Source organism: Ceratosolen solmsi, unplaced genomic scaffold (genome assembly GCF_000503995.2).
Source record: "Ceratosolen solmsi marchali unplaced genomic scaffold, CerSol_1.0 scaffold41, whole genome shotgun sequence".
Taxonomy (NCBI): domain Eukaryota; kingdom Metazoa; phylum Arthropoda; class Insecta; order Hymenoptera; family Agaonidae; genus Ceratosolen; species Ceratosolen solmsi.
Window position 1 is genome coordinate 3,474,909 of NW_011948424.1, and position 72,089 is coordinate 3,546,997.

At 32.4% G+C, this 72,089-nt stretch overlaps 4 protein-coding genes across 5 annotated transcripts in view; 1 reads left to right on the top strand and 3 right to left on the bottom strand.

The window, feature by feature from the left end:
• Window positions 1–178, bottom strand: part of l(2)k09913 (transmembrane protein 53-like lethal (2) k09913) — an 11,577-nt gene extending 11,399 nt beyond the window's left edge. The window contains exon 1 of the mRNA XM_011499991.1: window positions 1–178. This exon is cut by the window's left edge and continues 314 nt beyond it. The gene's annotated coding sequence lies outside the window, so the exon portion shown is untranslated.
• Window positions 179–12,506: 12,328 nt separating this feature from the next.
• POSH (SH3 domain containing ring finger posh) lies at window positions 12,507–25,735 on the bottom strand. 2 transcript variants are annotated; one of them, XM_011499994.1, is made up of 14 exons: window positions 25,385–25,735; window positions 24,113–24,585; window positions 23,724–23,838; window positions 23,544–23,642; window positions 23,040–23,176; window positions 22,832–22,958; window positions 22,185–22,505; window positions 20,944–21,287; window positions 20,178–20,506; window positions 18,941–19,098; window positions 18,638–18,795; window positions 17,364–17,528; window positions 15,480–15,596; window positions 12,507–13,414 (listed from the first exon to the last, which is right to left on the bottom strand). In XM_011499994.1, exons 2-14 carry the CDS (start codon window positions 24,565–24,567, stop codon window positions 13,231–13,233), a joined length of 2,709 nt encoding a protein of 902 aa, XP_011498296.1. In that variant the 5' UTR covers window positions 24,568–24,585; window positions 25,385–25,735; the 3' UTR covers window positions 12,507–13,230. The 2 variants fall into 2 exon arrangements, with proteins under 2 accessions (XP_011498296.1, XP_011498297.1); XM_011499995.1 differs by lacking the exon at window positions 17,364–17,528.
• Window positions 25,736–32,778: 7,043 nt separating this feature from the next.
• On the top strand, window positions 32,779–51,359 carry LOC105362709 (zinc finger protein 271). The gene is made up of 11 exons (XM_011500195.1): window positions 32,779–33,513; window positions 35,702–35,807; window positions 36,912–37,112; window positions 37,634–38,133; window positions 38,395–38,536; window positions 38,969–39,316; window positions 40,339–40,583; window positions 40,885–41,150; window positions 45,575–45,796; window positions 48,959–49,344; window positions 50,775–51,359. Exons 2-11 carry the CDS (start codon window positions 35,757–35,759, stop codon window positions 51,357–51,359), a joined length of 2,946 nt encoding a protein of 981 aa, XP_011498497.1. The 5' UTR covers window positions 32,779–33,513; window positions 35,702–35,756.
• Window positions 51,360–70,641: 19,282 nt separating this feature from the next.
• The window catches only part of DNAlig1 (DNA ligase 1), a 3,609-nt gene continuing 2,161 nt past the window's right edge, over window positions 70,642–72,089 (bottom strand). Inside the window, exon 2 of the mRNA XM_011500196.1 lies at window positions 70,642–72,089. This exon is cut by the window's right edge and continues 263 nt beyond it. Within this exon, the coding sequence (XP_011498498.1) occupies window positions 70,731–72,089 (1,359 nt within the window). The 3' untranslated portion in view covers window positions 70,642–70,730.

A 72,089-nucleotide genomic window follows, 5' to 3' on the forward strand; every position in this document is an offset into this window, starting at 1 on the left:
TACGGGCTCATAAGGCGCTGTCTGGGCCCGAGAATATCATTCGAGACGGGCGTGAGCCGGAGCAGCTGGTAGCCCCGTAGGTTCCCCCGAGAGGCTCCGAGAACTCTAGGGCGGCGAAGAGCCCACGGCCGCTCTCGGGTCGACGCTCGACTGGCGCGCTTCTCCGGGTCCAATGGGAGCCCCTCGTCCGATAACCTCACACTCGACTCTGACCAATGACGGGCCGCTCCTCCTCGACACCTACTCCCGTCACTATTAATTTATATGCCTCACCACCCCGGCCGCCCCGTCCTACTCCTCTGCGCCAGAACGTTGGCCGTCCGATGCTATGTTGATATCGCCGATCCGACGGCACTGCTTCGCCTCCGCGCCTGCGCATACGCACCCTCTCTGCTTAACACGCACACCCCTCCCCCGCCAAATCCGCCGAACAATCCCCCCCCCCCCCCCCCCCCCCGCCCAACCCCCCCCCCCCCCGGCAGTCTCACACTCGCAACACCGCCGTCATCCATCCCCACCTCCATCGCTCCCTACCTCCTCGTCATACGCACAACCACCAACAGCAGTCCAAAATTCCATTGGACTCGCGAAATTCTTTATTCGCCCTTAGCAGCTCGTAGCTCGAAGAAGTCCTTCTCGCTCTCACTCTCTCTCTCTCTCTCTCTTTTGACAAGCGATGTTCTTACATTAGGTGGATCTCGCTCCCTCTAACGCGATAAGCCGCAGTCATATTCGCGAGATATCCGCTGCCGACAGTGCGTCCGTTTGATAAGAATTCCGATAAGGAACGGAGGACGGACCCACTGCTCGTCCCATTAACTGACTGTTGACAATTTGAAACGGCAAGCATTTATCCATAGAGCGATCGAGATTGCCGCCTGTATAATACGTGCCGCCGTCTTTCTATTTTTTTTTTTTTTTTTTTTTTTTTTTTTTTTTTTATAAAGTATCAATAATAATTTATATTTTTATTTTTATTAATTAATATATATTAATTAATTAAATAAAAAAAAACATATAGTCGGGAAGTCGCTAATTACATCGGTGCCTTCTGTACCCCTTTAAGATTTCGCTAATTAAAGCAAGATTTAATGTTTTTTTTTTTTTTTAATACGTTCATTGGGTTAATACTTGAATAGTCCACCCGAGTGATAAAGACAATGTAAGTGACATGAGCTTAATAACCGCAATGCTCCTCACGACATTGTGATTCATTGTAAAGAAAATTATATTTATCGGCTACTATTGCAAATTATTCAATCAATAAGTAATTAAAAAGAAAAAAAAACAAGAAAAGATACCTCTACTTTCCAACTCTGACGCAATAACTATTTTCAATTGGACAACCACAATGACATATTGGCTACGTCATAAGTCACACTGGTTATTTGAATGAAAATGATGGGTTGCATTAAAATATAGATAGATTAACCGAAAGGACGTAGACATTAAATAAATTCAAATTTACAATTATTTCCAACTGGTCTAAATTAACAACACACAAAAGTAAAATAGAATGAGCCATTAGACTAGAGATAATTTATACTCGAACGATAGTTTGCATAGAAATTCCTAAGCTAATTTAATTGCAGCCGATTTCGAAACGACATATACTGTACTCGCATACGCATACGGGTTTCCCAATGAATGAAAACGTATTTTTAGAAAGCTTTAATAATATTTTACTCCTTTCGAACATACGTATCATTTTTATATGTTTCATTGATTGAAGAAATTTTAAATATTATAAGCGTTAATCGTACCACTTTTGTTAACATAAACTTACATTCACATGGAACATTATAATTGATTATAAATTTCATGCTATATTTTATGAAATAAATACAACGAAATTTCTAAATATCACCTAATTAATTGATTAATTAATTAATAAGTTAATTAAAACTTTTCGACAATCAATATAAAGAAAAAAGTATTCGTTTCGATTCGTATTTTGATAATTGTTAAAAAATGGGAAATAGTACAAGACGGCGGGAGTATTAAATTTTTCGTCATTAATTCAGTAGGGAAATATTAAAAAGTTTATAATAAGCAATATTTAACATCGAATGAAACAATTGGCACTTGGTAATGACACAGCACAATTTTCCATCATAGATTGGGTTAAATTAAAAAATATATTTTCTCATGTCCTGTTACGTTACTACATTCGTAGATTTTTATCGTAAAAGTTGGAAAATAGAAAATAATTTTATAATGGTTACATCAAGAATACTAAAATATCGATATGGTATTTATCTATATTTTATAAATATTTTTTTTAATAAAGAGCGATTAAAAAGTTATGGTAATATGAAGTTAATATTAAATTATCATAATTTATACGATAAAAATAATTTATTATTAAAAATTACACATAATAAAATATAATTAATTATATCAATAAATATAGAAAAAAATGTTATTAAGGAGATTTAATGAAACGTGCAATAGTTATAGTTGAATGGAATAATAATTTAATAATATAATCTACTAAATATAGCATACATTGTAATTAGTATTTGTAATATAATTATATATAAAAAATATTAAATTAATTGAATGCTTATCGATTCATTTTATAATTATATTATCCTCGACTTATTAAATGTATTAAATTTATTATAAAAAAAAAAAAACTATAAAATATGAATTTTCTGCATTATTAATTTGCATTACTAATACACATACATTTTTATAATATTTTATAATAAATCATATTATATATATATATATAAATTATGTCTTTTTTTTTTTTTTTTAATTAATTTAATAGTTAATACAAATAAAATTTTATTATTTGTATGTTTCTAATTAAAATATAATTCATAATTTAATAAAAAAAAAAGTATAAAAAAACAGAAATTTTATAATCATTTACTTTCCAAGTGTTATATATTTCAATCAAGTTGTTTTATTATTAAAGTATTTAAAATTGAACAAATACGTTTTTAATTAAAAGATATCTTTGTAAAAGTAAAAAAAAAATAAAATAAAAATTAAGGAGAATAGAAAAGGTAGCCAAATCTATTAAAGTTAAAGTATTTAAGAAGCTGATACATCTTTGTCTCTTCTAACAAGTTCATAGAAATATTAAAAAAAAAAAAAAAAAAAAAAAAAAAAAAAAAAAAAAAAAGAAGCTTTTACCCGAGCAGTCTCTTTCAAACTATTATATTACATTAATATGAAGATATTTATTTTATTGTATTCAGAAAAGAAAAGTAATGACAAATTTACTAATATTATTTTATATAATTATTTTTTAAACTATTTATTTATTTTATAGACTGATACATTCATTTCTAAAAACTTTTAAAGACAACAATTAAGATTTTCTATTTTTTCCAAGTAATTTTTAAATCAAGACAATAAAATAAGGTGAAATAATAAATTAAAATTATCTTGATTTTGCTAAAAATATAATATTAGTTTTAAATTAGTAATAATAGATATATTTTATACAATATATACAAATGAAAAACGTTTCATAATCAATTATTACCTTATTTCGAATAGACAAACAGAGTATATATTTTTCATTAAAAAACAATTATTTGCAAATGGGATTCAAATTTTTAAAAGCATAGCTATTGAAATTGGTTAAAATAAATATACATTGGCATTGTTATTTGTATTTCTTTTTAAAAGCTGTAAATGAATAAGTGGGTTATCGGAACCAATTAACTTCTAAATTACTCTGGAATTTTAAAGGTCGACAATTATTAACAGACAGACCTAACATCTTTACTATTCGCAAATAAGTCTCTTAATAAGATGATTTAACATGCCGTAAAAAATGAATGAATATTCAATTTTAATTTAACTAGTGTTAAAAAAGAAAGCCATGTATATATATATATATATATATATATATATAAATAAATTATTTTTTATACGTATTCTAGTACCAAAAAATTTTATTCTTATGTATAAAATATTGTCTACGTATAATACAAAATATATAAAAAAAAATTTCTAAGTTTCAGCTGTTAGTAGAAATGAATTCTCAAACATTAAAGTAAATCACAATCTCTTTTGAAAAAGCTATGAACTTCGATAAGAACGAATAAATGTAAAAATTAAATAAAAATAAAAAAAAAAACTATTAGAATGACTAGCTTATTTGCATGTAATATGCGAGAATTGCAAATTTCGTACTATTTGCAATATTGATAGCTAAATAACTAGAAGAACCACATTAAAACAATGCGAATTGCAGAAGTATTAATGAAGTCCCATGTTACATTACAAAAATTAAAGACTCATGGAATATTGATAACAAGGTGATTTATAAAGATTAATTTCTTTCCAATATTCACAGTTACTTTTATATTTTTATAAATTGTATAAATATAATCGAAAATTAACATGTGTGTGCGTGCGCGCGCGCGCGTGTAAATTAACGCACAGTGAATATATAAATGTTTTCTTCATAAACATGAAAATTTTTATCCAAAAGCAATCACATGTTCTATAAAAATTCAATAATTAATATTCTTATACTACATATCTTTAAACTTGTATTTCAAAAGTAAATTATAAACTGTATTAATTTACCTCCAAAATTACAATTACAAAAGAATGAGCTTATATACTTAATTTTTATCAATTATATTATATTATACACGATAGTATTGATATTAATTTTGTTTGCGTTAATGTACTCTTAAGAATTCCATTCAATACATAAACAAAACATTTTATTTTAAAATCAAGCGTCAATGCGAACTTGATCTACTTCTAACGCGTAATTAAGAATATATTAATGTTACTTTAATTTCAAGTAGACATACATAATAAATATAAAGGATGTCGATTGCTTAATTTGCATGTTTATTCATGATTTAAGGTTTTTTTTATCTTTATGTTTTTACAGAACCAAAAACAGCAATAAAAAAAAAAATATATATATATATATCATAACTTAAATTCTATTACAAGGAATAATTCATAATTTACATCCTAACGAAGTAAAAGAATAAGAGAAAGGCGGCGGGGGTGGGAGGGAGGGGCACAGGTAAAAGTGATGTACGATTAAGTGAAAGTAAATAAAGCGTAAAAAACTTATATTATCTGCATTTCACTTGTGGTACACAAATCATTCCATTTGCATTTGATTTAAAAAAATTTCTCAGACAAGTTGAGAAATATTTCTTACATTCTGTCATAAATTGCAAGATTTTTCTATCCTTTATGTCAACGTGTTGTTTATTTGTTATTGTTCATGATATCCCCGCTGTATCGCCTTACACAAGAACATCGACCAATGTTATTTTGCCAAGCCGTACCACTTGTACAGAAATCATTGATTTGAAAAAAATTAATTCATACAAGAGCCACTTTCTTTTACTTACACACAATATAAAAAATATACATTTTTTAATTGACATTATATTTTTTATATCATGTTATTTATCAAAATAGAAAAATTAGTATATATGTTTACGTCTCAATTTGAATAAGAAATATTTCTATTATGATGGGATTTTCACAATTATTGTTAAAGTTTATTTATTAATTAAAGAGCTCTAACGAAATTGAGTTACAGACTCATATTGAATGGACGAACATGAAAAGTATTGTTGAAATCGTCACAATAACTTCCAGTCATATTGCTATCTGCCTTCCTATCTACATATAAAAAAAAGAAAAGAAATAAAAAGAAAAGATAACAAGCAACGATGTCTCAAACTCTTAATATAGCTTCAAAGAAATGAGATTTTCCTCATTATATGATTATTGAAAAGTTATAATACGCTAGTCAAGTGTACTTTTGCTTTTGTTCTGGAGCACGGAAATTCAACCCATTTCTCATGGTTGTGTTGACTTTCTCGAAACTGTCAGATTAACAAGATCTCCTCGTATCTTTTCGGCAAGTTCAGTATTACGTAATAAAACCATTATATAACTTAAAATTTTACAAAAGAATATTAGAAATATTTGACTTCATATACTAATGTTATATTATTATTCTACCAGCGACTTTGCTTCGTAATATTTACACGCGCTGTTGTAACAACAATCATCATCGCTTCAACATTATATCTGTATGTATCAATTAATGAATATTTCCATATATTCGTGTTATCGAAAAATTTGTTTAAAAATATTACCCCTTTATTAAGTCTTCCAAGCATGGTTTTGGTTTGATTTTCAATGGATTTTGTTGGATTAAAGCTATCATGCTCTAAATAAGGTAGACGCTATTAAATTGCTTTTATGTATTAAAATAGAATTAAAAAAAAAAAAAAAAAAAAAAAAAAAAAAAGACTAATTATATGGATAATAATTATATAAGATAGTTATTAAAAATGTAAAAAAAAATTTTTTTCATGCTGTACGTTATTAACAATAAAGGGAATAATGAAAACATGAAAATTTTTGTGTTTGCAATTTTTTATTACAGCTATTAATTATTTAGATATTAGACGAGTCTATAATTGTATTGTGAAAATTATATTTGACGCAAGACACTTACAACGTGTTTACGATTTAATATGTTTTAATAATAGAATATGTCTAATGACGTTATTATTGGTGGTCTGTGGATTTTTATACGATTTCAAAATCATTGCCATCTAGTATGAATAAATTATAAATCCTGCCAATAAATAAATAAATCATGCACGTGCCAATATGAATTTATGTCGTTGGATAATTAGAACTCTTACTCGGCATTATGATTTCAATACCACATTGAATTCCACCTGTCTACTCTAGAAATTTTTCTTTTTCGCTCATCTTGACGAAACATAAAATTTATACGTGTATAGATGCCTACATATGTATATACGTACATATGGACTGAGGTACATATTTGTGTATTTGTAAATCATACAGCATGCTCGCTGTGTTGTATTGACCTACTACTGGTTTGCAACCATTTGTAATGTTATACTTTTCTTCAACAGCTTATGTAAAGTTAGAAATACTGACAATAAACAAGACGGTATGGTACTCTGTTTTGTTACTCTTCTTCTTTGTTATTTCTCAATGAATTCGTATATCGTAAACTAATCGTGCCCGTTCTGTTATATTCCTATTAATTACTTACGACAGGTTATAATTTATTATCGCTTCATCAAAAATTAAATTAAATCATCAACTTTCGCAACTTTAATTTATGTACATGCAGTCGAAGATTAGGTACTTGTTTTATTGCTACATGATGGACTTCAACAGCGAGTCCAATTGCAAAATTTAAACGGAAATTTTTTTTTTTTCGTTTTTTTTTTTTTCGTTTGTTCTTTGACTATTTGGTCGTTCGTTATGCCATTTAATTTGGACCTATAAATACGCTTTGTTATACTTATAAGCTACGAGGCATCGCAGTTCGTCTTTCTTGTTGCTTTCTTATTTCAATTTCATTCACCCCGGAACAGACAATCAATCATATTCCACATACTATCGAATTAATAAGTTACTTAAAAATTATTGGTATTCTAGTTTCCTCTATGTTACTTTGTTCCATATAAAACACTTATATTATTGTATGTTACGTTAAGGGTGTATGTAGTATTTGCTTATGGACGTATTAAGGCAGTAAACATCAGCGAATGAGTAATAATTTGATATGAATTACAAAATGTGTACTGTCTTGGAAGGAAAATTTTTACAAAGTGTATGTAAGTTACATGGTACAATTGCATACAATTTAGATTACACGATCCATACACAACAATAAACATTTGCTTAATTTTTACGAAAAATGAAAATTGATAAGAATTATTGTTTAAAAAATTGTTTAAAATGTATAAAGACAACGCATACTAAAATTTTACCTTCAATTACATTCATTATTAATTTGTTAGACACGATAAAATGAAAACAATGTAAAATTTAATTTAGATGTAACTTTAAACCTTTTTGATTAATAAATGTATATTGATTGTTGTATGGCAACATTAAAAAAAACAGTTAAATAATTACAATGAAATTTTCAAATAAAACGTTCGTTAATTTTATATTCATTTACAAAAATAGTTATTTTGAATAATTAAAAATTTTATGTAAATTTTAGTAAAACCATTTAATTTTGTAATAACATCCATCCGTAGTATCTCTAAAAATATGTATTATTGCAAGTTATTTACAGTATTTAAAACAAGACAGTTTTCCATATTTGTTTCGAATAAAGCTTCAATTTAATTTAAGTAAATATTTTTATAATATCACTGATATTAATGTTAATCCTTTTTCGAATATAATAATTTTATGCAAAAATTATCATTCGTATTAATCAATATAATACTAATTATAAAAATTTTAATACGTTGTATGCTATTTATATAATTTAAATAAAATATATGACAACACAATTTAATTAATTATTACTTAGAATTGTATTATTATTATTATTATTATTATTATTATTTTTTTTTTATTTTCTTTTTTTTATTTCAAACGATTATTACGTTTTACAAAGATCGTTTCATTACAATGTTAATATTCGTGAAATAATTTTGTCATATTCATCATTTCTCCATTATACCATTTATTGGTATCATATAAAAATTACATGCTTAATAGACCACAGTTATAAATGCTAATATGTGCGTATTTTTATGCCAAAATTGTAATACAAAGTATTAAAATAACGATAAGAGTCTGTGTAGATATATTAGTAAATAAATTATTTAATACAATTTCAGACTGTAAAATCTCTTATATTGCGATGTTTTTCATTAGTGTGAATCATTCGCAATCGTATTATACGTAAAAAAAGTATTAAAAATATCTAATACCCAATACGAATTAACTTATGGCTGTGTTAAAATTAGAAGAAAGAAATATTTATATTTGAACAAATAATATTTACCAGTAAGAGCCCGGCAATTTTATAATTTTGAAAAAAAAAAAAAAATTCTGATAATATTGGATTTGGCAATAGCTATATTAATGTACATTCGTGAATAATGTCCTTTTAATTAATGTAAACCATTATTTGACTTTTGCATTGAACAATTTCGATTCGATATAAGAAGCATAGAATACACGAATGCTTTATTATATATATATATATATATATATATATATATATACATACGTTCACATACGTCCTACTCTTATAATTCCTAGTCACTCTAAACGCCGTGAAAAAAACATTTTAGTATGTAATTTTGAAAAATATGGCGTTACAGTTAAAGTGATCACAGAATCATTTCAATGAGCAGAGTACATAATATATATATATATATATATGTGTGTGTGTGTGTGTGTGTGTGTGTGTGCGCGCGCGCGTGCGCGTGTAATCGTAAAGATAGATAGCAATTTCGTGACATTCGTTAATAGAATTTACAAAAATACTAATTAAATGAACTTTTGTTAAATAAATGGCCAATCTAAATTAAAATGAATCCAATACATAATTTCGATAAAGTTACTTATTATTCTTGTACAAGTACATTTCACAACCTGGTCATAAACAGCAACGTAGTCTTCATAAGACTTTTTATCTCCATTTAATAAAATTGAAACAAAGAGCCAAAAGCATAACAAATTATAAGTTCGGTACAAACATTGCACGAATTTCAACACTTAAAATTTAATTTCTTAATATTATTATTACTATTATCATATTTTCATTAAAAATTATTATCGTTATTATTATTAATATACCAGTCATTTCTACTTTTATATACGTATTCATGGCAGTTCGATTTCAATTTTATTTAACGTCTTACGACAAAGCTCGAGGCAAGTACAATTCACTATTCTGTGCGCGTATCACATTACACAGTCTCTCGATCATGGAGCGAGCTAATGTTTGGTCAATAATTATACCGACCAGAGTATTAATGCTTATGAGGCATCAAGATTAATACGTGTATGGAGATTTAGAAAAAACGATGATGACACTCAGCGAATGTCAAAAACATTAGAAAATTAGTATGTACTCGTGACGAAAATAAGCAAGAGAGAGAGAGAGAGAGAGAGAGAGAGAGAGAGAGAGAGAGAGAGAGAGAGAGAGAGAGAGAGAGAGAGAGAGAGAGAGAGAGAGAGAGGCGGGAGAGACAGGCAGACAGACAGACAGACAAACAGACAGACAGACAGAGAAAGGGAGAGAGAGAAAATGAGCGATTAGGCATTATTAAATTGCATCGTAGCTTTACCATTCTTTTTCAAAATTATAAACTATATTTGCTTCGTCCTATTTACATCTTTTACAATACACGTTATTACCTTTTCATGTTTAAAGAAAACGCACTGAGTCATTAGCACTTAAGGCATTAAACTCATTATACGCAGCTATTTTCTATTGCTAAATATGAATCCAAATGCGCGTGAGACTGTGGACACCGAAGCACCAAATTTTCCAGTAGCCAAAGTAGCGACGAGCGATACTTTAGCAATTGCATGGATAGCGAGACAAAAAAAAAAGGAAGAAAAAAGTAGTGAATCTCGACGTAATTGAGAGCTTGAAAATCGTGCTGATTCAGCAGAATTCTCTGAAATTTTAATTACCCCGATTAGAGTTTCGTTTATATGAATTATCTCGTTTGGCGCAATGTACAATTGTAACAACGCACGATATATTATCCCATTCTTTCCTGAAAGCGTATCTTGATTCACAGCTGCCGAACTGTATGAGAAGATGCTAGATGATTTCGAATGAAAGTGATAGATATAGAAACATATGAAGAATCGTTGAGAGCCGGGATATTCGATGATACCCATTGTGAACATCTATGAAATCTTTGCTCGCCATTTCAATGAGAGACAGATGATATTGTTTATATATTTCCACGCGATGTCTTGACTACCCTCCAAGAGCAAAAATGTAAGATATACCGTTGAAGTGTAATGATGTAATGGTACATCGTGCCGAGATAAAAAATTCGTTACGGCTCTTTGTTGTATACACTACTTTGTCCTTTGATATATATATATATATATACATATTCTCATTAGAGTTACTCTACTACGATACAAAATTCCTAGGTCAATGTCAACATATTCCTCGATGATCCTGCAACCCCATTGGATCGGATGACTTTTCCATGACGATTTGGAGTAATACTTTTTCTAATTACGTTACTATCGCACATATCTATTACAAGTTTCTAATCCCATATGGCGAGCATAAGATTAGCTCTATACCTTCAAGTTCATCTCAAAGATCAAAATGATCGATATTATTGAATTAATAACGATGAATAATATAACTTGACGTTCAATGATAAATTTTTGTCAAGCGATATCGGAGTTGGGATTTGATAAAGGCGTTTTACCCAGAATACCGAATACAGGCTCTAAGAACGCTTTCTTCCTCTGAATAATTTACAATATGACGCACAAAACATGGAAAGACTATCTCTTCCATTTATTATGATCGTCTGCCAGTAATTCTCCAATATCCAATTTTTCTTTATTTAAAATTGCTGATGAAAAACATGGCAATACTAATGCATAATAAGCAATTGAAGCCGTATTTACGTAAATTATTTTTTGATAAACTACGATGTCAATAATTCGTATATTGCTTATTTAAACGAAATTACCATTTATCATTGACAATGAAAGACTACTTAGATAAGTGGATAATAGAAAACATTATACTACGATTACCATTTCAATTTTCCATATTAAGCTACATGCTGACATTAATTAATTTATTTATCTGCTCGATATTAAGCTTCCTCTTTGTTTTTAAATATCTCTATATTTTCACTGATTGTAGGCATTACTACTTCATATGCCATAGCAGCGGCTAACTGTTCATCTAGTGACTTCTAGTGACTATAAACAATCTATTGATAATTGTTTTGCATTATTTTATCGATTATTAATTATTATAACAATCTTGTCGTTGCTTGTAATTAGTGTTCTTAGCTAGTCTGATCCTAGGCGAATCGAAATCGAAAGGATTTTGATCACTCGGTCGTTATATCTTTATTGCAGCAATATTTCAGTGACAATAAATACTAAACTCTACATTATTTACGTATTTAAATATATCTATACCACACATTTACTTATACGAAAATTTATCGAGCCCTTTATTAATTAATGAAACTTTGCAAAGATAAACTCATTGATAGGTTGCCTCGTAAATATTTATTTCTCAATGCTTATATCTGTCTTGGGTAATTATAAATCATTTTCAAATATTTCGAAAATTGCGTCTGCTAGTAAATTCGTTAAAGGAAAAAAAGTATTTTAACTTTGAACATTTAATCGAAGAGTAAGATCATTTTTATACTTTATTTTAGAATTTCCTCATGGTCGAATCTTATTCAAAATTTCTATGTTCGTTTCAAATAATAATGTATAAAATAAAAAAAAAAGCCAAAGCTCAGCCAACTACTGCATTACATTCAAACTGTTATTTTTATTTATTTATTATTATTATTATTATTATTATTATTATTTTTTAAATGTAATAATTTGATTAAATGAAGACGTTAATTACAGATTTTATTCGACAATGAATTACCAAATTTGTTTAAATAGTATGAAATATAATGTTGATAAATAATGGTACCATTATTACAAATACATCTCTCCCTTTAATCGCTCTCATTTTTCCTTTATATCTTACCAATATGCATTCTACATGATTGAAGTATAAACTATCTTATTAGCAGCGACTTTGCTCGTCTCGCTCGCTCTCTCATTTTCGTTCAACATTTTATAGAACACTAAGACTAGGAACCTTAATCGACAAATTGCTGGGAATCGATTTTCAAGTAAGAAAAATCGCTCTACAATCTTGAATTGTGATTTAAACATGATTCGCAATTAAGGTGACATAATGCAAAATTACCTCCAATTCGTATGTACATATTATCGATTGTTGAAAATCAATCTAATTAGTTCGGTCGTTAGTTGGCAATTTTTCAACCGAAAATTAAGGCAAGTATATGTCCTTAGAAAGTCCGCACTAGTAATTCTACAAAACTAATTTAGTAAATTAGTCGAAAGCTAATCAAACACTTACACGCATACTTTGAAAAGTAATTGTTAATACTGCAATATACATATGAACACGGTGGAAAAATAAATTTATTTTAAATAAAATCCTCGATGAGGATTTGTTTCGACGTTTCGATTCTCGAAGATACCAATTAAACGAAAAACAAAAACGTCCTCGCAAATGTCTCACATGGTACAGTGTCGGCAACACTTAACGGCAACGCTCTCTTCTTTTCTCGGTGTTCCTAAGGCTTTTCTCATCCTCTTGTCCTCTTAAATGCACGTCTCGAGCACGAGAGCGGGCGTCGCCGGATCTCAGAAGGCTTCGACAAAGCTCGCGGGGAAGAGTCCCGTGCGCCCGGTGCGTTGCTGCGTTCCCTTGTACCAGCCATCGTCGCGCTTCTTGTGCACGTAGATGATGTCCCCGACACGCAGCTCCAACTCGAATTCGCTGTTTGGTGGGTATGGCACGATGCAGCGAAATCTGTAGACGCGCTCCCTGCAAATCGTTACATGGATGGCTTCATTACTCTCGCCCTGATCCTCCCGCATTTCAATCAAGACGGCTTAATCATTTCATTTCTTTTTTTTTTTGTCTTTTTTATATATAGATGTATATATATATAATTATTTTTATCACAAAAATATGGCAGAGCAACGAGTTTTGTGGTATTGGCAAGCTTAACATTATCATTTAAAGTAAACGTTTTTACAAATTGAATATGATATACAGACTTTAAAAAAAAAAGCACGATAATACGTATCTTACAACTATATAACTTGTTAGTATTATCATTCTCATTGTCGTCGTTATTATTATTATTATTATTATTATATTCTTGTTGTTGTTGTTCTTGTTGTTGTTGTTGTTGTTGTTGTTGTTATTGTTGTTGATAGTGTTAGACATTTATCATTGAAAAGTGTATGATGGTCCGATCATATTTGGCCAAACTAAATTATCTTTTAATTATAAATAATAAATCCATAATGTGTCAATAATTTTTTCAGAAAGTTTCAGCAAATAATTATTAATTTTATTATATTTTAAATTATATAGAGTATCTCCGAGCCAAATAAACATATCTACCAAAATAATTTTTAACTGCATTACGAATTACTTCATTTGAGATTGGCATAATTATACTGTATTAGCAGTTTATTAACATTATATTAAAAATAAATTATGAAAGCAAAAAATTATATATATATATATATATATATATATGGAAATTATGTAATTTAGAGGCTTTTATTAATTTTTTGAAAAAATTAATTTTTTAAATTATATTTCAAATAAACATCAGTACGTTACTCATTCAATATAAAATGAGATTTTCAATAAATCTACATTCTTAAAAAACTAAAATTTCTCATCTGCATCAACATATCTTGCAATTTACATACTATTAAAGGTCTATTTTAATTTTAGTTAAACTACTTTCAAAATCGGATATTAATAAATTGTAAAAACACGTTTTTATATATAATAAAAATTTATTTAGTACGTTAATGTTACAATCATTTAACACAGTCAGTGTTTAATTTAATTAAAAACTTAAAGAACTACGGCAACTCTAACGATAGATTTGAATAATAAGAATTAAACTTTAATTAAAAATTAATTTTTTAAACGATCTTTTTATTGGTAAAAATATGTTTAATAATCTTTATTACATAGTCCAATCCAATTTTATAAGATCTCTTTTGATTATACAAAATAAAAAAATATAAGAAATAATCTGTATATTATAAAAACTTATATTATAAAAATTTATATACAAACAAAACAAAATATCTAATCTAATAATACATAAGATTTAGTAATAATACATTACACGAAAGCTAATGTTTCCATTTTCATGAATATTTTATAATAGAGAAAATAATCGAAAATAAATAATAGAGAGAGAGAGAGAGAGAGAGATCCACATTGCCATTACTTATTAGATCTTTAATCATATAATTACTAATAAACTTTAACATAAGATGATACTTATATAACAATTTTATTTAAACTTAAATTATATATATACCAATAACTGAAATATGCAATCGCTAAGTTAAATAAAGTTAATCTTAAATTTCTATCAACAATAAATTCAATTAGTTTCTTTTAACTGATGCGATTAAATTTTTAATCGTTTACAATAATTATTTAAGAATTTTACATATAACGAATGATGTAACTTACTGAATAAAAATATCTTAAAAAATATAAATTATTATACAATTTAGAATGGCGTCAAATTAATGGCCGCAAAATAGAAAATTTTTTTTTCAAATTTACACAAATGGAAAAAATATTTTATATCCATTTTAAAGTATGGCAATTATCTATAATAATTAAATACACTGATATAATTACTTTTAATGCTGTTATATAACTATGAATTTTCTTTTCTATTAGGCAGCCAAATCAACGGCTAGGAATGTAATATATATATATATATATATATATATATATATTGCATTACGAAAATTTCAGATGTAGACACATACTAATTAAGTTGCCGTTACACTTTATATCAATAAAGTTATGTCTGAGACATTCTTATTTTTCTTACCGATCTCGCGTTGAAATTTGTTGTTTAACTTGTTTGCCCGTTCCAGCATCCAATGAATTACTTTTACGATGATGATTACTCATTGTACTCGTAACATTGCCACCGGTTTCAGTAGACCTGCATTTATATACACAAATTTTATTTCATAAATAACATAAAGACTTTGCGTAGAAGTCAGAAGCGTTTAATGAAAATGCGATTAATTATAAATATTGACTTATTTACTAGTGATTTTTATTTGAATTTTTTTTTGTTTCTTTTTGATTTTTGTTTTATCACATAGAAGAATATTAGCGATTTTTATAATGCTATATTTCACAAAAACTTCACTGCTAAAATGAAATTTAACATATAATTAGACTCGCTGTCAACACTGATCTATAATCAATAATCGAATAAAAAATAACTAATATGTTTATATTATCGATAAATCGAAATATATTTAAGATTAAATTTAATATATTTTTGTGAATTCGTAAATGACATAATAGTTTTAAAAATTTTAATTGTACAACAAATTTTATATCTTTACCAATATTCACAAAATGTTTTGTGATTTAACACGGCAAACTTTTAGTAATATAAATTATAAATATGTATAAATTTATCGAAATGAAATATAATTTTTATTCTTAACCAATTTCTTTATTTCCCATACGTGCCATATAAATTGCATCGAATTTTCAACTTTTTACAAACACTTTACATATAAATATAACTAAATTTATATCTAATTGAGATGTTTATATTCTGCATAATGACGAATGCGAATGTAAATGACTGTGCAACAACACACTAACTTACAATTTACTATTTCTTTTAAGAACATAAATTTGTTTTTTATCACTAAATTGCCAATGCAAACATAAAATATGAAAAGCTTAATGTGCATAATGAAACAAAAATGATATGGCTGTAGCTCATTGAATAAGTGTAATTTGATATAAAATAAAAGCTTTGTTTGCTTATTTTTTTTACAAAACAAAAACAGTATGTACACCCTGTTAATGTAATGTCAATAAAATAGGCCATATTTTCTGTTAACAAATTTTTTATAATATGCATTTGTAAACGATAAAAGGATTTAAAAGGATTATGCAGTCGTAAAATAGATATTGTATTGCATGTTTTGAAAGCAAACACTTGACGAATACGATGCTGTTGAATGTATATGAAAATATCTCAATTGTTAATTTGACATTAAAAAAGTGAAAGCATGCACAAATCATTAATATATATATATATATATATAAATAAGAACTAACTTAATTTTTATTCATTTTTAGAGCGCAAATATTACGGATCTACTCTAAAAATTTATATTTGAATTTTATTTTCAACTTAAAAAAAAAAAAACCAAAAAAAAAACAAAAAAAAAAATGAAAACATTTAACATTTAAAATTCTCTCGCTACGTGACTTACTTTTGAAAATATTTTAATATGTATATTAAGAAGAATTAAGAATTAAATAAGAATGCTGAATTATTATTGCTTTCGTCTATTATTATTATTATTATTTAAAATTGGTTTAAAAAACATTCTCAAGAACATTAAAAAAAAGAAAATTTTCAAAAAAGTTCTTAATTTGGCAGTTGTCAATTGTATAATCACATTAATGCTATTGTTTAATAAAAATGCAAGAAATATTATATTTAATTCAAAATATATCACAATACACTGTGAAGTTAGACTGTAAATGAAACTCCATTAGCAATACAAATTATCATGAAATTTCATACAGACAAGATAACTATCAAGATAAAATGTATTTTATAAAATTTCTCATTAATGTTCCCACGTCATTACTTCTTGCTTCGCTCGTCCAACTCAAGAGGAACCTTAAGATCTGTTGAAATTAAGAGATACGATCGATAATAACTAACCTCTGGAGGAAGTTTGCGGGTAAGGAGGGTCTCTCTTTGTGCTTGATTCGTTGCGAGGTCGTGACATGACCTTGTCCAGGATACATGCGATGGTGATTGTTTGCAGAACCATTAATATCCTGTGCGACTCCCAGCTGGAGCAACTGACTTGGACACGACCCTGACCTGATTTTCCATTAAATCCGAATCCCCAGGGAAACATTAGCGTATAATAAATTAATAACAACTGCTTTGCTTGCAATCTTATAATCATAATATCTAATTTCATGATCCGAAGAGTTTCTATCGCTTAATTCATAATATTAATACTTCTTGTTGCACGTTTGGATAACACATTAACATTACGAATGTCGTAGAACAAATAATTTCTTCGAGTTATATGGGCATTTATACTATGGGCATTAATATATAGAATAATATATTAACATTTATCTCTAATCCAAAGTCACAATAAATATAAAACAAATAGTTAATAAATAAAAATTTAAACAATAATTACCAATATTTTAATCTTAAGCAAAACAAAATTAAAAATTAAAATTAAAATTAAAATTAATTACTGAGAATCTTTGTTAAAAACTTAAAATTATCCGTCTCTATTTTTTCAACAAAAAAAAAAGAAGAAGTGATTAAATAAATAAACAAAGTTATATTTCGTAACATACCGTACTAATACGTAAAAACTGTAAGACCCATAGCAATAACGTTAATATTACTTGTAAGTAAATATCTTTTATATCTTTTACTTACCAATACATTATGTTAAATTACTCTGTATTTTATTCTTTTCTATACTTATTGATTTCAAATATTATAACAATATATTTCTTAAATTCGCAATTAAACAAAAATTAACTATACGCTAATTAAAGTTCTAATTTATTATTACATTACTTCGGTTCATTTCATAGACTAGGCTCAATCATTATTTATAAACATTTAAGAATACATTTATATAAAAAAAATTTGTTACTAACGATCTATGACAATGAAGACGAAAAGCATATTTAACACAAATCAGATAATATCAGGCATTTACACAGGGAACTATTGAAAATTGTTCAAACATGCAGTTATTTAACACGGCAATTATTAATAATGACAATTAATGATTTCTCATAATGCTCGCAACACAAAAAATTAAAAAAAATAAATATATATATATATATATATATATATATATATATATACATAATTATGTGTAGCACATGATAAGCCATGATGACAAGCTGTGTTTGTGCAATACAACTATTTAAAGTAAAGAAAAATCTTACCGAACATGAATTGGATTGATCAATAAGGATTGACTTGTATTGCCATCATCAAAGACTGGATTATCCATCGAATAAGTTGATGGAGGCGGAGATTTTGATTTTTTAATACTAGTTAAACGACGCATCAGCGATACACCCTTTTCCTTTTTTTCTTTTACCTACATAAACAATAAGATTTTATTAATAGCACTTTTAAATATATTCACTTGATGTAAAATCCTCACAAAGGATATCAAAATAAATTATTAAAATAAAATATTAACAATGAACGACAAAGATTATTACGGTTAGTATACTCCTTACTTTCTCTGTGGGTTTCGATGTCGTAGCCGAAGTAGACGCAGTTAAAGAAATCGATGTTGTTTGATAAGAATTTTTATTGGAATCATTAACGGATGTTGTTGTAGTGACTGTTGTACCAGTAACAACAGTTACAGCCGCAGGCAGTTTACCTGGCGAATCTACACATAAACACGATGGAAAAATTAATTCCTTGTCCATGACTATAAAAGGCAATAAATTTATTCATATCTCTTACAATATAGCTTTACAATTAATTAATCGAGAAAAAAAAAATTCAAAACTACATTATGTTTCAGTCTTTCATTGATTAATTTTCAATTTATTAATTATGCTTGTTTGATTTTTGAACAATTCAATTTTCCAAGCTTCCACAATGATTCTTCTAATGAATAAATTATACTTATAAGCTAGTCGATAAAAATATGGCTAAATATGTTTTAAAAATATCATCAACTTTTCTTTTGTGAATAATCTTACAAAGATAAGTAAATGTTTACATACAGTTAGTACAGGCAATATAATTAAAAGGGAAAGAAGAAGCTAACATACATTTCTTATAATAGTACATTGAACTTATAATAAGCTTGACTCGCGTAGCCGTAACAAGCACACTAACTGCATATGTAGCGCAATGAAAATTAAATGACACAAAACGTGAAAATGATTACGAATTCAAACTGGAATCGAATTTTCAGAGTATAGTGTCATTAGCGTATGAGCATATGTCGCATACTAGATGACATATACAATGAAAAAATAAACAAATGCGGATAGCCGTGTAATGAAACACTTTACAACGACAAAGTGAAGCACGACGCTAGTAGAAAAAAAAAAAAAAAAAAAAAAATCTTTCGTACATTGACGGGACAAAGCGGCTCCAGTGTCACGCGATTGATCGAACTGTATTACGAGATGGGAGGTGAAGGCAAAGTGACGTAACAAAGGACAAGACGACAGCGTCGTTAAATATAAATTGCAGAAATTGTCGTTAAAGCTTCGGGAATCGAGAACGAATCTTCTCCACGCATCTTCCTTCGCATTAAGCGGCTCCTAAATATAATTTAACTATTTATTCGATACTTTTTTATCGCTACGAATGTCTTGAATATTACTCGCTCTATGGGGATCTCTAGGGTTTTATGTAAAGCTCCTTGAAATACATTACGTGTACAGTTGAATGTCAGCATGCTAGAAAGCATCGCCCCATGTATTTTCATTATATGTACAATAAACTTACAAAATATTGTGGACGCGCCACCAGAATTATAGTTTCGGCCAGTGGATGCGATTGGCACAGTTTGATCGGGTAATCTTGGAGGACTCTGCGTCGTACTCTGTTGCCTCTGCGGATGCCAGACGTTAGTTCCGACTGACTCGGGGCTTAAAGCGCGAGGTGGCAGTTCGGGAGGCGCTAATTTACCGAGGTTGTATGGTTGCGGAACACCACCCTTGGCTTTAGTATAGACTACGGACATGCGATTATCCGTGCCGCCTGCTTGAGAAAACGGCGAGGAACTGCTCTGTGGTGGTGCACTATTGGATGATCGACATACCGTTCGTTGACATCTGCCAATATAACAGAAATACGTTGCTCGTGTGAGCTTTAAGTTTGATGTATAAAGACATTTGAATGACGAAATCATAACTTGTATTTGTGATTAAAATTTTTTTTTTTTTTTTTTTTTTTTTTTTTTTTTTTTTCCGCAACCACTGTAATATTACGTATACGTTTAATTTATAAATGTAATGATCGATAGCTAAGAGAGTTTGTTCGATAGGCAATAAATAAGGTTATTTATTTCTTGGTGATTTATATCACGTCGAGCCCCATCAAAATAACAGTAAAATTATAATAATCGTCGAATAACTATAATAGCAAAACAAAAACAATAATAAAGAAAGTGCGATAACCGAAGTCTATCGAGTCATGCGATTATATAAATCAGTGAGGCGCGTTGGGAAGGTGAGAAGAATGACGTGTAAGTGGAGCTGAAACTACGTACATTGCTGGAGCGACGTAATTGCCCGGGAAGACGCCGCACTTTTGGGTGCGATTAGAGGTGCCCTTGAACCAGCCGTCCTGACACTTTTCCGTGACCATGTAGATACCGCCCTTCCTAAGCTCCAACTCGTCGGATTTCTGTGGCTTGTAAGGATAGAGGGCAATGTAAACGGCTGGCAATTTCCCACTGGAGGTGTTCGAGGAGCTCGTCGTCTTGCTACCGGCGCTCCCTATACCCGGCGTTGTCACTGGTGTGGTGCTCAGCATCCATGACTGCGAGAGCATCAGGTCGTTGCTGCCGCTGCGCTTATGGCGTGGATTTTTGGGACCGAAATTCGGGCCCGCCTGCAACGTGATGCGACAATTGAGAATGCGGATGGGACGACGAATCACGATACGCGAGCTCGAAATTTCTCTTTACCCCGGATACTTTCATACGCAGATAATTGAAATATCTTTGACGGTTTGTAATGGGTAAATCGTTCTTAATAGTTTACACGCCGATGTTATGAACATTAACATCGAGCGTAAAAATTCACATTGGGATCTATTAATGATTCTATTAATGCTGCTAAGTAGCAAGTTAAAATCTCAAAATTCTACGTACGAGGCACTTTATTGACGTTTCAGGTGCTTACGAGCACTATCCCCTCGTGAATTAATATTTCGAAATACTCATATTTTTTTCTCCACCTATTTACTGTACACGAAACGATGAAAATTATAATAATGCATAAGCTCTTATTTAAACTAATATAAATTTAATCGTATTAATTACATACTCTCGTGCTTTGTTCAACCAACTTTATATGTCTCTCGATCCGCGTTACCGACTTCAATGTCACAATAGCATGTCGTCAATATAAAAATATAATTCTTTTTTTTTTTTTTTACAAACATAATATACTCCCGCTCCACTTTCATTACATTTAACTTGATATCCCTTCATTGCATTGCATAACATTGGAAATTAAAACAATTTGAGAACAAGGCATATGCTCGTAGCGGTGACAATTAGTCACATTCATCGAAGGGTTATTTATGATTACTGTAACTCGATTATTTGTGCATTAAGCGATCGATAACGCAAGAGCTTATCGAGAACCTCGCAAGGGAGCTTCGAACTAACTTTCTCGTACTAATGTACCTTCGACCGACTCGTTCAATACGAACATAAACGAACCGCCTCCGCTCGCCTACTACGCGATAGCTCAAAATGAACGAAAAGTCGGATGATGATACCTGATTGGAGCTGCAAGTGGGATCGTTGGTGGGAGCCTCACCGCCAGCGAGAGCCGCATCGACGGCAAGACTCAATATCTCGGCGCTGTGCCACTGCTGAGGGTTTAGCTGATGGGCGCTCTTGACTCCGGTGAAGCTGTGCCTCTTTCTGCTGTGTCGGTTGGCCACCGTAGGCGGCGAAATGGCCGGGCTGCTGGGGCTGCTGGGCGTCGTGCTCGAACTACCGGAGCTGGGACTCGTTATCACGGGTGACGAGGTCGTCGTCGAGCTGCCGCCCGATGATACATTCGGACTCGACTCGTAGGTTGGCACTACCGCCGCCTGAAAAATTTATTCCGCTATAATGTTGTGCTTTTGGCGCAACTATGCGTTTCTCATCGTATATGTGACGTCCCACGGGCACATTGAATTGCTCACAAACACTTCCATTACATTACACTTTCTTATTCAGTATTTATCTTAATGCACACTACATACTCTCCATAGGCATTTCAAGGTTTAATCACTTTTAATGAAACATTAATGTGAATAAATATTTAAAATATAAAAGACCTATTACATTCGAGCTGAAAATTTGATATTTTTTTCTATTGTAGTTCTTGGAGAAATGTAGATACAGAAATATAGACGAAGAAGAATATACATACCAATGTGGGATGTTGTCTTGGCTGATTGGATGTCTGTACTGTGCGTGTATGATCGGTGGGTATCAGCGGAGTGGTTTCTTCGTTCGTTGGGGTTGGTGGAGCTACTTTCGATGGTCCTGGTTGAACGCTGGATTTTACCATAATAAAACTGATTGTTAACATTCATGTTGCATTGTTATTATTAATGTAGTATGATTAGACTACTTACTTTGTGGAGAGTTTCATTAGTGCTCTAGCAACGCTATTCAATTCTACAAAAGCCAAAGGAAAGATTCCTATTCGATCTAAGAGTTTACCTTCTGCCCAGTTCTCATCGACTCTTCTAATGACACTAATCACTTCGCCCTGAGAATCGTATTTAATGATTTAAATAAACGATCATAAATGATATATATATATATATATATATATATATATGTAAAAAATTATCTCAAATTACATTTTCAAATCAAGCTTTATCGCAAAAGATTTACAAGACTAAGAAATTTATTTGTATCGCATATTTTAATGTTTGAGTTGTAAGTTATAAAATGAGTTTAAGAAGTAAATTAACAAGAGAATTTATCATTTATTATTTCAAGGATGAAATTGATTTTATTAATTAAAATTCTCAGTTATTCATAATTTCTTTGAAAAATAAATTATATAAGATATAATTTTAATTTTCATTACATACTAAAAATGCCATTGTTTATTTAAATAACTTCTGTACCTTATTAAAAGTAAGACAACCATCTTCTTCGTCGTTTGACATTCTGAAGTCATAGAGAGCTTTACATTGAGGAACATGAGGAGGCAAAGGAGTTATTACCTAAAAATAAAAAATTACAAAATTAAAAATAAGATAAAAATATAAAACCATATACTTTAATGTAATGGATAATAAACATACTTGGACATAAGATAGAGGAAAAACACCATGATTAGCTCCACATTTTCCAAGATACCAGTTGTTGTCAATTTTTTTTCTTAATATAATGATATCACCTTTTCTAAAGCTTAAATCCCTGTAACAAATACGTATACATAAATCAATTGCTACTTACAAGTACAGAATAAAGTAAAAAAAGGTTATTACCCATACGCGCGCGCGCGCGCACGCACATACACACACACACACACAGAGAGAGAGAGAGAGAGAGAGAGAGCCAGACACACAGACACACACACTATGTTGCAGAAATTATTTAACAATAAGTAATTTAATATTCATAAAAAGATATCAAAGTCTTAATATTAATTTGAATTTTGGATACATTTTTCAATAAAAAACATACTTACCCTGGAACTTTTGAGACATAATCATAAATGGCACGCCCATATGGTCGATTATAAAGGTGAACTTGCTTAGCAACTACTTGTTGCGCAGATTCTGGTGTGACTATTGCAACTGGTGGATTTGGAATCACAGTAAGACTGGTTGGAGTGACTTGATGGCCACCTTGTAATCTCTGAGGAGTATTATTGATCCTTTGAGGAGTTTTATTGCCTTTTGGAGTGGCATTTTTCATGCCTTCCAGAATCCTCATCAGAAGAACATTGGGTGGCAAGTCGTCGACTTTAGCATTAACGAGAACTCGACATTCGGGGCAACGGAGCTCTCTATGAGTAATAAGTATCTCTTCTAGGCACTTTTTACAAAAGGTATGCTGACATGGCAATACCTTACTGGATGTATCCAGACGCTCCAAACATACTGAGCACTCCAAAAGATCATTTAGCATACACTCATCCATCGTCCTCTGCAAAGTTTTCTATTAAAAAAATTAATTAATTTATTGATATTTATATTGATAGTCGTTGACAACCAAAATAGTCGTGCGTATTAATAGAATTGATTTTACTTTATAAGTTTTATGAATTTTTAAATCTATCTTTGGTTAATAAATATTATAAATCTGACAATTATACGATTTAGTTATAAAAATGTCGATTCTCCTGTTCCAATGAATGAGTGGAATCGTAAAAAAAGTTTTAAAAATATTCTACAGCTCCTCTTTTATCAGTAGTCAATAATAGGTTAATGGTTAGCCTCTAATTTTAATATTACAATTAAGTGAAACGATACTTCTAAACGAACGTTTATTAATTAAGTTAATCTACAGTAACACTATAAGTTGTTTGATATATAATGAAATAATAAAAATTAATTTTTGGTATAAATATATGTGTATATATGCATATATATGTGTGTGTCTGTGTGTGTGTGTGTGTGTGTGCGTGTGTGTATGTATATATGTATGCATGTATTTTTTAATTATAACAAATTAGTACTGATAATTTTTCATAAAATTTTCAATAATTAGAAGAATCTCAAGTAAAATAAAATTAAGTTGATGTTTTGTAGTTGATTATTTATACGTGACATAACTCTCATCATCATTATTATTAGATCAAAATACATGTGTTTATTAATATACAAAATTAAAAATAGTTCAATGCATCAATAACGGTGAGTCTCGAACAATGATAAATAATGTAGCTTTACGACCAGAATGATCTTCAACAAGCTAATTGTGTCAAAAGTATCATTTAATCAAAACAAATACCTACCTTAATTTTAATTGAGATTCGACTCTATTTATTATCTAAAGCAATTCCTTGGCCTAAATGACCCATCATCCATAGAATCAAGACTATGGGAGGGTAGGAGCAAGAAATAAATACATGAACACTGCTCTTATCAGAAGCAAACGATTAATTTCTTAAATGCAGGGCTGCTGTAGTATCACTGCTTGAATGCACCCAGCAATAAATGTTCACTTCTCTTAAAAATATCACAATGGACAGAAGCTAGTGCGTGAGTCAGTGCTCCATTTGGTGAAGGCTGCAGTGGCACGCGGTGTACCGTGCCATTCCAATCCGGGCTCTATCTATCTTATTAATCTACTAGCGTATGTAATACCGAACCGAGTGCGCGCGCGAGAGAGAGAGAGAGAGAGAGAGAGAGAGTGGACGAGTGGTAGAGAGGAAGAGTGGTAGAGAAGAAGAGTGGTAGAGAAGAAGAGTGGTAGTGAGGAATAGAGGAAGAGAGGAAGAGCGAGGGAATTAGAGATAGATAGATAGATAGAGAGAGAGAGAGAGAGAGAGAGAGAGAGAGAGGGAGAGAGAGAGAGTGAGAAAGAGAGGTTAAACGAATAAAGTAAAAGGGCGCCGCGACTAGGTCCTGCAAAAGCACATTCCTAGGACTGAGTAACGCTTCTCCGCGGTGTCGAACTCCCTGGCGCCGACGTGGTTTGCATCAGCGACTTTTGCATACTCCCGAAGCTCTTGCTTCTATTTCGCTCGTAATATAAACCTGCTTAGCGAGCTACGGTGAGTGCAGTAGCCCGACGAATGCACTCACTGTTGTTGCTCCGCCATTTCTTCATTTCCGGCTCCCTCTCGCTCTATTGCTCGCGCCGTTCCGCGGCCCTCATCGATCTTCTCTCTTGCACTTTCTCATTGCTTTCTCGTGGTGCTTCGACAATTCGACCGTCACACGTAACGTTCATATGTATATGCATCTCCCTCTTACACCTTGCTGCCTCGCACCGAGCGCTGCCAGTTGCGTTTGCCGTGCGTGAATACGTATAGGCACACACAGGCGCGTAGCCGACGATTGCACAGGTGCTCGGGCGCGAGCGAGAGAGAAGAGGCGAGAGGGAGAGTTCGCCTTTTTTTCCTTTTAACGCTCTCGCTCTCGGTGACACGCGCGTTTATTATCACGAGGGCGACAAGTGCGGTTACGTCCTCGCTTCGATCCTCCTTTTTCGCGCTTCGAACGAGCTTCCATTTTATTATCGCCGCATAATAAGAAAAAAGGGAGGAAAGTTTTTTGATAGGTATCGACATAACGTCCACGAGTATTATTATCGACGAAGGTACAAGCTTAAGCGCATACGACTATGCTACCTTGCTATGCTCGACATTAGACATACGTTTAATTCGTTTCCGTTTCAAATAATAATCAATTTACAATATCTTTCTCTTCGACGTGCGCATCATAAGACCGTCGATCAGTAAATTAATCGCAAATTGTTAATTCGATTTATTTGTTTGGGGTGTAAGAATTGGGGTATCCACAAAATGTTAATATGACATTGAGTTTCAATTACGTAAATGTGTATTCAATGAACCAATAGTAATACGTAATTTTTTGTAAAACTTATTAATTTTGAAAATACATTTATCACTAATGCTATTGTTCTTGTTTGTTATTATTATTATTATCATCATCATCATCATCATCATCATAATTAGTGATTTAATTACTGAAATAATATTGTCAACAAAAGATAAAATTTACTTCGAATTTTCTAGCCTACGCGTTTAAAGCGTTTGCCCAAATAGGAATTTCAGTTTAATTTCATAGAATATTTGCAGACTCATATTTTTTACCCAAAAGACTTTTATAGACCGGTTTCCGCTACAATTTCGCATGACATTTATTAATTGCCGCGTTAAAAATATCCTTACAACACTGAGTTGAGCAATACATATTCCTTTATTATCATTACGTAATTTACCCCTACATCCTCCTCCCGCCACTTTCTCCGTCCTATTTTATATCTCGCAATTCCGTCACAAAATTCCACACCATTTAGATCACCTGTGTAGGATAGAGTGTAGGTCAAAAATTTTTAAATAATTTGTTTTTCTTTTAAACTATAAAGTAAATTTGTTCGATACTTTTTTAATTAAATTATGTATTGTGTTCTAATTTAAAATAAAATAAATTATTCTCGTTTTGTAATTTGATTTAGAGTTTTAGTTCTAGTTTTAGTTCTCTGATAAAAGTGTCTCCTCGGTTTAAAAATTATCAATATTTTCTTACTGCGTTATAAATTTATAAATTTATAAATTTCAATATTTTCAAAAGTTATGCTATGAATAGTTGATCGTTTAGATATCTATTGACCGAAATTCGTATCAACCATATTCAACGTTATGGACTATATGCATAATGTACCCTAATAATGCAATTTCAGATAGAATTTAATAATGCAGAGAATATTGAGTTATCTAATTTAATTCAATTTAATTCAATTTGTCTCGTTTATTATACATTGTAAAAGAAACAAAAACAAAAAAAAATGCCAGAAACTTTTATATTTTCAAAATTCAATCTATTTTACGTAAATATAGTTTAAATATTTTTAATTTTTAAATTATTATAATTGAAAAAATAATTGTTTTACTTACATAATATAAAGCCTAAATAGAAACGATGATTTTTTCTTCCAAACTTTATATTTAAATGCAAAGTATTAAAAATTAAATAACATGCTAACCGCGAGTTTTCCCATAATAAAAGATTAATAGATATATTAAATAGTTAGTTTAGTAAATTGTAATAATTTTAATTATATTTTTATTATATATTTATTTCAAATAAAATAAATTTATATTTTTTTCAATTATTTAATTACAAGATAATTGCATTTTGTTATATTAATATTTAAATTTGATCAAATCACGTATTATTTTACAATTATAGAATTTTAAAAATGATTGAACTTCAAATTTGTATTATGTCAACAATAATTTTAATATTCTACAAAAAAAAATTTTTCCACAATAATATTATAATAAGATTTTATTTAATAAGAAACATTAACTCAATCAGGTCAGTAAAAATTTTAAATAAATAATAATTATTTGCCTGTTTTATTATACAGTATTATAAATATTTTAATAAAAAAATTCAGATTCACAATTGATGTTGTATTTATTGAAATAACTCAATTTTATCATTTGCAATAATGCATTTTAAAGTATTTTTTTTACCTTGTAAAGAATTGTATACGCGGTAGTAAATATTTTTTTATTTTTCTAAGTCTCACAAAATTTAAGCATCGACTTTATTATTTTTTTTTAATTTACATATTTTACATATATTTATGTTTAAGAATATAGTAATTTCAGGTGCAAAAACATAATTAATGATAATCAAATATTCTCTTTATATGTAATTTTATTATGCAGGACAGAAATTGTTGAAAATTTCTTAAAGTTGACGATCCAACTAGAATTTGCTTTGATTTTTCCTTTGCCCTTTCTCACAGTACGAAGTGGTAAAAATGAAAATAGTATACTGCCGACACGAGCGATTAATGCATAAAATATATATTATGTTGAGTAATACATATAAGAGTGCATGATGATACATTAAAAACAAATGGTATAAAATAAAATAAAACAAATGATATATTTTTAATTATAAAACGTTCTTATTTATCGAAATAGTGTCATTAAGTATTTGCTATAAATATTTATGAAACATCTTAAATTATCGAATTAAGAATTTCTATTGTAAGAATAAATGAATTCATAAATTATTTAAAATAATTAGAACAAGCGTTCCTAATCTACATGAAAAAAAAAAAATAAATAAATAAATACATTTAGTAATTTATTTAAATATATTAACGTACATTTTCAAGTATTTCTCGAGCGATTATCAATTGGTTATTGTTAAATGAACCTAATGTGAGTTATTAAACTCCAATGTAACTAATCCGAAATGTCACCGACATGTCATAGACATAGTTTTATTGAAAATAATTATTTTATTACGGAGATTTAATGGTTAAGTTAATAAAATTAAAGCACGCGCAAATTTAATAATATATTTCATTAACCAAAAATCATTCAACATTACGATTAAAAACGATTACATAAAACCTGCGTAAAGATTAATTTTTACGCATACACGTAATTCATAAATAAATAAAAATTTTCCCTTTAAATTAATTAGCTTTATTAACAAAATAATACATTAATTCATTTCACCAGTTTCTTCGTTTGAAAGTATTGTTATATAAGTCCGTTAATCAAGACGCCGATACAATCAGCAAAACTTGACTTTGACTCTTGTCGGGACAAAGGCCGAGGAATAAATGAAATAAAATGCACACATAAAATGATCACGTATTTCGTGTATTCATGTGCATCAAACAGAAAATTAAAAAACTATCCCTAATACGGACAACGGTTGAATAAAGCTGAAACCACAAATTCACGTGCCATGATACATTTGCGATGGCAATTATTATTAATTACATATTGTTTATTAATTTTAGTGAAGGCGTCGGGCCTTTGTTAAAAAAGCAATTAGTATCTAGTTTGGAAAATTTCTGATGACAAAACTGACAGATTGAAAAATTTATAAATTAATGAGTTTCATTAATTGGTAACGCGTTCATTAAAAATAAATTATTGCCTACAGATGTTGATGTGACGTATTTGATTCATTTAATTAGAGATATAATCTCAGGTTAGAAATATTTTGAAAGCAATTTAACGTGTATTGAAAATTGTAAGTTTATAGAGCTTATAACTCTAGCGAACGGCAATATACATATACGTGCGTGCGCGTGTGTGTATGCGCGCGCGCGCGCGCGCGCGTGTGTAATTACACAAATATATAAACAATTATTTTTAAATAAGAAAATGTACGAATAGTATATAATAGACCCATAATATTAGAAATAAATGTGTAAAGAATAACGTTTACGACACTGTTACGCATTAATGCCCTCGTAAGATTTATTTGGAATTACGTAATTAAATAAAAAGACGAGCACGAGCGTACATTGGTAGTTTCGTTTAATTTAGTTTAATATATATTAAATAGTTTCAAGAAAAGTATAAAGGTCCTCCTAATGCCTTAGAATGACGATTAACGTGCACATAATGTGGCTTTCACGAGTTGAAAAGCTGTGATAAAATATTGATGCGTAAATAAATAATACTAAAGCCTTATAAGTGATAAAATAAGTATAAAAGAAAATTACCCGATAAAAGTTTATTTTAATATAAAAAAAAAAAATAATTGTACGAGTATTACTGGATATCGATACTTGTTTATATTACAGTTACTCGCGATTTGCGACAGCAGCGCTCATGAAATGGTGGTAAAAGGGGAAAGCATTTGATTTTCGCTACTGCCAACACTGTCCCGTTCCTTGTTCTTTTACACATCTATCTTTTTTCAGCTCATTCTGGCCTGGAGTTAACTAAAATGTGCGCGCGCAGCCCGGATGTTGCGCACGCATGCACATATCCCAAATTCTCTCCTCTGCCTTTTTCGTCCTCTCTTTTTTTCATTCCCTTTCTCTTTACATCTTTCTTAAGTTCTAGTGGATGCCTTTGAAGTCCCAACTTAGCGTACGCGACGCGATTCAACATACTTTGATGTCGATGCGAGGTCCGGCAGAATTCGCACAATGACTTCGTTGCAAGACTAAACATTCGACGCTGCTGAGAAAGAGACGTCCCAACGCACTTAAATGAGATACGCGCGTATGGGGACGACAGCGTTACAACGGCGTACCAATCAAACAGTCCATTAGCATCCAATTTGGAACTACCGAATTACCCGCGCAATCTAACCTCGAAATCGCATTAATAAACTAACCTTTAAAAGAAAAGGTCGAAGCTGTAAAAATGGCTGAAAATAAAGATCGTACATGCAAAAGGTACTATGGCGTCAAAAATGATCGTAAACAGGGCGGCGGCGGCGGCGGTGTCGGTGTTGGCCAGTCGGACGGCCACGAATTACATATACACACATGTTGCGAGGTGGGGCACGGTGACGCGGCAAACGGAGCGGCGAAGGGGTACGAGGGAGGGGCGGGGAAGAGACCAAAAAACGAAACGCTTCCGCACCGGCGGCCGAAGAGAAGGGGAGCTGTTAATAGCCGACTTGTGTCGGCGTTCGTGGCCCCGGGGGGTGGGGTGGTGGTGATGGCGGCACTAGGGTGGGAGGCGAAGAGGGACTCCGCGCGTTCGTACCTCGTCATTCCCTCGCCGCGAGAGGGGCGCAGTGTTATGTATTCGTCACGTCATAAGTCACGTGATCGACTAACAACGGTGTCATTGACGTCGGCGATACGTCGGCGATACGTCGTCACGTACGCGTGGACTCTGCGCCTCTTACCTTAGCGCCAAAGTTTCAAAATGTTTGATCGACTACTTCATGCACATGGCCGCCCGCCTATACGCATACGCCGATTAGCGTGGAGCTTTAGTTTTGATAACGAACGAACGCTTGGTTCATCATTTATAATCCAAACGTCATCATTATATGTAAGAGGGCGACGCACACAATGCAATTAATAATGTTTATTTGATATTTCGTATAGAGATTCCGGAGCTTACTCATGAATTTTGATGAGTTAGCCTTTTATTGTAGATTACGAACATATATTTATTCGACACCTAAATGCTTCACAATTTTCTTTTGCTTCCCTCTTTCCTCTCCGAGCTTCGCCTCCATTTCTTCTCCTTTTTTTCTTCTTTCATTTTTCTTTTTTTCTTTTTCAAAATAAATACTTGTAAACATGTCCATGTAATCTACAAGTGATTTGAAACGAGTACTGTAAAAAAGATTTACTCAAATTTTTAAGATACAGTTCGAAGGCAATTCGACGAGAGATCGACATTCTTCGGTTTCATATTGGAGAGCATTTGTAAGCTGCAGGATCCTATAATTGCCGGATTTGAGCGAGGCCTACAGATGTTATAATAATAATTGGCTATTGCTGGTCAAAAGGAGAAAATGTAGGATGTTAGTAGAATAGCGATGTGGGCACGGAGAGGTGCTTGTGAGAGCGGGGGTGTCTATTAAACCGTAAATAAAAATTTGAAACGAAATGAGAGGAGGGAAGAGGGCAATAAGTATGACGGTAAGAGCGACGGTCAGCGATCGTTATATCATCAACGGTGTACCGGAAGCGAGGAGGGCGAGTCCCTCCCCGCTTGGCCGCTTCGCGGTCGCTCGGTGCTCCCCTCCCCTGCGCCCCGGCGACCAATCAAGTGTGACCGGAGGGGGCAAGAGGGGCGGAAGGGCCGAGCACTGTTGTCAGGGGCAGAGGGGAGCTGCTACCGCCACCACCGCCGCTGCCGCTGCCGCTGCCGCTGCCGCCGTCGCCGTCACCGCCGCCGCCGCCGCCGCCGCCGCCGCCGCCGCCGCCACCGCTCTCGGGGAGCGCGAAGTGAAGAAGAAGACGAGGAGAAAGACGGACAGGTTCGCCGCGCCGCCATGACACACTGCTAGTCCTGCTGGTAGATAATTCGTGGCGCGATCACGCGAAGATATTCACGGAGCTTGGCCAGGGTTAATCGCCTCTTCCTTTCTAAGTCGTATCGTCGTTGTCCCCGTATTACGCACGAGTCGCGCCATCAGCAGGACGGGTTTAGTAAACGCGCGCGCGCGCGCGCACCGCCCGAAAAAAATTCACCGGCGAGAAAGAGAGGAAGAAGCGGCAACAGGAGCAGCAGCAATCACGACAGCAGTAACAGTAGCAGCAACAGCGACGAAAACAGCAGCGGCGGCGCATTTATCTCTTCCCGTCTGTCTCGGGGACGCAGAGTAAGAGGCGCGTCCCCCCTTGCGTACGTGACTCCGCGCCTAGCGCACACGTGTGTCTGTGTGTGCGCGCGCGCGTGTGCATGTGCGTCGTTGAGCGGCTGTGTGGTGGCGCCGCGACGTAGGCGAGGACGAGGACGCTTAGCTCATCGCTCGTGTGTACGTCCTGGTAGGGTGCGCGGCTAGCGCGACGAGCTCGCCAAAGGAGTAAGACCAACGGGGGCGAAATCGAGTCAGGGGGCTCTCCCGTAGCTAGCCTAAGGAGAATCATGCCCGTTGTCACCGTTGCTACCGCATCGAATACGGCGACCATGGCACCGGACACCACGTGAGTGTCTTTCTCTTCCTCTCTTTCCTTTCGCGCGCTCACTTTCTTTCTCTCTCTCTCTCTCTCTCTCTCTCTCTCTCTCTCTCTCTGTGTTTCTGTCTCTCTCAATATCTTTGCACGTCGTATCGCTAGCGAATTTAGCTTGGGCCGCTTATTTTCTATCCTTGAAACCACTAACGAGCTTTTTCACGCACATCCCTTCCCCTCTCCTTTCCCTCTATACTCTTCAATACGGCCTTTCCCAACGTACAGAATTTTTCTATCTTGGGATTCAATGCTGCGTCGTGCACCCACATACGCGCGTACGAGCGTGTGCGTGCGTGTGGTTTGTGTGCATTAGTGCACTGGCAACCATCTTGCTGTGTGTTTTGGATGTACATAACGGCGGAGAAGAAAAAAAAAAAACGGACCTCACGGATTAAGAAATTCACTTATGCGCGCGCGCGCGCGCGCCTATCGAAGTATGGCTGCCTTAAGAAACGAAGAACGGAGCACATTCATTTGTCCCCGTTCGGAGCTTCGCCTTGGAGCTTAGTCAGTGTGCGTGCGTCCATGTACGTGCGCACAACCAGACAGTGCACAAGATCGTCGCATGCGTAGTAAAATCTCTGAGTTGATTGGCTCTCGCCTTCGCGGGCGATAGCGTGATTAGAGATTTTACTGCGCATGCGACGATCTTGTGCACAGTCTCGGCACGTTGGTGTGTGTTGCTTCGCTTCGCGCTTTTAACCCGCAGCTTTTTTTCTTTTCGGTTTTTTTCTTTTTTAAACAACTAGGCATTTATGAATTCCTATACATATTTATGCATGCACATACACAAGTGAATCTATGTGCATCGTGCATGAAATATATGCGCCCACACACATGCATTGGTGACTGTATATATATAAGCATCATACATAGTGTGGGTACTGTGTATATAAATAATCTGCATGGCGATGTGTAAGCGGATACGCGCGCGCGCTCACTCGGTCGCTCACACAGTGTTCGTAGGCTCACATAAGTGAGTGCGCGAGCGCGCACCTTACATTTACGTACGATCGCACGCACATTTCATCGAACATTTTTAGTATCACGATTTCATTTTTTTCATTATCGATGCAGGTTAGAATAATTTTCGAGGTTTTGATATTTATGCGAATGCTGTGAACCGTGTAGTCTCATAAAGCTTTGTTACTAGTCGATCCCTAATGAATCAGCCAACATACGCGCGCGCGCGCGCGCACACACATCTACATGCACACGCAATAGCTTCTTTTATTGAATACCCATTTTTTCTATTTGATGGTTAAAAAATAGCATTTTTCTTATTTACTGCTTTTGTATTATTTATAAACTATTTAAATAATGAAATATTTAAATATATCTAGAAATTTTGTATTTCAAGTTTCATTTATTGAACAGAAGCAAATCTCAATCGAATGAAATATATAAACCAAGTTTGTTTTACGTGCATGGCACCTATAAAAATATGAAAATCTTCTTTTTACATTTAACCATAAAATCATCGACTACATATTTTCAATGTTTTAGATAAATCTTTATTAATTGGAGAAGCTTCTAAAAGCGACACTTGTATTTATATTTATGTCATATTCATCTTTGTATCGATCTGAATAATTTTTTATTTGTCGAGTCATGCATAAGAATACAGAGAATTCTTAAATTTGTTAAAATAAATTTAAGCAAAATATTTTATATATAAAATTATGCAATTTATCAATTTTTATCAAAATGAAAGTAGTATTGAAGTTAGGTTTATGCTATTTTGATAATGAATTAATAATGTATATACAAAAAAATAATATATATATTTAATTTACAATACCCGTGATTTTCTGATTTATTGTAGACTATTTTATTTTTGAATATTAATTTTATTATTGATACAATTGAAAATTCAAGCTGTTAAAAGTAAGTAAAGTAGTTTGCAATTGCTATAAATTTAGTTTAATGTTGTTGATAATATAATAAATTTCAAGTTGCATTGATTATATAATCGTGATATAACCGTTATCAACCTGAAATATTTTTATACAGCTATTCAATCGAAGGAAAGATTTTATGTTTTGTGATGAAAAAGTTCTTTCTTATTAGCATTTACCACATATAGATTAAAAATTGTAACAAATTTCTTTGAGAATATCTGGTTCTTAAGTTTAAAATAATTTATTATTATACTTTTTAGAATAGAAAATGAAGAATACAGGAAGTGTTTGATCGATGGTTTTAATTGAACAAAAATGAATAGTGAGCAGCATGCTCTGCCAGCGACAACGCAGGCTCAACAAGAGGTGAGATTTTGTCTTTTATATAGTCCAACATATTACTAAAAATATAATATATATTTATGACCTTCTACTTGTAAAGGGAGATTTATTCTATTAAAGCTTGTTAGTAATTGTCTAATGAAATATAAAATTTCTATTATTTGTAAATAGTAGAATTGCACATTAATTTTTATTGGTTTTTCTCTATTTTTAATTAATCTACTTGGTATTAGATGTTTACTTGATTTACGTAGCTTAATAAATAAGGCTTTGCTTATATATTTAAATAATAGCTTCTAAAATGTTTTTTAACCGTTCTGTAGAGTGCATGTGTAAGTGTACGCACGTGTGTATGTATGCCTGCGTGTAGATGTGAATTATGTGCATATATTTTGAACCTAGAGTACCACACAGATTTGCTATTTATTTTTGTTTAAAAAATTTGTAATTATTAATGTATTATTTCCATGAAAATATTTCCAATCTCATCTCGTTAATAATTGTTTATATTTAATATTATGTTTATCTGTTACCTTTTCAAATTCATTCTGTGATAATTGTAGCTTCATTTGTTTATATTACTTTTTATCAAATTGTGCATATTGAATAAAATAAAATAATTATAGATCCAAACCTTAACTAATTTAATTTATGCTATTAATACTCAGTATATTTAAATATTTATCTTGTTGGTTTTTACTTTTTTGTTATTCTGAAGTTTACTTCTTAAAATACCATAATTCAAATGTCATACTAACGTCAAACTTTAACCCACAAAATTATCATAAGCAGTTTCGTTTTATTAACTAAAGCTTCACAGATTTTGTGATACTCATTAGGAAGGAATATAAGTTCCAGTGCATTGGTTGACTGAATTTGCATTGCATGCTCTTGCATGTCTAATTGATGTTGTAAAAATGTTTGAATGTGCATTGGTAGGAAGTAAGCGTGGGTCAAAGCGGTCGCCCCTCGTATCCAGGTGGTTTGGCAACTCCGACAAGCCTTGGCAATGTAGGGAGCAATTCTCATTCATCCGCGGACCTACGTGTAGGTACAGCTGTAGCATTAGCCTCCTCGGTAGCAAAGTACTGGGTCCTCACCAATCTTTTCCCTGGGCCGATACCACAGGTATCAGTGTATCATCATCCTCATCACAGAGCTGGTGCTGGAGGTGGTGAAGCTCCAACAACAACCAAAGATTCAGCAGCATTGTTGAACCAAGATATGTCATTAACTTCTGGTACACACCATCAGACACCAACTTCGCACCATCATCAGCCTTCGGTCAGTAGGAGTAGTCATCATAGCTCCCTGCAGACCACTGCACAGGTTTGTCAGAGTAGTGTGCATGTTATATGATATAGAAGGTAAAATGTAGATTTTTTTTTATTGTATTTCTTAGAACACAGATAAAATATAATACAGATTTTCTATTAGATGTTCTTTTATATTATGTTTTAATCTTGATATTGCAATAAGTAATTGTAATCAATCACATGTGTTTAATAAATTTTATTATTTATAGTAGATGTTGCCATAAATTTGTATTTTTTAACTTGTGATTAGTTATTCCACAAATAAATGCGTATATCGAAGTCAATTTAATTGATTTAAGGACTAATTTTAAGGATACCGAAATAAATAATTATAAATAATAAGTTATGCGATAAGTACAAAAGTCAGCGAAATATTTATATACACTTAAAGGTTATACCAATTAAATTAAATTTTAATTTATTCCAATTTAAGCATTGAATTTATTTTTAAATTATTAATGAGTTTTATAGAAGAAAAAGAATTAAGTTTCACAAATATTATGAAACACCATTTTTAACGTTAGCTCTTTTAAGATTCCAGTCTCTTTGCCGGGACTTAATCTTGATGGAAGTCACCTTCAAGCAAGTGTAAGTCACTTGCAAGCAGCGCATGCCCAAATGCAGCAACAAATGCAGTCACAGCAACAGCAACAGCAGCAGCAGCAGCAGCAGCAGCAGCAGCAGCAGCAAACACAGTTGCATCAGCAACAACAGCAACAGGCCCAATCTCATCATCAGATGCAGAATCATCAGAATGCACAAAATACAGGTCAAACCAGCCAGAATCAGAGCTTATCCAGGGACAACAAGCCTAAGGAAGAGACATCGGATCGTTGTAATGACAATCAGGTCCACTCTCACGTTCAACGTGACCACCAACATCAGCAAGCACAAGATATACAACAAAGTCTAATGCATCAGCAGCAGCAAATTGGTGTGAGCATCGGAGGTGCTTCTGCTGCAGATGGTGCTCCCTCAAGTGGAGTGGATAAAGTTGAAAAGAAAGAAGATATACGTCAATTAAATATGACCCAGTAAGATATCTTTACTTTCATTTCTTTATAAAAATTAGTTTATTTTAAAGTAAATTAATTTTTGAAATGACGTGCATTGTTCATCATTTGTATAAATAACTAATGATGTAAAAATAAATATTTCTAAATATTTCTAAATCGTAAAATAAGATATATAAAAATTTTGTTCGTTGTAATTTTCTGTAAGTTCTAATATGCAAAATTTCGTTAATATACTCTTCAAAGTTTCTATAGAATATTCTATGTCATTAAAAATTACAGATTTCAAGTACCTGATCTGAAATCAGGAGGTCACATGATGGATGTTAGAACAGCGGATGGATCTATTGTTAAAATCAGCGCTGCTAATGATCAAGATCTTGCAAAAACATTAGGAGTCGATATTTCTCAGTACATCAATAAGGTAAGTTTTAATAGGATCATAAATGTACTGGCAAAAATAGCTTAAAAATTTCTTAAGTTTGTTTTATTACTATACTCGATAAGAATGTTATTTAATTTTCTTTCACAATAGTCAATTGAATTAGTCAACAATTAGAAATATATCACAGTAAGATATAAAAAAAAATAAGATAATTTTTGGTAATGATAACTTTTTGTTAGATAAGGTTAAGGCTCGTAATTATTCAGCTGTTATTGATTGTGCAAAAGATTGTTATGGTCAATAAATACTAAAATATGTACATAAATAAAATGTATGGTATTATTGTATTTTGAAACATAAAAATCAGTATGCGATATTAGACATTACAGTACCATTTATTCGATGTATACAAATAATGTTAAAAAATTCCATGAAACTATATCTAAAATAAAAACGTATCTATGTGAATAGGGAGCCGTGAACGTCGAGGAGTTGAATCAGATAAATCAGCTGCTGGCGTATCACGAAGTTTTTGGAAAGTTGCAGAGCGAAATAGCCGCTGGTACCACGTTGATTGGTGGCACAGTACCAACGCAGACGGTCACAACGATACAGAACGGCACGCCCTTAGTGCAACAAGTGCAGCTAAATAAATTTGACATAAAGACGAGCGATGGTGAGGTGACGCCAGGTCCAAGTGGTTCGCCCGTGTCCGTAGGCAGTCACGCCTGCGAGGTTTGTGGCAAGATCTTTCAATTTCGCTATCAGCTGATCGTCCATCGAAGATACCATACGGAAAGAAAGCCTTTTACTTGTCAGGTCAGTAGTAGTGTGTTGTTACCAGCCTTCATTTGTGCAGCGGGTTCATATTGAATAAAGGGTATTTTCATATTTATTAACATGCACTTGTGAACAAATGTATTCGATGAACTAGTGATATACCTTTGAAGCAATTATATATTTTGTTTTTATTATATATTTTGCATGTTTGTTTAATAAATCCTTTATAGTCATTGTTTAAAATATCGTTTGTGTGCAAAAATGAAAAATAATTGTGAGATTTACTCTAATAGTAAAATAGTAAAATGAATATCATTGGAAAATATAACGATAAATGTATTATATGAAGTTACATAGGCTTAAATAATTGTAAAATAAAATTTATCTTGATAAATTTAAGTATTAAATTTTAAAATTTTATTTAAGATTTTTTATGCTGAGAAATTTCATATTTAAATAAGTATTTTAGGATTAGGAAATAATAAATTCAAGTTTTTATGTTAATATTACCAAAAATTACCTTAATCAATTTTAACTTTAAATGAATTAAACAATGAATATTTTCATCAGCCTCTTTGACTTGAAAAAATATAACATTTATTTGCATACTTGCCATTTATATTTAGGATTACAAAATATCCTCATACTATATGAAAAATTGTTCAATAAATTAATGTATTTTAAAGGGGGGGGGGGAAATATATATATATATATATTAAGGAACTATGAAATTATTAATAGGTCTTAATGCGTATACCCAGTAGTAAGAATTTAAGATTTCAAAAAGTAATAGCAGAATTAATAATCATTTCAGTACAAGTTTTATCGTATTAGATACGAAGAAGTTAGATCCCCACACTTTATTTCGCTACATGATATAATTCTTTAGCTGTAAAGTTACATAAATGAAATTCCATGATAATTTACTTTATTAAAAATGTAATGCTTTGGTAATCGTTATTTTGATTGAAACTAAGTCATTGTCGGGCCCATTAGAGAATATTTGTTTCCAATATAAAGCGAGAGAAATGTCATTGTTTTAATGAAATATTTATGGCTAGGTATGCGGCAAGGCATTTACAACTGCAAGTGATTTAACGCGTCATGGAAAATGCCACTTAGGTGGTTCCATGTTTACTTGTGCTGTTTGCTTCCATGTTTTCGCTAATGCCCCGTCATTAGAGCGACACATGAAGCGTCATGCCACCGACAAGCCATACAATTGTACGGTTTGCGGCAAAAGTTTTGCCAGAAAAGAGCATCTTGATAATCACACAAGGTGCCATACGGGAGAAACTCCATACAGGTTAATAAACTTTATTTATTCGTAAAATCATGTCATTTGATTGAATTTTATGTAAATGGATATTATATTGTTTGTAATTCTCGATTAAAAAATATAATTAAGATCTCAGTGCGTGAAAATAATCGTGGTGTCAAGTTTTTAAATACATATTTTAAAGTTCATTAGATGGTTGGAATTATTTTATTTTTTATTATAATTTTTTTTTTTTTTTTTTCATTTGTCATTTTGTAAAAATGTATAATTGCCATTTATTCAATAAAACTTAGTGAAATTAAGTAAATAAATATTTACTTTTATTCAGATGTCAGTATTGCGCCAAAACTTTCACGCGCAAGGAACATATGGTGAATCATGTACGTAAGCATACAGGAGAAACTCCTCATCGCTGCGATATTTGCAAAAAATCTTTCACGCGCAAGGAGCACTTTATGAATCACGTGATGTGGCACACTGGCGAGACACCCCATCACTGTCAAGTTTGTGGCAAGAAATATACCCGCAAGGAGCATTTGGCCAATCATATGCGCTCCCATACCAACGACACGCCATTCCGTTGTGAGATTTGCGGTAAGTTTTCCAATTTAATCAAAATTAAAATTTTAACGAAAACTTCAAATAATCGGTACATGTCAATTTGCAATACTTTAAGCCTAATTAACGTATTTAAAAAATGCAACTTTGATAAGTACTTAAGTACCATTATAGTATAAGCTTATCCAATTCGTTCAATATAAAGTCCAAATTAAGAAGAATATATTTTAAATTTCCGCTCATTGTTTTGTTTTATAGTCATGGGTATTGGCACAAGTATTAGAAAATATAATTTAATCTTAGTTAAAGCCAATTGTAATCGACTTACATTATAGACAAAAGAATATCTATATTTCCATATTTTTTCAGTTTATATTTCAATTTTTAAATAATAAGTATTTTCAATGTTTGGATTTAAATTTCATGTATTAACAATCGATTTTACAGTATATACAAAATTTAACAAAGTTAAAATACTAATATTATGAAATTGGCAGACGTAAAAGTTGGATATACGTGATATATGCTTTCTCTTGAAAGTCCATTCGCGTTGATCGTTATTGTTGAAAGCTTCAGACGATATTTACAATAATTATCAAAAAGTCTCGAGTCTTGAATCGTATTTAGTAACTTTGCAGTAAATGCACTGCTTCATAAATGTCTTATAATCAACTAGGACTCAAGTTTTGCATATTACAAAATCTACATTCAATGGAATTTTACAAACTGCATATATCTTAATAGTCATAATACTATTTTAAAATAATTTATTGACCTATGTAATTTGAGATATTTATCGTTAATATTTTTCTATCTTTCAAACGTTTATAAGAATCCAAGTACTTCAAGATAGTGTTAATGAGATATTAATGTAATTATGTAATTTATGCATCTATAGTCATCAGTTAATAATGCGACACAACCAAATATTCGCAAATACTTTGGTTGTTTAATAAGTTATATTAAACTTGACTATCGTAGAATTTTCGTTAAGTAATGTCATTATTTGAAGAAAAAAATAAATAAAAAAAACGAGATTGATTTTTTTATTCTTCTTTATGATCGAGAAGGCCTTTATAGTTACTCGTAGATACTAAGCATCTAATTCTGATAACAAAAGTTGGCTAATAGAAATATTCAAGCATTGAGTTTTTAATAATTCATAAATGGTAATTTATTTATTATCTTAAAAATGCTTGTTTTAATGCAAATTTTAAAGATATTTTCATATTTGGCCGAACAGATTATTAAAGCATCAATAAGATCAAGTCGCTTATCGTCTGAACCCGCATAAAGTCGGTCACCCAGGGCAACCACATAAAAGGTTATCCGACGAGTGTCGCCACGACGTCGAAAAATAAAATTCGCGCGAGGATTGATCGCGTCGCCGGCGCCGTGTCCCTCACTCCCTCAAAAAACATTGATGGTATCCCCCCCCCCTCTATTACCCCCATCGACTTTTACACCAGCCGCTAAATGGCGGGGGTGGGGGGTGGGTGGGGGTGGCATCCTACAGCCCGTTATCCCTTATCCCTCAACCAACAGTCAATTGTTCTTCCCCTCTTCTAATACTTTTGTCTGGCTACGCTAAACCTTTGCTCAACATATTCAATTCTCCTCAATCATGTCATTTGGATTTACTGATTAGAGTATTATCGTCCAATCATTTCTATAGGCCGCTTTATAAAAGAACATTTTACTTTCTATGTTAACAATTGAAGACTTAAATTAATTTTCTAATACGAATACATTGTAAGACATGAATAATAATTTAGGACGGTCGTTTTTTATGATAAAAAAGTTAATCAGACGATTTTTATTAAAAAGTTAGAGTTTATTTTTCACATTATTTACAATTTTGTCTGTTGGATAAAATTTTTTTTTTTTTTAATATATACATATATATATATATATATATATATATATATATATATATATATATATATATATAGAGTGAGAGAGAGAGAGAGAGAATATATATATATATAAATGGATGATGACATTGAATGAGAAATTCCTTTCACTTTATCCCCTATTCAAGTCTTAGAACTGTAAGACGACACCCGAGGGCCGACTTATATAATGAAGCGAACGAGACATAAATTTGAAGATTAATACATACAATTCTGACATTGCGACAACCAACCTGTTGGATATAATCCAGATTTCTTTTGAACTCTATTATATACTTTTTATAAGATTATTTTGTAATTTTTTTTTTTTTTTTTTTTTTTCCCATTAAATTAGGGGATAAGGCATCATAAATAGTTTCCGTTACTGTTTTATTTCTTCGAAGAAGCTGGTCCAAGTCTACTTAGTCGGTATTTTTCTATAAAATATCGTATCATTGTGTTCATATAAATCCATTGATTAAGAGATAAAATTAATTTATAGATAAGTAATTGCATAGATGTATATACAAATATTTGAGCAGGTTTTTTAAATGAATATTGTAAAAAGATGTGTTTTAAGAATAATAATAATAATAATAATAATAATAATAATAATAATAATAATAATAATAAAAAAATCAACATTATCCATTATTATTAAATGATATGGTCAATTTATTGAAAAGATGAAAAAAGTAATTGTATTAATAATTGTATAAAGTGCTTAAATTCATTTTTTAAATGATGCGGGCTCGTCAATTTCACAAGACGAGGACATATGCTTTATGTCTAACTAAAGCTTTATATATATATATATATATATATATAGGTATATATCATGGGTATTTATCAAATTGCGTCTCAAAAATAAAAATAAAAATTTTTTTCAAGAAACGCCTTTAAATTTATAATACGTATAACGGTGGTCGAGGATAAGGGTGGAATGCAGGTATTGCGGAAGTTTGTAGTAGTTGGAGGGGAAGATTAGCGAACGGAAGGAAACAAAGAGATGATAGATCGTCTTGGCCCTTAGCTGCAGCGATTATTGCTCAGGCGCCTAGCCACCTCGTTGCGGCCGAGTATGCTCAGGACGCGGTGCGGGTCTCCGCGCCTTGAGGCTCCAGCAAGCGTACTAGAAATACCGGGATGCCGTTCCTCGCTATCTCGTTTAAACTCAATGCTTTCTATGAATAGATATGAACTCAGCTTGTACCCGTAATCGCGGTTCCTAGGATTTGCCGTATTACTCGCGCAACATACGTGTGTGTCCTTTTTGTTTTTATAATTCGTGCGCATTTTTCATGATATATGGCATCGAAATTACGAAACTTTAATTCGGTTACTGTCGGTATTGTTTTGGTCGATCACTGATTATTCGCAGTTTAAATGAAGAAACGCCATTATTAAAGCTCGGAATTGCTGTAGAATAACGTTTGCCTGACTATTGATCCAATCAGACGGATCATTTACATGGAGCTCGTGCAATTACTTTCGTTGTTTGTTTCTCTAATACTGACACGTTTGAATTGGGAAATAATTTTCTAAAAATGTACATTCTCTGCTAATCGCAATATAATTATGAAGGAAAAGTATAGTTTCTTTATCCGTATGATGGTATGTAATTTTTTATATTGTCCATTGTATTCATTGTAATTATATCCAATGATAGGTGATTTTACGAAATAATAAAAGGATCGATTATAAATAAATACAATAACTGGTAAAAAATTATTAAAATAATGTTCGATAAATAAAATTCATTGGAAATACTTTTCAAATTTTATTTTATTCGGAATTGGGTGGGGGATAGTGGTGAATGTGCTGAATATAGTTGTATTTGAATAATTAATTTATGAATATCAATTATAAAAGAATGCGGTTCGTTCTGAACATACAATTACGCTTTCAGAAATTTTTATAAAATATAAAATAATATTTTAAGATTTTCATAAAAAAAAAAACAGATCACGCCCAGTATTTTATTTGAGCCACATATGCGGTTCACGTGATTTAATAAAGTTTTTGTATTTCAAATTATAATTTTCGGATCGGTAATTTCTTTCTCGATCATTGGTTTAGCAAAAATGATCACTTGACTGATATTGAAATTCTATAAATTTAATATATGTCTCTTTTGTATTTTGACTGTGAATACAATTAATCCAATTATAATTTATTAAATCTGTTTTTCTTTTAATTTTAATACGTTTAAATTTTACCATTTATTTTTAAAACATTACAAGACGAAAAATTATAAATTAATGACTTAAGGATACAATAGTATAGCGCAATAAGCATGTTTAAAACAATTCTTTAAAAAGTATTTTAAAAATTAGAAATCATATATATATTGGAAGTACAAAAGTGTCGGAAAGAAGAGCAAATGAAAAGTTTTTTAAAAGCCTGGACTTTAGGCAGGGAATTTTCTAAAATTTGCATACTTGACAGAAGATTATTTAAGCCTAATTTAGTTACAAGCGACCAGTGCGTTTAATATTTCTCTGCATTTGGTGAGATGTTGGTAAGTACGTAGAACCCTATATTTAACCGACTTGAATATCTTTTCAGGCAAGTCGTTCACGCGTAAGGAGCACTTCACGAATCACATAATGTGGCACACCGGCGAGACGCCGCATCGCTGCGACTTTTGCTCGAAGACGTTCACGCGGAAGGAGCATCTGCTGAATCACGTCAGGCAGCACACGGGTGAGTCACCACACCGATGCGGCTTCTGCTCCAAATCGTTCACCAGAAAGGAACACCTTGTTAACCACATCCGCCAACACACAGGTGAGAGCGGTTGGCAGAGATGTTCACTTCGGCAAAAATTGCAAAATAGAGACGAATACATTAACCTCGTGAACACACATTCTTGTCTCTCTCTCTCTCTCTCTCTCTCTCTCTCTCTCTCTATCTCACTTTCTCATCCCTCCCTCATCCCCGTCTCTCTCTCTCTCTCTCTCTCTCTCTCTCTCTCTCTCTCTCTCACTCTCTCTCAGCCTCTTTCACACATATACACATCTATAGCTCACTAATCGAATTCATCTTATACTCAATTATTTTTTCTTTCATTATACGGAGTTTCTTCTAAACCAATTCAAATTACAAGACAAAGTTTTTTTGCTTATTCGTTTGTTTAACCGTTTGCTTACTAAAAATTTGTTTGATTTTGTATTTTTTGATTATTAATTGTTTTTTTCTTCAAAATTCGACGTTAGTTCATTCAAATTATCATTTAATTCAATTCTGAAATCGATTCATTATATAATGATAAGATATAAATAATTTTATAATTTACCTTTAGACGTTACCATTAAAACTCTTTTATAAAAAAAAATTAGTTTAATACAATTAAATGTACATCAATTTTTTTTATAGTTTCTTAAGTTAACCAAGATGAACATTGTTGTAACTTAAAATTGAAATTACACCTTATTTTTGCAAAGTGAAAATGACTACAGAATATTTATTATTAATAGAATTGTTTTTTTATATTTGGATTACGCATTTCTCCAATTTATGTTTACATATTATTACAAAATATGTTTACATATTATTTAAATGAAGGAATACTGAAAATTATTTAATCATATAATAAGTAATATATTTATTTTGTGTAAAAATAAGGTTAATTATGGTTAAGCTAAACAAACAAAAAAGATTGTGTACACATACATACCATCAATTATTTTATTACTTGATATAGAAACTCTTAGTTTTTTTAATCAATTCAATCGTTTTTTATGTACAAATAGATTATTTAACATGAATTTTCAAACTCAATTCCGATATTCCTTTTTCCAAAAGCAAAATTTGTTATATTTTATATGTTAAAATCTTACTTGATAATCATTATACACATAAATCCTGCTAACTTCGTTAGAAATACCACAATTCTGCCTTATACACCGCTCTCATACATGCTTAGTTATTTGCCTTTTTCGGTTAATTTAGACGCAGTTTTTAATGTCGTCTCACTAGTTCGATTTTCATTCATTTTTCCAACTGACAAAATGTTTTTTCTCGAACAATCATATGTTCTATTACGCTTTATTATTTCTCATTGGTTTACTAACAATTACACCGAAAGCGAACACTATTTATATGTATTTGCTACTTTCAATATAGGTACAATAAATTGTTTTTTTACCTAGTTAGTCGAACATTAACAAACTGCTCTTTCCTTGTAGGATTAAACATATTTAAGGTTAGTCTATGTTATCGTACTTTTAAATAAACTATATTAAATAAACGTAGTTAATACGTAATGCTACGAAGTTACATTAATGTTAATGAAATCTGGTGCACATAGACTTTCCTTGGGTGCAATACACAAAGATGGCAAATATTACAATTATCAAAATTGTTGTTTGTAATACTTAATACAATTTTGAACTTTGCTCGAGGACCATTGCTTACCTTTAGTTGAAAAAATTACGAACTAACACGACAATCATCGAAGTATTAATAATTGAAATATTTATACACTTTTAATTGATTATTTCATTGTACTTTTACACTGGCTTAAAGTCATCTTATATTCCTATTGATGTTGTTAATATTTTGATTATGATTATATTTTGACTATAGAAGGATTTAACGTCATGGAAATTTTAAATTTCAGACATGAAATGTAGTTAATGTTTGACCATCAAGTGAAAATTAAAATATATTTGTTCTTTTAATTAAAAATGCATACCTAAGTAATAATCTAAAATTACCTATTTATAAACTTAAAAATTCATATTTATTTATAGATTGAAAAATTTGAAGTTTTACGGTTTTATAAATTGTATATGACTAAATTTTAAATCATTGATAATTATTTATAAAATATATTTTTTGAAAGAGAAAAAATGATCCTAAGTAGATCAATGACATAACCGAGTTCTGCTAAGTTTGCAGTTCATTCTTTGCTTATATGAGATACGTAATATAATTTGCATGACTCATTTAACAATTTTAAAACAATCGCTTATCAATTTGTAACAATTTTGAAGCCTTTTTCTTTAAAATATAAGTAAATACTCTGTTACTGATTTTTTTTTTTTTTTTTTTTTTTTTTTTTTTTTTTTTTTTTTTTTTTTTTTTTTAAAAGGACGTTTTTTTTGAGAGACGATTTTTTACGTATAGGTAAACATTAATAATTAACAAAGTGTATATTACTAGTGTAGATAAAATTGAAAATTTGCAAAATAAAAGAAACTAGAGGGAAGTTAATGCAAATCGAAAGATCCGATATGCCTCTTGGTGCATTGCATCCGGCAAAACTCGCCTTGTGCAGGTGATGCCCCCTTGTCTGTATGACGTAAAATACAAAATAAATAAATAAATAAGAGAGTAGAAAGTTCATTTGATATTACGATTTCTGACTATTAGACTATTAGAAATAGATAAGCCCATTAATGAAAGTCAATTGAAAGTACAACTTATACAGTTTATTTCGCGCAATTTTCGTTAATTAGCACTTAAGAATATAAAAATAAATTCTGACGCTTCAATATTTATCAGTGAATATATTCGCAATATAATGATTAAATATATAGCACGATTGATATAAAGGCGTTTAAACTTAAATTTATATTAATCCAACAGAAATCATTATAGAATAAATCGTTTTTATTGGTTCGATCGTACAATGTTCGTAAAGATGCATAAATTCGCGATCGGAGTCGTGGAAAATGATTTTGAATTGTTATATGCCATGCGCAAATTGGAAGCCAAATCGTAAGCAATTTAAACTTTCTGGCACCGAGAAAAGAAAGCACTATCATACTTACCGGTTAATAAGTGTCCCTTTATTTTCTCGGTGCGTCACGTAACGACAATTCAATGTATACATAAATGCGATAGAGACAAATGTCGATGTCTGTGTGAATTAAACGAAAAAATAAGTTGAAAGAAAGAAAAGAAAAGAAAAGAAAAGAAAAACCGGAATGTAAAAAAATGCAGGAGAGACGCCCTTCCGCTGCCAGTACTGTCCGAAAGCGTTTACGCGGAAGGACCACCTGGTGAACCACGTCAGGCAGCACACGGGTGAGTCACCGCACAAGTGCCAGTATTGCACGAAATCCTTCACGCGGAAGGAACATTTGACAAATCACGTGCGTCAACACACAGGCGAGTCGCCCCACCGCTGCCACTTCTGCTCCAAGTCCTTCACCAGGAAGGAACATTTGACGAACCACGTGCGCATTCACACTGGCGAGTCGCCCCATCGCTGCGAGTTCTGTCAGCGCACCTTCACGCGCAAGGAACATCTCAACAACCACCTTAGGCAGCACACCGGCGACTCGTCGCACTGCTGCAACGTCTGTTCCAAGCCCTTCACCCGCAAGGTGAGTCTGTCTCTCTTCTTCATTCCCACGCCCTGACCCACCTCCCCTACCCCCTCTCCTCAACCCATGCAAATCATATCGATATTTTATCCTTTTCTCCCTACACTCCCCTTTCCCTCTTTTTTTGTTTGTTTTTTGTTTGTTTTTGCTTCCTTTAAAGACAAATATTACTGAAGCAACTTGCACTTTATTAAGAAAAAAAAAGAAAGCCATTTTCAAAGCCGAAATATAGAAAGTAGATAAAATAAAAGGATCCAACAAAGTCCTTCGAAAAAATCGACTTATGCATTCCGTAATACAAAGAACGTTATAACCATTCTAAATCCACGCTACAATTTCATGATAAATAATTATATAAAACTTATTTTTGAATCGTTTTATCATAAAATCATAAAATCATAAAATCATAAAATCATAAAATTCGGTATTGACGAATTATCTCTCCAAAGCACAATGGCCAATATTCAGTTTCTTCACAAATATCGTACATACGCGTGTAGATACGATACCATCACCGTGTTTTAGTGATAATTTCGTTGGGAAGGGGAAGGGGAAGGGAAGGACGATATACATACACGCATGTGGATGTGTGTGGGCGTGCGTGCGTGCGTGCGTCCGTGGTGTGTGTATGCATGAACGCTTTTAAAAAGAAAAGTAGAATAAACTTTTCGTATTTCTATTTAATTATTTAATTTTTATATTTAGATTAAGATCATAATTATTTGCAATTATTTGATTATTGATTTAAAAACTTTGCAATAATTTTTTTTATCCATCGGATGGCTTTTAATCATTATAATACGTGAATTTTTAAACTGTCGGTGAGCATTAAACGTTCAAATTTTATTCGTTAATAATAAAATAATAAGAATTATGTGGCATTCCATGGGAATGTAATTCCGTTAATCGACATTTAATACCGTTGAAACTCATTATTTTACAATATAGAAGACTATCATCAATTTAATGTTAAATTTTATCATTTCTTATGTGCATCATTGTTGCAATTCTCATCCTTCGCCTCTTCCCCGACCTATTCCCCCTCCCCCGCCACGATACTTTTATTATTGACAGACATCTCAATAGTTTAATCTACGTTATGCAATTCGATCGAAGACACATAATCGTTCCATCTTTACTAAATCATCATCGGGCGATTTAAATTTTACGATATCACATCGAAACAAAAAGATCTTGACATAATAGCTTTTTAAAAATATGGAACTGTTAATTGGCTGCTATCCTTGTTGTCAAAGTGCTCCCGGCGATATCGAATATCGTCCGTTAACGCGGGCAATTGAAATATCATTGGCGTTGCGCTTGGACAACGGTGGTGGCACGGCACGGTCATGCGAGCGCGAAGCATCATCCTTTTTGAAACGACAAAGTTAACATTAAACGCTGACTAATGATAATTTGTGCGTTCCCAGGAGCATCTGATAAATCACATGCGCTGCCACACGGGCGAGCGACCATTCGTGTGCACCGAGTGCGGCAAGAGCTTCCCCTTGAAGGGCAACTTGCTCTTCCATATGCGCTCGCATAACAAGGGCAGCCAAGCCGAGCGCCCGTTCCGCTGCGACCTCTGCCCCAAGGATTTCATGTGCAAGGGCCATCTTGTCTCCCACCGGCGCTCCCACTCGGACGAGCGACCTCACAGCTGCCCGGACTGTGGCAAGACCTTCGTCGAGAAGGGCAACATGCTGCGGCACCTACGTAAACACGCGGCCGAAGGCCCACCCACGCAGGTTGGCAGCGCCGCTTCGGCCCTCGCCGGAGGGGCGGCTCAACAGCCGGGAGCCGCTGGTGCCGGTACCGGTGCCGGCGGTGCTGGTGCCGGTGGTGGTGGCGGCGGGGCCGGTGGTGCTGGGGGCCTACCCCTACCGTCGGCTGCTGCCGCTGCGGCGGCAGTCCTCGTCGGACATCCTCTAGCACCGCCCCCGGCTCCTGCCGTCGGCTTACCCCAACACACGGTCGTCGTACCTACACCTCCGGGTGTTCTCGCCTCCTACTGAGCCAACGCCAGCGATCTTGGATTGCAGCGCGCCGTCGGTCTCTTCTATTAGCGGAGACGAGACTCTTCCGTCGCCCTCCGTTGCTCTCCTTGTCGCTGACTTTACACTGATTGATAAAACTAACCGCGAGAATGCCGGGTACTTTGATACGTGTAACTATCAAGAACCATTGGATTTTGAGAATGTAAACGGAATGAGATATACTAAGGAAAGATACATAAAGTATAAGGATGCCGACGCAAAACTAGAGTGAAACCAAAAATTTCACATTTTTATTTAATTATTAAGAAACGTATTGCATTAGTTAGATAAAAGCTCTTAATCCTTTATATTAACTATAATTATCCTCCTTTTTTTTCTTTTTCTTTTTTTCTTTTTTTTATGAAATATATATTTTATTGAAGCGTGTTGATTAATTCCTATAATGATTTCATAATTTTTTTTTCATTTACGTCGGTAACTTTTACATTCATATCTTTCCTTCTTTAACCAAAAGGAATTCTGCTGAGTTTGATGATGATTTTGTGATTTCTCCATTACATATTGCAATCTGTGATTGCTTATTCAGCGTACATATTAATTTACGTATACTTGCTAAGTAACGAATGTTGAAAGCAAACTAATTTTTTCTACATTTAAAGAAATGTAACTTGAAACATAAAAATGTATAGTACATATTATACGTTTTTAGCATTGTCTTAATGAACTTTCGGACTATCCATGCCATTTGGATATTGTCATTGATTTATTATGCATAAAGAAAAGAGCATGTTAGATTTTTACACATTTTTATTGAGCTTTATAAAGTCTTACGCAGTGTTTCAAGAATAATAAGCAAATTTAAATGACGGGGGGGGGGGGAGCGAAACCGAAATTTATAAATCTTATCGAGTTACCGATTTTTCACTCACCCACTTACTCACTCACTCACTCACTCACTCACTCATTCGTACGCATGGGTACGCACGCGCTTCTGGCGTGACAAACGAATTAGCAATAAACTCAATTTATTCAATTTTATTCAACTAATATCAAAATCTATTTTCATCTTAAAATATTTCTTTAAACGAATCTACTCGTGAAAAATTTACTCAAAATAGATATAACGTAAGTGTAATACAGAGAATTTCAGAAGTTTATTTTTACAGTAAGTAACTACGATAATTTGTACATTTAAATGTTTTTTTTTCTTTTTCATTGGATTAAATAGTCACGTTTAACTATCGAGTTTATATACAGTTTTTCTCAGATCAATTATCATTGTATTTTATTATTAGTAATTTCTTGCCCATAATACAGTTTGTAGATCTTTATATATGTGTGTGTGTGTGTGTGTGTGTATATATATATATATATATACATATATATACAGACACATATATATATATATTTATATAAATCAGTTCTCGTTAAAATCTAGAGCTAACAACTTTTCAAATTTATCGTTAATAATAAAATATGTTACTAAGGTTCAGAATTATGATATTTGACTCAAAACTTATTAACCTGCTAATCCATATAATTATCTGTTCATTTATTAATCATATATTTTGTTCATTGCATCAATTACAAAATGGAACCGTACCTTGACATTATAAAGACGACTACCACGTCGCAAGCTCACACAAGCTATTTACATACTATGAAATCTAAAAAATTAAAACGTAAATTCTAATTTAACCGATGTAATGACGTGGCGCTCACATTAAAACGAGTTGTGTAAAACATTAAAAATAACGTGGGATCTCCTGAAACCAAAAGTCGTTTATTAAGTGAACCGAGACTACAAGTGAGTGAACACATTCGCAATTGCTAAAGTATTATAAGAATCAATCAGTTATCATATAATCATTATTTTAAATTAATAATTACTTTTAAAAATTACAAGATAAAATATGTAAACATTATTTAATATTGGCAAACACAGCAGTTGCGCAATGGTTCTACCACATAATTAAAAGAATTTTGTAATACAGTGAATAGTAGCTTTCTACATAATATCCAAATCAAATGTGGATATACATACAAGAAAAAAAAGAAAAAAAAATAAATAAACCAAGAAAGTGAAAGAGACAAGCACGCGAAAATCATAAGCGCAAAAAAGAGAAAATACTAAATGCAAAAGTCGCTTTTAATACATGAACTTTGTGTACGCGCATTAATAGACAAATATACGATTTAGTAGGGATCACGATCGAAATGTTCCGAAAAGAGTTAATCTTTCATTTCTCTTTCTTTTCTTCTTTTCTTCTTCTTTTATTTTTTTTTTTTTTTTTTTTTTTTTTTTTTTTTTTACATCAAATGTGAAATAAATTGCGACTGTATTTGTATTTGTTCGAACGGTATGTAATACTAACGATGAATATTTTTGTTACTCTGGAAATTACTTCAAAAGTAGTTTAATTTACTTAAAACATACAATTTTATTATGCAATTGGCCAACTATGGAATTTGATAGTAAAGGAAATGTTAGTGCAGGAAAGTCTACAGTATAGTTTAAAGTATATTCGTTTTGGTACGTCGCTTTTATATTTGATATTTGATCTAATTGTTTATGTTACACTTAATGATGTACTCGGTGGAATTATCATAATATCGAGCTACGAAAATGAAGAGGATAAAAGAAAGAGAGAGAGAGAGAGAGAGAGAGAGAGAGAGAGAGAGAAAGAAAGAAAAAGAAAATTGACCTCAAGTAAAAGAAGCTTGATTTACAGGATATTTTCAGTCGCGTTTTTCGATTGACATAGAGTTAACTATAGAGAGATCCAAAAGGGAACCGGAAACAAAACAAAAAACTAATACAACTAACACAGCGATTGATTAATTTGCGAGTCCAAGCATGAGTAATAACAGTCAACCCCCCAGGGCAAATGAACACTAAACAATGGATTCTAAAGATTTGCCGGTGGATGAAGACTATATTGACAAATTAGCTTGGCTATCAGTTATTTGTACTTTGCAAATTTCGCAACTTGGCATTTAAAGTCAGAGAGACGTGTGCTATTATAAAGAAGGTAAAAGGGTGTTAAATGAAACAGAATTAGAATAAGATAAGGGACAAATTAAATATATATTATATCGTATATGTGTAAAGATACATTAAGTAAAGATGGAAAAGGGATTCGAGAATATTTTTCGTTTACCCCAATTTTATACAAGCTCCAAGAGATATGAGATGTAATGACGAGTCGATGTGTAGATATATATAACACTTAAGTACCAAATGTTCGAAAATGTTTATTTAGTGGGACAAGTTTTACCTTTACTTTTTTTTTTTTTTTTTTCTTTTATTTTTAGTTTTTAGTTGTTTATCTTCGAGTGCAATACGAGTATAAGAAAGCTGCTTGTTTTGTTCGCTTGCAAGATTGTTCAGAATTTTCACGTGCGCAGAATAAATCCGACAAATTATACATCGTCAAACTTGTTTCCACGTATTCGCAGCTATTCGCGGGAAAAAAAGAAAGAAAAAAAAAATTTTTTTTTTTTTTATTTTATATCATAACGTTTGGAGCTGTTGAAGTCATCGTAAAATATTCCAAATCTGAAAAACTTGCAAAAAAGTGGAAGCTTGGAAAATCTTTTTTTTTTTTTTTTTTTTTTTTTTTTTGATTTTTTTTTTTTTTTTTTGTTTCTTTTATTATTAATTTTGTAGTTTAATGCGTACTGCAAACGAAAAGGAATGCACAGTAGTGTTCAAGATTTAAGTTTATGTTTATAGAAATTTTTATTTTGAAGCACGACTGTACAATGTTAAATGAAGCGCGTTAAAGCTTAGAGAAAAATACCATCGCACAGTAGTAATTTTCTAATGATTTCACTATTATAATTATAATCCGACTTTATGAATTAACTGAATAAGGCTTAAAAGTATGCGAATATTGTACCAATAAATTAAGCTCCTATGAATACTTTGCGAAATTTAAAACTTTTTAAATATGTTTAATATTTTTATAAAAAATATTTAACCTTAATTATGATAGAGCTGTTATTTTAAAGTAAAAAAAAAAAAAGGAAAAAAAAAGAAAAAGAAAAGAACTTTAAGTAATGAAGACTCGATTGGCTAATGTAATTTCACGATAAGGAACAGACAATTTCTCTTGTAAAAATCTGTTAAAGCAAATCAATTCACTTAGATGACTTCTCATCTCAGACGATATTATAAAGGAAATCGCAAGCTTTGCACTATGATTCTAGAAATCATTATAAGGCCATGTATTTCATATGTAGCTTTAAAGAATAAAGAGAAAATACGTGCGCTAAACGCCCAACACCCCGAGGTCGTATACCAATTTACCGAGCGGATGGAATAAAAAAAAAATATATATATATATATATATATATATATATATATAATTGATAAATAAATGATAAATTCGCAGCTGCCCCCACTCCCCTCGCCGCCCTCGACAGTCGAAATGTGCGAGAGAGCACGCGGAAACTACGTCTCGATGGCGAGTGCACTAACTTAGGCGTACATCTATTGTATATTATTAATTGATAAGGAGATTGATAAGCCGACGGGTTTACGACAATGTTGTTTGAGAAACACGAACCACTTGTCCTCCCTCCCCCCTCCCCCCATCCTCCCCTCAACCCCCCCACCGTCCCTATCACTCCTCACCCCTCACCCCTAGAAGTCTGTTCATATAATATAATATATATATATATATATATATATATATATATATCGATGAATATTATTATGTATATTCATAGCAAGCAGTTAGGTATCATGTACTATTGGTATAAACAAAATTTGTAAGCAAGTTGTGGCTTCGATGGGAAAGTCCATGTCAGTCGTTAATTTATGAAGTGTCGATGTTTTTTGTCGCTAACTAATGATTTGTAAAAAAAAAAATTTATACGGTAAAATTTTATTGTATTAAATAAATATGACGTATGCATATATAAATATGTATGTATGTATGTATGTATGTGTATAAATATATATATATATATATATATATATATATATATATATATGCATGCATGTATGTATGTATGTATGTATGTATTTGGGAATGCGGGATAAGGATATTAGATATAAAAGTGTATGCACGTTTATCGTCTTAAGCCGCCCAACTGGACCACCAACTTTTCTGGCTGCTTGCGAAATTAACGTACGGAACAACAACCACCCGGTGGCTCTAATCCGTGCTACCCTGGCCGCGTACACCGCCCTCTTCCGTGCACACGTTCAATTCCACATTATTATAATTTTTAATAAAAAATGTAAAATTTAATTGTGATTATTTTTTTTTTTTTTTTTTTATCAAGTGCAATATTTTCATTATCAGTTGTTTATTATATTTCTTAATCACCACTTATGAAAACTGTAATGGTTGGCGAGCAATTGGAGTGAAAAAGTGAACGCTCGTGTAAATGATGTTATGCCGCAACGAATTATCGAGAAGTTACTTATCACATATAATTTTCAATTTTATTTTTACGGTGGTGGGGATGATGGGGATGTGGAAGGAGGAATGAACATTCCTCTTCCAGCAGCAGAAGCGTTAAAGTAAAAAAATTAAAATATCCAGTTAAAATTTATCATTCAATCTATTGTTAATTTATCCGATTAGAATCGAGCTTATTACAACGGAGATTTACAAGTTACTTATATTCATAAAATAAATTCCCTCGACAGAGAGAAAGAGAGAGAGAGAGAGAGAGAGAGAGAGCGCTTAGATTTGGATTGCTCAGACATAAAGTTTTGTCTCCTCGCAATGTGCAGCCGCAATGCGTCATTGCGTTACAAAGGATACCGAATAGGATAGAGGCGTTTAATATAGTTGTGAGCATGTTTTTATCTTTTGTTTTACCTAGATGTTAATAAAAATTTATTTGATTGCATTGCTTAGTGATCCAAAGCTCCGTCAAGTATTACATCAATTTCTTAAAATATGAGATACAATTGTGCGGGAATTCATCAAGGTCGTTCAGGAAGTCTAATGTAAAATAAATGAAAATGCGCTGTGATGCATGTGGTTTGGATTTTTTCCTGCAAAGCATCCAAAATATAAGTAAAATGTCTCAAACACGAGGACGTATTGAATTTTATACCTTCGAGATACGATAATATTATTTACTTTAACATTAAGTAACAATTCGTATAAATTATTAATTACATAAACTTTACACGTTTTATTCGCCTACGTTAATCCATTTGCTCACTAAAAAATGCGTATTACGAAGTATTTTCTGTATTATACATTTAATAAATATATCCGACGTTTATTGTATCATTGAGTTTTGACGATCGTAAGGATTGTTGCTAAACTTTTATATATGCATAATTAAATTTTAATTGATGATTCGTCTCTTGGAACTTTTCTTCCTCTTAGCGCGTAAGCCACTGCGACTTTAAATTCTATTTAATAGAGGATAATGAACGGGGCGTTGTTCGACTGCATCTCGGAACTCGGACGATGATAGCAAGGTCAATCGGACTTTTTTTAAAGTGAATTTCGCGCACTCTAACTCTATCTCTCTCGGTCGCTCTTCTCTAAATTACACCGGCGGTGATTCTCGTGTGAAAGAGCAGCGGCACGCAAGGTGTGTGTGCGCGCGCGTGTGTGGATTCCCGGAGATTCGCCGCCGAGTTTCGTTATGTCGATGGTGCGCGTTGTAATTGTGTGTGAGAGAGCGCGCGCGCGCGCGCGCGCGCATGTGTGCACAGTGGAGCATGTACGTGGATCGTGATATATTTCGATATATGCGTAGGTTGAGTTGCATTCCTCGTCTTCGTCGTCTTCTCGACCCCACTCCTATCGGACAATGAGTTCTCACGGGATATTGTTGCGATCTCAATCGGGATCAGGATTGGTAAAAATGGTTTCATAAACAAAGGCAGCTTATACGGCATCATATGATTTTGTTGAAAATCAAGAGGACATGAGTTCATCAGGAGGCGAGTCTGGCCTTTGAATAATATCGTTGAATAAATGCCGCTACCGGTGATAAACGTCAACATGTGGCTCTATCGATCAGTGCTGAATAATCATGATCTACGGAACATTGGTTAATGCTGAAAATATAGCTTGCAATGCGCACTGTATTAAATGCATACGAGACGTAACTAATATTAAGTTGCGGTTTACTGAAACAAATTCATTTAAGTTTCCGTGTTGCCCTAAAAAGATAACAGACGAATTACCGCGATATTGACGGGAATTATAAATATTGATAAGCAGGTACGTAAACTACTGCAGAAGAGAGTGATGGCAACGCGTCAGTAAGAGTCAAGTGCACGATCCGACTACGTAATAATTAAAAAAATTTACTCAACACATTGTCCAGAATATATACAAATTTCTACTAAATTACCGCTCTTGTTGGATTATAATCGAGTAAGAGTCGGTTTTGTGGGTCGGGGAGGGAGGGGAGGGTGAGAGTCAGAAGATAATCGGCAAAATATATTGCGTGTGAAGAGGGATATCGGGGCGCAAAAGCTCTCGTTTAGAACGTAGATACGGCAGGGACAAATAATCAAATTGACAGTCGAATCCTATAGAAATGAAATCGTGACTGCGAAAGGCGTAATGTGATGTTGAGCCGATAAAGTTGGCAATACCGCGCAAAAAGTTGATTAATAGGCGCGTAGAAGGACTGCGAGTAGCATACAAAATTTGTTGACATTTCGGCTCGTGTTATTGTAAATTAATTTTATGTCAATGTATTGTAGTTGTATTCGAATGAAAATTGATTAAAATGGACAAATTAAATAAAGTCATTATGATTTATCCAATAGTTTTTGCGTTTGTTATTTATATTGACTTTGAAGCGCTAATAATGTTGAGATGCTGTGTGCATTAATAATCGCCCACGTCGCTAACAAATCGACAAATTAAAATTGGAAAAAGAATTCGATCGTGAATTTGCATTTCTCGATAATTACGTGGCGATTGAAGGGACGGAAGAGTCGCGATTAAGATCTCGCGATTGTCGAAGATTAAAAGCGAAAACTTGAACGTCAATACCAGCCTGATATCAATCAGTTTATGAATATTACGAGGATTCTTATTAAAAGGAAGAAATGCGCGAATCGGTGACGCAAAATTAACAAGAGTAACACATGTCGTAATAGGGAAGAAGGATAGATGGATGTGGATGGAAGTTTATTATTAATTGGTACAGTGATAAGCCGATAAGTTTTTCTATACTAATATTTAAGAAGCTTAAACGACTTATTCCCACCACACCTTTGTCACGTTCACCTCCTAGGAGTCTCCTCATACAACATATATATATATTTTTTTTTTTTTAAGCAAATACCAAGATTTCGAGGATTATTGGTTCAATCACTAAATTTCCTATATCCTGTTAAATCGAGACAATAAAAATAAATTTTTTCAAATTTCTACAATGTTACTTGAAATAATTGTCTTCAAACACACACACACACACACACAGACAGACACCGTTTATAAACAGAAAATTTGACACAGTTTTGCCCTGTGTGTATCAACTGTGACTTTTGACTTTAATTTATTCGCCGGTTAGTCCAACTTGAGCGACATTCTACAGTCTTTTTATTTTATTTTTTTTTTTTAGAAGAAACAAGAATCACGCGTGGATATAAAGATTAAAAAAAAAAAAAAAAAAACGACATGCAGTTCAATACAGAAAAACTTGATTTGCAATAAAAGTAGACTGAATGAAAATTAAGTTATTGGCTGTAGAGGAGCGGGCTGATTGAGATAATTTGCTCCGATCGTTTTCACGTCACTTCGCCTACGCGCAGAAGAAAGTTATCGAGGAGATATTAAATCATTTGTTTCAAGTTTAAATAATATTGCAATGCATTTTGTCGCTGTGCTTTGTGGCTGCATTTACGTCGGTTTCTCCTTCTATCTCGATCTGAAATATTACATTTGCTTATGAAATCCCGTGCGGCAAACTTTTATCGTTAAAGAAGATGTCGAGATAGAGAGAGAGAGAGAGAGAGAGAGAAAGAAATTGCTTCAACGTATCAGATTAAAAGTGAAATTGTGAGAGTCAAAAATATGCTTGTTTATTATTACGCGATGATTACTTAATACAATATAATAATACACCATTTACTATTATTATATTGATAATATGTAACGATGGTGATGATAATAACAATCAATACTTTCAATTTGTCGAATGTCTTGTATCATTAGCCGTAATATCTAATACATTTAACGAATAATTGGAAAATCACTGGACCATCACTCCCATCTTCTCATAATTCCTTATAATCTTCGACATATTCGAATGAATTGAAAATCACGTAAGAGACCGAGACCCTTTGCCATTATAATTACTCGATATTTTTCATTATGTCCAAGGTTGGTATTGTTCAGCCTCGGCCATTGATTTAATTGCCCGATCAATCAAAGATGCAAGCTTGATGAATTTCATTAGAAGATACGAGAGAAGATATAATTTATTTTCAAGCGTGTAGGGCCTGCGTCGATTAAAAATAATCTTTTGCCTATGTTACACATTGTGCATTGTGCAAGATATTTAAAAATTTGACACTTGTATACATGACATTTGATCGATTAGATTGCATTGACGTAGTGGTAATTCGTTTGTTGCTCGCCCTGATGGACAAGTTCACCCCCGTACGGAAAAAACTTTAAGGCGATACTTGATAATTGTTGTGCGAATACCGGATGCAATGGTTGCACGACCAATAATATATTATTCATATGGCTGTTCTTCGCTGCTCGTCTCGCGCTTCTCACCATGACTTTGAGTTATCGATGTGGTGTTTCAGCCACTCGCTTTAACAATTATCACGAGAATAATTAATAATAAACAAGGAGGGGATTATTTTTGATCGATAATAGGCGCGAGTTAGCTGAAATGTCGACAGTTGAATGACTTGTATTATGACTCGTTGAGCAGCGAATGGAACTTGCCAAGTACTTTCCAATCAATTTCTCCAATTGGAAATTGTGATAAGGGATTATGGGCTAAGGAATAAAATGGTCGCTTAAATTTATTATTGAATCTTGAGAGGTATTTGGAATTTTCGACTATTAGGAAGAGGACGAGGATTCGCGTGAGTTGCCCGCCCGACTATCTTTTCCATCTCAGTGAACAGACAGATCTATCGATTTGTCCATTTGATGATCGAGAAAAGATTTAAGAGAAGTTGAGCATACTGATTGCCGTGAAAGCTCTGGCATAGAGAATCTGATTGTCGTATCCGTTATTGCGGTAAAACAAAAAATCCACGTGTAATTTTTGTTAAATTAATTGCTTTGAAGCAGTTTTGAACGAGCAGGCAGTGATGGTTGTTTTTTGATATTTAAATATATATGTACACCGATGATTTCACAATTCCATTAAAATTATAATTATCAATCATGTCAGGCAATACAAATGAGCAAGATTGCATTTACATGTATATATATATATATATATATATATATATATATATATATATATAGACACGACAGATTATTTATGAAATTAAAACATTGGGAATCTCGTAGTCGGCGCGTTCGGTGATATCGTCATTATTTAAAACATTCTATCGACGATTGCCTCGCTCGAACTATTCATTTTGTTTTTGCGCGGTAGGCCGAAGAAGATTTTCGTAAATACGTATGAAGCTTCTCAACAACGATCGACAACATTCTATAAAAGTCATTAAGGTCACAGGTGATGTAAACGTCATATCGCCTAAGTTAAAAATTCGGTTTGGATGCACGTTTACTGAACGCTATGGTGAGCCGAAGAAATTTTGATATTTAATAGCGATTTCTTAATATGGGGGGGGGAGGGATTAATTAAGCTGGAGATTTATTATACTTTCATTATTTGACGTTCACTTTATTCTTTATTATTGCGAAAGTTTAAAAATACATGGATATAACGAGAGCGAAAATGTCATATTGTGATAAGCCGAGAGCTTCATGCTCCGAGAATTGCGTACTTGATCGTATCTATCTAGCTTTCCATAAGAAGAAAAAAAATAAATAAATAAATAAAATAAAGTATTATTTGGTATTTATAATTTTTTCTAAAACTTAATATTAGTTTAATGTCCAATAAAGGAAGTCTATGAGAGTATGCAATGCCAATCTCTTGTAAGTTATGCGACTCAGATTATAAGAACAAAGTGATTGTTAATTAATAATCATCGGTCGTTCCGATGCCAAAATACTTGAATTTATTGTTTAATGATATTAAGGAAGTTTTGGATTTTACAATTTTTAAAGGATACGTAATATCTTCGTGATGGTATTGCTGTATTTTCTTAAAATATGCATTATACATTCGTTTATATATATATATATATATATATATATATATATATGTAGGCTTATGTTTGATTGATTCGTGTCTTGGAACTTTTCTTCCTCTTAGCGCGTAAGCCACTGCGACTTTAAATTCTATTTAATAGAGGATAATGAACGGGGCGTTGTTCGACTGCATCTCGGAACTCGGACGATGATAGCAAGGTCAATCGGACTTTTTTTAAAGTGAATTTCGCGCACTCTAACTCTATCTCTCTCGGTCGCTCTTCTCTAAATTACACCGGCGGTGATTCTCGTGTGAAAGAGCAGCGGCACGCAAGGTGTGTGTGCGCGCGCGTGTGTGGATTCCCGGAGATTCGCCGCCGAGTTTCGTTATGTCGATGGTGCGCGTTGTAATTGTGTGTGAGAGAGCGCGCGCGCGCGCGCGCGCGCATGTGTGCACAGTGGAGCATGTACGTGGATCGTGATATATTTCGATATATGCGTAGGTTGAGTTGCATTCCTCGTCTTCGTCGTCTTCTCGACCCCACTCCTATCGGACAAAGAGCTCTCTCAGGTTATTATTGTGTTTTATGTATTAATCAAAGTATTATTATATATAATAATACCTATAAGCATGTGGAATTGAATGCGTGAACATTTATCATAGGCTTAAGAAAAATGTGTGGGAGATGGAGAGCAGCAAAAAGGTAAGAAGATTCAAGTTGTGGCGAAGATGCAAAGTCTTGTTGGACGTAGGAGGGCGGGGGCGAGTGTCGTGTCCTTCCTATGGGAAGTTAGTCGCTGGCCGGCGTCCTTGACAGCCACACGAATAAGAATATATACATAGAACAAGCCCAAGCCGCGAATGTTACAATAAATACCTTTATTAACCAGTTACATTGCGAGTTGCTTTCTTTATTAAAACCTGTAAAATCCCATTCCCACAATTATATGAATATTGTTATTCACTTGGATTGGAAAAATTATAATGCGTATGTATTCGATATAAAGTATTAATTATAATGTCAACATTGACTCAGAATTGTTATTGAGCAATACAATATAACATCATTGATGATATACAATTATAAGTTGGGAAACATTTCACTCGTTCGTAATCAGGGTAAAATATCTTATTCATTAAATATAGAAAAGAAATGAAGAACGCTTAATATTACGTGGACAATTCTTTTATTCAATTCGTCAATTTGACAGTGTATTTGTCAGATAATTTTCCATTATCTCCATTAAAAATCATGTATAAAGAAAATACTTTAAATGAACTTTTTATACGAATACGGTGGATGAGATTTCTTTCAATTCTCCATTACACGCGACGAAAATTCATTTCGATAAATTGTCAAATTCATGTTCCTTATTATATAAGGTATCATCTATACCTTTGAAAAAAGAGAAGAAAAAAAAAATGAAACTGCACTATTTGACTTTGGCATACCGAAATAAAATGACAAATGTGTGTATCGAACATCTTTTATGTTTGTTTGTTTTAACATCAACATTTCCTATCTCTTTATCAGCAAATTAACAGAATTATTAGAATAATTGAATTAAAAAATCCATTAAGATTAAATATAATTAATGCTGCAACATAAAAGGGCACGTATAATTAATTGGATGCTCCGTTTTCATTTTTTTTTTTTAACGCTCAAATAATGAGCATAATATAGCATTCCAAAAAATGCGCTTGGAACATGTCATAATACGGTTCTACAATGACTTGTGAATACTCTGATGGTGTTTGTGTGTTTGTGTGTGTGCACGCGCGCGAGCGTTTTGGAGTTGCCATGGTGGTAACAATCAAAGCCCTTGATGAATGTCTCGTAGCCGGTGGCAACGGCGGGTTCGAGGGTGAGACAACAAAGATATTACGGGGCGCATTACTACATGTACATAGGTAGGCGGGTGGGTTAAGCGGATCGGCAAATGTTGGAGGAGGATGAGTGAAATTGTAGGGGAGAAGCGGAGATGGTAGTGCATAGAGGGTGTTTTAAAGAAAAATGAAAAGAATAAGATACTTTTATTTAACTTGTAAAGAGTTGAATGTCGCGGGGGATAACAATTGATCGCAATCGGGGACGACTACACAAAAAATGCAATGAAAATAAAGCAATTATTTTCGAGGTAAAGAATTGTCGAGTTGTTTGTTACGATCGCCGTGTATATAGTAAACGACGCGACCACGCCCGTCTTGCCCAGATTCTGAAAAAAAACAAAAAAACAAACAAAAAAAAAACTATCCCCGTACAACGATCGATGATACGTTATTTTGAAATGTTTTCACAGCCTAAATGTATCGATCCTTCTTCAATTTATTTGCTATCTCTTAAAGTGACGATGACAATTTTAAAATCATTACAAAAAATCTCTTATTCGAAGCACCAACATTTAAATAACCGTATAAAACACCTACGTAAGCAAATATTAATACTCATATCACATTTATATGTTAAATTTGTAATTAAAAAAAAAAAAAAAAAAAAAAAAAAAAAAAAAAAAATCCTTCAATAACAAATATTCAATAATTACATGTTTATTAGCTCTCTCGCTTGCATTAACTGCCAGATAAGGAGACAAGGGATTCTTGAAAACTATATTTTCGCATCATTAAGCACAAATTTTTATATAAATCATTGTATATTTAAAACTATCGTCTTTAATTTTCCCGATTATTTTTTTTTTAATATATCCATTAGTTATTAGTATCTTCTGTGGGAAATGATTTAACGTACAAAGTAATAAAATTTTTAAGTACTATCTTCATTTATTTCACTTCTAAACGGAAGATTTAGCGAAGGATTTTAGCATAATTACTTATTTAAAAATGGCTGATACACGTAGAATCTCCTATAATGAAATAATGAATATTCTTCGGTAAATATCATACTGTAATATCGCATTTGATCAAATTATCCAAATACCTCGATCGACAAATATATTTCTGTAATTCTAATATAGAAAATTTTCTATATTAGAGACTTGTATTAGAGAAACTTTTTGGTAAATTTTAATTTATGTCCGTAAGAGTGGCGAGTAAATAAATGATGCAAATCTCGTATAAAATTCAAATTATGACGATTTTCGATCTAATTGGCAGGTTGTAAAACTTAATGGGATTTAATTAATTTCGCCTCAAAGACTAAATACGAATGAATATGTTGTAGAAAATCTAAAATATTTCAAGGTGACGAAAGGCCAGTAAGTAGGCTTAGAATATCTATATTTTGAGTTGTGTAAACATATTTGAAAATGATGTCATTTATGACAATTTCAATTAGAAAATAATACAATTATATTATACAATATTAATTTTAATTATTACAAATTGTCACCATAATTATATAAATTATGTGTGTTTAACGTGTATTTTTAATAATACAATTATGTCGAGCATAAAATGAAGAAACAAAATTTTTTAAATTTGTAGTACTTATACATGTTAATCATTATATTAAAAAATAAAAAGTATATTCGGTACTTTCTTTCTCTTAATTTGTTCCTTATATAACTTAGTTTATAACTTAATTTTATTGTATAACATACTTACATGGTAATAGCAATCTATTAGGAAACGTAGCAGGGTAATTATGCAATTTAATTGAACATACATTCTGATCGTACATAATAGTTTGTATAAGAATTTGTGATTTTTTAAAAACGATAAGATTTAAGTGAGTCCTATACAATTATTTTTCAATAAATTACCATTAGTTCCATTGGATCGTTATTTCTCTATTATACAATAATAATAAAGAATTGTCGTGATCATTTTATTATTTTAATGTAGATATAGTAATAATAGTAAGAGAGAGAGAGAGAGAGAGAGAGAGAGAGAGAGAGAGATATGGAATATGCAAGGAATAAAAATTTAGAGTTTGAACATTAAAATATATAATCTTCGAATGTATAGTAAAAGAATATTATTCCCTTTAAGTCAAACGAGCCGTCAATCGACCATCATAACCTGCTTACAATTAGTTGAGTGATAAGGATAGGGAAAATACGCGACTAAGCATGGATTTAAAGAGGCAATAACGTAAATGAAATTTGTATTTGCAGCTTAAAGGATAAAAGAGAGTTAATGGTACTATTTGTAAATTTTTTCTAACGTCGTACGCTTAGGGAATAGATTTAAAATTTACTGTCACCTTCTATCTTTATCCATATTCGAGTAATGTTATATATATATATATATATATAGACAGTATTTCGCATCGTATTTAGGGGCGTAATAATGTGGGAGAGTAAAGGTCGGTACTTAGCACGTATTGAATATTTAAAGCGCCGAAGGGCTGGCCGATGGTGAATCTGTCCTTCTCTATTCATTGAAAATTAAACTAGAGCTGTAGTATTTGCAGGCACGTGTATTTGCAATTCCATTGATTAATTAACAAGCCATTATTGCGAATTGCCGGTGAATTTGAATAAGCTCGTGTAGTCACGATGGGCGTGTACTGGAGGCCCTTGAATGACGTAACGCTACATGCGGTTGGTTGGCACTTGGTGTTAGTGATGATGGGCAGCAGGGTTGATTGGTCGATAATCGGCTCTGTGGGCGCTAGATCGCGTCTATTCCAACGGCGTAACTATAGTCGGGTTAGGATGGCCGAATGGCCGAAAATCTCTCTTCGCTGATCCTTTGCTAATACTCTCCCATCCATTGTAAGTAACGTGCCGCAGCTTAACGTCGAGACCGCGAACGGCTAAAGAGAAAAATGGACGGCGAGTATCAGCCAAGGATCAGCGAAGAGGGATTTCCGACCATTCGGCCATCCTAACCCGATTCTAGTTACGCCGTTGGTGACCCTCGGCAACTTTTACCGATCGATCTGACGAAAAAGAGCGTACTGGCCATTTTTAGAACCCCACGGCCTATCATTATAATCCTACTACTCCCACCAAGTACTCAACCCCACCAATAATCAGTACACTCGCGTATATATAAATTTACATTTAAGTACCTAATCAACCCGTTTGAATATCCATCGCGCACATTGACAATTTTGCTTTATCCTTCCTATTTTTAACCCGTTATTTTCGCTATTTCCTAACGATATTTTCCAACAATCCCACTTACTTTCTTATACAATAGGCATCTCTTGCATTGCTATCTCCCTCCTATCATCTCGCCATCTGCTCCCTACATTTACTTTACCGTATCCATTTATTATCCGCACATTAAATACAATTACGCATGATCGTTACGAGTACCGTCATTGTCACCCACAATTATACTATTTCCAAATATTATACAGGACCATTTATTTTTAAGAAAAAATACACGTCAACGAGCAACAACGTTAAATCAACGCCATTTAATCAGCCGAATGATAGTGTCTTTTAATTATTTCAAAACCTTACACATACCTCTTCCTACGCTGTATTTCATTCGAATTCCGATGTATAAATAAATCCGATATCATTGAACGGCAATTGATGTTTTACAATGTGCAAAAATAAGTTACTTAAGAATAAATTCATTAACTTTGTTAATTGAATTTCATTAAAATTATCAAATAACTTACTTAAAATTATTTGCTTCCTTCACTTATAATCTACAATATAAATCGAATAATCAAATTTTAATTAATAAGCAAACGAAATACGATTATTCAACAATATTCAAGTCCAATAAAAATTTTCCATTAGCCTATAAATAAGATTTGTTACAAAACATAAATTTGTACAACGTCACCAATTGTTTAAATACGCCTCTTAATAATTCAATGCTATCGGGCGTATAAATGTAGTTGTATTGAATAGAAAAAGCAGGGAAAGCTTTCAATTTCAGACATCGTTAAAATTGGTTTCTATTGCCTATAAAATGTATTAATAATCACCTCATTCGTCAATTATTATTTTCATACAGAAGAACGCATAAACGTTCGTCTCATTGTCTATAATATGGAATTAAGCACGAATCGATACGAGAAAATTTATTCGCAATATTCGAAATAATTTGCCAACATTAAAAATACCATTATTAATAACGCGTTGCCAAGTGAATAATAAAATTAGCGAGAAAGCCTTGTAAAAGACGCATTAATGCCAATAATGAAAACGTTTATGATATTTCGGAGTAATTAAATACAAAGTTCCAAATTTTGCCGACCACATATGTCAATGCAAACGTAAAAAATAATTACGGAAATTCAAACACACGACGACGAGGACGACGACGACGACGACGACGAGGACGACGACGACGACGACGACGAGGACGACGAGGATAATAAGAAAATCAATATCGATAATAATAATAATAATAATAATAATCGTAATTAAAGTTAACGTAATTTAATGTAGCGCTCAAACTTTTTGTTTTGTGCTAAATTTACCTATGTTTCTATAAAAATGCAGCATACGTGCAAAAAATACTTTCAAACATGCCAATCATCAAAAGAACCGATATTATTACGACATATTATATTGTAAATATTTGATTTGCAGTCATTGTCTATTTACGATGCTTAAATTATTTTCAAAATATCACGAGCTACGGCATTGTGAAAAGCGTAGTTTAAGTAAAATTGTTGAATTTCATTCAACGGCAAGTTTGAATGAAGCTTTTAATTCGCAAATTTTATTATCCATGCGATTGAGATTGTTAATGGTCGACAGTCGAATTTTACAAAATTTTTTATTAATACATTAACAGACGTGAACGGTAGAAGATTTCAATAAATTAATAAAATTTATAATAAATAATTTTAGTGGCTACAGTTTTACTATATATATATATATATATATTGTTAATTATTGCTTGTGAATCTATAAACTTTTTAAAACTTACAGAATCAATATTTGCTCATAAATTTGTTTTATGAAAATAAGAAATTCTATCGTTGGAAAGTTTTTCTATCATTAGACACGTGAAGTAGACGAAGTGCATTTAAACTGTAAGTTTCGCGTATAGAATAATAAACAAACGTTAAAAATGTTTATTTTTAAAAAAGTTTTAAAAAGAGGATGACACGAGTAAGCCTGAAATTAATTAAACAACAGAGTATAAAATTGTTTAACGAAACAACTGGAAAGTATCTGAAAGGAACTAATACTCTATTTAATATTTATCAATTATCCGATCCAGTCATTATGTAAATATAAAAATTTTATACTAAAATTATGACAATACGAGATATTACTTAAGATAATCATATATTATATAAGAAATATATATTGAAAAATAATATTACGATATTACGATCCTCCTGAACGGATGTATTGTCTTATTGCACAAGAAGCGCTTATTTAAAATTGTTGCAAAATGAGAATAAAATAATTACCCTACCGAACTTTTAAAATGAATTGATTATTTTCTTTGACGTAGAAATGACGCTTCAAAAAATAGAAAAAAAAAACTAAATTTTTTTCACTAGTAACTTAGTTAATTAGAGCAACGATAATTCATTATTGCATAGAATAAACCGTAGGTATTGTCAAGCAAAAAATAAACAATTTATTGACTAAAAATCAAGCAATTTGAGTAGTCGATTGATTTTACCCATTAAAGTACGAACAATAATTTCATAAAAAAATAATTTCATTAATAATACAGACAATTATTTCTATTAAAACAAAAAAAAAACAAAAAAAAAATATATATATATATATATATATATATATATATATATATATATATTGTTAATTTACATATAAAAATTATTGCCCCTGAGATGGATAAAATATAAATCTACGTCTTAAAAGTATTTTTTTTTTATCTTCATTTCAGTTAATTATTTTCATTTGAAAAGAATTAAAGTGTCTTTTTTTTTTGTTTATCAAACCAATATTAAAAAAAGAAAAAGAAAAAAAGATTAGAAATTTTTTTTTGTTACAGATTTTGAATATATGACGCATTAGATGAAAAAAACGGAGGGGAAAAGAAAATTACTAACCAAAAAAACTCGTAGATATGAATTTTTACAAATTTTTATCGTTACATAGCAAAAGAATATTTACAAAAGTCTAATTTCTTGGCAATGATATCAAAGGATACATTTGTCATTAAGACAATAATAAAAAATATACAACTATAATTATTTAAAATGCTTCTCTCACTTTCGTCAATTATTCTCGTCGGTCGCATTAAAAATTTAATTTTCAACAACATTAAGGTTTCGTAGTACTTTTAATAAAAATCTTCTTCCGCGGTCGCCGAGTTGGACGAGACTTGATTCTTTATTTGTTCTTGGCTCAAGTACATGTCGGCTATTTGTCGTGCTGACGTCGCATCTTCGCAGTTTTTATCATCTCTGATGCGTATGAATCTTGGAAATCGCAGGGATATTCCCTTTTCCGGGTCGACGATACCCTTTGCTGCCGCATGCACCGGCGATAAGGACAGATCCGCGCATTTCACTTCCCATATCAATTTTGCCTCGAACCAATGGTCTGGCTCGAGACTGGAGTCACAACGGTAATATGGCTTTTGCTCGTCTATAAGGCATTCCTTGAGGGCGTCCGTATGCTTGGCGAGATCGTCTTCGCTGAAGCCCGTGCCGATTTTACAAATACTCTGATATTCTTCGTTTTCGTGATCGTAGCAGGCGAGGAGAAAGCCGCCGTAGGTGCCCGTTCGTTTACCTTTGCCCAAGTAGCCGCCGATAACGACCAAATCCAACGTATCACCGACACCCTCCAAATAATCTTTCTTGAGTTTCAGCCAATTTCGAGATCTCTTGGCAATCTCGTAAGTGGCGTCTTTATCTAGAGTTTTTATCATCAGACCTTCGCAGTTTCCCTTTATAGATTCATCGAGAAAATCTTGCACTTCGTCTACAGATTTCACGTCCAAATTTTTTGCAAAGAACCACTCGCCTTCAACCTCCTTGAAATGTTCCTTTAACAAATCCCGACGCCTTTGCAGTGGCTCTTCAACCAATGCTTCCCCATTAAAATATAACATGTCGAACATAAATACACAAACTTGAACCTTAATTTCGGCTTCGTTTGCATCCTTACGCTTTCTCGTGCTAAGGATCTGGAACGGCAGAATTTGCTTCTTCTCCTTATCCCAAGCGACAGCCTCGCAGTCCAATACGCAACTTTTAACCGATTCATTTCGTGTATTTGATATTCGATTAATAATATCTGGATATTTACTGGTATTGTCCTCTTGATTTCTGCTATATATCTTGATCGTGCCATCTTCTAGGATGTGAATTTGCGCCCTTTCGCCATCGTACTTATATTCGCAAGTAAACTTTAATCCTTCGAGCCGGGTAATTACCTCTTGTATACCCTTTGTTGGGTGCGCGAGCATAGGCTTCAGAGGAATTCCTGGCGTAAGCTTGCACTCCTTCGGTAATTCTTGGACTCCTTTTCCCAAGAGAATTGGAATTATTTTGTTATAACTGGGACATTGGCAATAGGTCGTCTTAATAATCAAAGACGTTTCGTCTAATTTTTGTTTAAATTTATCACTAGACATGCCTTTGGAAGCGTTCAATATTTCAAACGGACGGCTTTGCTCTGGGGGTGTCATTGC

Excerpts from the sequence above, each read along its gene's own strand:
- POSH (XM_011499994.1), bottom strand. The coding sequence starts at position 24,567 with ATGGATGAGTGTATGCTAAATGATCTTTTGGAGTGCTCAGTATGTTTG. Across the intron at positions 18,796-18,940 it reads CATCGAAACCCACAGAGAAA|GTAAAAGAAAAAAAGGAAAA; the intron begins GTAAGGAGTATA and ends TTGTTTATGTAG. Across the intron at positions 17,529-18,637 it reads ATCAATCCAATTCATGTTCG|GTCAGGGTCGTGTCCAAGTC; the intron begins GTAAGATTTTTC and ends ATGGAAAATCAG.
- LOC105362709 (XM_011500195.1), top strand. The coding sequence starts at position 35,757 with ATGAATAGTGAGCAGCATGCTCTGCCAGCGACAACGCAGGCTCAACAA. Across the intron at positions 35,808-36,911 it reads CAACGCAGGCTCAACAAGAG|GTATCAGTGTATCATCATCC; the intron begins GTGAGATTTTGT and ends CCGATACCACAG. Across the intron at positions 38,537-38,968 it reads TTTCTCAGTACATCAATAAG|GGAGCCGTGAACGTCGAGGA; the intron begins GTAAGTTTTAAT and ends CTATGTGAATAG.